This window comes from Prionailurus bengalensis, chromosome B1 (genome assembly GCF_016509475.1).
Source record: "Prionailurus bengalensis isolate Pbe53 chromosome B1, Fcat_Pben_1.1_paternal_pri, whole genome shotgun sequence".
Classification (NCBI taxonomy): Eukaryota; Metazoa; Chordata; class Mammalia; order Carnivora; family Felidae; genus Prionailurus; species Prionailurus bengalensis.
The window spans coordinates 74,684,235-74,756,323 of NC_057344.1; positions in this window are offsets into that span (position 1 = coordinate 74,684,235).

Here is a 72,089-nt window from a genome sequence, read left to right on the forward strand (position 1 = left end):
AAGGAGACTTTACAGAACAAAGAAGAGAGCTGAGATGGAAGGATGGGTGGAATTTGTATATAGGGAGAGAGTTTTCAAGAGGGGGAGTCCCTATGAGCCAGAGTGGAGACAAGAATGCTTGCGTCTATTTGAAGTACAGCAAATAAGCCAGGTTGTCATAAGATGAGAGTTTGGGAAGGACAACGAGAGGTAAGCGTTTTTGAGTAGATTGAATATCCAGGCCTCTGAATACCAGCAGCTCAGGCTTTGTGGGTGATGGAGAATCAAAGAAAAGGCTTTGGAGCAGAGGCTGGGGGTAGACGACCCCTTCAGAAGCTATTGGCTGTCAGAACCCTTATACTGAGCACCCACTGTGATTCCGGGACTTTCAATACATGTCTCTAATCCTCACAAAAACCTGCAAGGTGGATACAATCACCTCCACATTAGCAGGAGAGCTACAGTCCCTGGGAAGGGCAAGTACTTTGCTTGGGCCCACGCAGCTGGCGGAGGTCAGAGCTGGGGTCAGACTGCAGGGTGGAGCTCTGTCCTTGACACCACTTTTCTCTCTCTTCGGCTGTAGTAGGGACACAGAGTCATAACACCTCAACCAGGGCGATGCCAATGGACGTGGAAGGAAAAGAAAGATGTGGGGAAAACATGACGGAAAAGCTGACAAGACTGGGTGAACAATGAAGTTTAGAAGGTAATGGAAATGGAAGTTAAATAAAGCTTCATTTTGTTTTTCAAGCAAGAACTTCCTGTTTCTACTGTGCTATTTGGGGGGAAAAAACAACAACAACAACTAATCACGATATTGTCACTACACATCGGACACTATTGTCCTAAAATATAGCCTAGTGTAAGATGTTATAAATATAGATAAATATGTATAGCATGGGAAAGAATCAGATACATGCTATAAGAGGGAAATACACAAATCGCTGTTGAATTTGTCCCTTGGGAGAGAGAAAATCTAAGTGATAAAAGCAAGCACTCACTGAAGAGACAATATTTGACCTGGACTCTAAGAAATGAATACAGCTTTGAATAAGAAATGAATACAGAGGGAAGAAGTGAGGGGAGGATACTCCAGATCAGGGTTTCTCAACCCTGGCTCTGCTGACATTATGAGCTGGAGTAATTCCTTGCTGTGGGAGGCTGTCCTGTGCATTGTAGGATGTTTAGATCTCTGGCTTCTACCCATTAGACACCCTTCCCAGTTCTGACAACCAAAATGTCTCTAGACATTGCTAAATTTCCCCTGGAGGGCAAAATCAACCTCAGTAAGAACTGCTATCCTAATCTAAGAGAATGATGTTAGAAATGGAGTATGTTTGGGGAATAAAGACGCATCTGTATCAGCCTGTTTCAAAATGCGTTCCTGGGAACATTAGTGTCTAATGAGATAAGTAATAGTCCCTTCAATAGAGTTCATGGTCAAATAGCATGGAGAAATACCAAATGCTTTTCCCTTCAGTTGGAAATTCACAGTATATATTAGAATAGTAAAAGCTTTGAGAGATTGCACAGGGAAGCTGTTTGACGTTAGTTAAATTTAATTATCAAAGAACTTTTTTTTTGTCAAGGAACAAATATTAACCTCCTGAAGGACACTGTTGTATTACAGAACACAGCTTGAAAAATGATGGCATATTTGACTGAAACACGGGGTAAATGAAAGATTTAAAGCTGAAAAAATACAGATAGATTCTAGAACCAGATGCAGAGAGTCTGGAACTCAGGCTAAGGAGTCTGAACAATATTTAATGAACAATAAGGAGGTAACCAGCAGGTAGTGTAATTAAAACTGTGCCTCAGTTATTCATTTATTCAGCGTATGTTAAGCAACATCAGTCTAGTGGCAGCAAGCCAGATAGATTAGAAGATGTAGAAACAGGAACCAAAGTACATTAAGTTCTTGCAAAAGTAATAACTTGGAGTAGTAATGATGGAAGGGGTACACGCAAAAAGTATTCAAGGGTGTGGGAGCGCCTGGGTGGCTCAGGAGGTGAGCATCTGACTCTTGATTTGGGCTCAGGTCATGATCTCACGGTCGGTCGTGAGACCGAGCCCTGCCTGGAGCTCTGCACTGAGTGCGTAGCCTGTTTAAGATTCTCTCTCTCTCTCCCCTTGCCCCTCTCCCCTGCTCAGGCACATGTGCGTGTGCTCTCTCTCTCTCTCTCTCTCTCTCAAAAAAAAAAAAAAAAAAAAGATCAGTGAGGGAAAATGGAACTGGAAATAAATTTGGGGAAATCATCTGCCTTAAGGTACCAAAAGAAGTGAATGTGAATGCGGCAGCAATAAGGCGAAAGAGCAGGGAAAGAAGGAAAGGAGATGGCTAAGAATTCGGCTAAGACTTGAATATCTACACTGAAAGAGTAGAAGGATGATGAGGTAGTGAAGGAGACAGATCTGTTAGAGAAGTAGATCCAGGAAAAAATGTCAGAGAGGCCCAAGGGGGAGGGAGTGTCAAGAGGCAATTGCCATGTCACAAAGAGGTCAAAGAAGATGGACCCTGAAATGAGGCCACTGAATTCTGAAGATAGGTCCAAAGAGGCTATTGAAAAGAGTTTCGGTAGAGTGGGGGATAGAAACCAAATTGCAAGGAGTGAATTGGGGGTAAGGGCAGTGAGGCAATGAATACAAATTACTTTTTTGAGAAGTTAGCCATCATGACTGCTCAGAACTAGTAGCCCCTGAAGGCAACAGGATTGTTTGTTTGTTTGTTTTGGGATGGGGAGATTTGAGCATGTTTACTGACAAAAAATAAGGAATCAGAGGACATTCAGAGGTTCAAGAAAGAAGAGTAAAAATTGATAGGGCAAGGCTTAGGAGGAGTCAGTGAAAATGAGATTAAGGTCAGAGATCCTTCGACAATAAAGGAGAGACGTCCTCCTGAGTCAGGAGTGAGGAGGAGGAGACAGATAAGAACAGAGAAATCTGGAGGTGGAGGCCTCAATAAACTCAAACTTTAATAAATTCAGAGATCTAGGTCATCAGCTGACAGTAAGGGAAACAGGAATGGAATTGAACATTTGAAAGTGTAAAAAATAGTTCGCAGTTATGAAGAATTTGAGAATGTTAGAAAGAGATGGCTAAAAGGTTGTCCAAGTTAGAATGAGACCTAAAATTTGCTACATGAGCTTGTAGCTTACCCAATTAGTATAATTTGGTGACCAGCTTCAGAAATGCTCAGAAATAAAGAAAGTGAAAAATAGGCAATAAAAACAGACCCACAGGTGATCCAAACACTGGTATTATCAGAGAGGAACTTTAAAATATCTGATCAATATAATCAAGAAAATAGACAACAAAATGGAAATTTTTACTAAAGAATTAGAATGTATTAAAAGTAACCAAGATGTTAATGAAACTTATTGTGGTAATCATTGCAATATGTAGGGATATGGAATCATCATGTTACACACCTAAAACAACTACGATGTTATCTATCAGTTATATCTCAGTTAAAAGAAAGTAACCAAATAGAAATGATTAAACTGAAATAAAATAATTGAAATAAAGACTTAGTAAATGAGCTTAATAGCAAATTAGATATACCCAAGGGGAGAATTAATGATCTAAAGGAGAGTTCAGGGGACATCTGGGTGACTTGGTCAGTTAAGAATCCAACTTTGGCTCAGGTCGTGATCTCATGGTTTGTGAGTTTGAGCCCCACACTGGGCTTGCTGCTATCAGGACAGAGCCTACTTCAGATCCTCTGTCTCCCTCTCTCTGCCCCTCCCCTGTTTGCACATGCTGTCTCTCTCTCTTTCTCGCTCCCTTTCAAAAATAAATAAAACATTTAAAAATAAGTAAAATAAAAGAGGGTTCAAAAGAAAATATTGAAACTAAAAGAAGGAGATAAAAAAGATTAGAAAATATGGGGAGGGATGTAAGAAACTGATGGAACATGATGTAAGAAGGACCTAGTACCCATGTAATTGGAGGCTGAGAAGTGGAGGAGAGACGTGGAATAGAAGCAGAGTTTGAAGACAACAGCTGACAACTTTGCAAAACTGACAAATTATATCCAGCTATGGATCCAAGCTCTGCAGACCCCAAGCAGAATAAACTCAAAAGAAAATCACACCTAAGTGCAAGAGAGTAAAACAGCTGAAAACAAAATACAAAGAAAGATCTTAAGTCGCATATCCTCAAAGAAGCTACAAAGAGTGACAGTTAACATTTTATCAGACACAACAGGAGCAGGAGACAATCCAGGAACATCGTTGGTATGCTGAAAAAAATAAATAATGTCATCCTAGAATTCTATGCCCAGCAAAAGTATCCTTCAACATTTAAGGGAAACCAGAAGACATTTTAGACACAGAAAATGAGTGTATTGGCAACAGAACTGCACTGAAAGAAGTACAGAAGGGAGTAATGTTTGAGACAAGGAAAATGATTAAAGATGGAAACATGATAACCCAAGAAAGAATGGAGGGCAATGACAAAGGTAAATATTTTGTTAAAATTAAATGAGTATTGGGGCGCCTGTGTGGCTCAGTCGGTTAAGCGACCGACTTTGGCTCAGGTCATGATCTCACGGTCCGTGAGTTCGAGCCCCGCGTCGGGCTCTGTGCTGACAGCTCAGAGCCTGGAGCCTGTTTCAGATTCTGTGTCTCCCTGTCTCTGACCCTCCCCCGTTCATGTCTCTCTCTGTCTCAAAAATAAATAAACGTTAAGAAAAATTAAAAAAAAAATTAAATGAGTGTTAAATGCTTAAAACAGCAATAAAGTCTTGTGGGTTTAAAATATAAGTAGAAATAAAGATGTCAGGGCACCCAGCTGGCTCAGTTGGTAGAGCATGTGACTCTGAACCTTGGGGTTGCAAGTTCAAGCCCGTGTTGGGTGTAGAGATTACTTAAAAAAATAATAAATTTTTAAAAATCACATAGTAATAGAAAGGACTAGAATGGAGAAATGAAGTTAAAGCAATATAACAGCTTCACATTGTATGGGAAGTGGAAAAGTACTACTTTATAATGAACTTTAATAAAACCAGTTGCATGTTGTAATTTCTAGGGCAACCACTAAATTATTACAAAAAAATATATTATTAAGTTTATCAGGGGGTGATGGCATAATAAAAAGTAAAAAAAATATTCGATAAATCCAAAAGCAGACAAAAGAAAGAAAGAAAGAAAGAAAGAAAAGAAAAAGGAATACAGAATAGAAAGGGCAAAAAAAAAAAAAAAAAAAAAGCAGGATGATAGATTTAAACCAAGATACATATGAAACCGCATTAGATATAGATGGATTAAAAGAGATACACCAGTGAAGGGATGCAAAAAGAAACATACCGTGCAAACACTGAAATAGCTGGCGAACCAGTATGAATAACACACCAAGTAAGATTTAGCGTAAGAAGTGCTGCTACAGGGGTGCCTGGGTGGCTCAGTCTGTTGGGTGCCCGACTTCAGCTCAGGTCATGATCTCACTGTTCACGAGAGACCTTTGAATTCTCTGTTCCCCTCTCTCTCTGCCCCTCCTCCACTCACACTCTCTTTCCCCAAAAAATAAACATTTAAAAATTTTTTAAAAATGAAGATAAAGGATATTTTATAATGTTAATTGGGTCAATCTACCAGGCAGAAATAACAATTCTAAATCTGTATGTACCCAGTAATATAGGTTTAAAAATATAACACACAAAAATTGCATATCCAGGGGCATCTGGGTGGCTCAGTCAGTAAAGTGACTCTTGCTGTCAGCTCAGGTTGTGATCTCACAATCTCTCTCTCCTTCTCCCTCTGCTCCTCCCTGGCTTGTGCATATTCTCTCCCTCTCTCTTTCTCAAAAATAAAAATAAATTAAAGGGCACCTGGGTGGCTCAGTCAGCTAAGCATCCGACTTTGACTCAGGTCATGATCTCATGGTTTGTGGGTTCAAGCCCCATGTTGGTCTCTGAGCTGATAGCTCAGAGCCTGGAGCCTGCTTCAGATTCTGTCTCCCTCTATCTCTGCCCCTCCCCTACTTGTGCACACGCACACAGTCTCTCTCTCTCTCTACTCCAAAAAAAAAAAAAAAACAATAATAAATAAACACTAAAACATATTTTAAAATAAATTTTAAAAATTAAAAAAAAAGAATAACAAAATAACAAATTTTTTTTAAAATTTGACATATCCAAAAATAGAAATAGACACAATCAGAGTGGGAGAGTTTAACACACATGTCTCAAAAACTGATAGAACAAATAGATAAAGCAAATAGAAAACAAACCAGCAAGAATATGGAAGACTTGAAACACAATTCACAAATTTGACTTAACTTAAATATTCTAAATACTGCACCCAACAACTGTAGAATAGTTTTTGTGTTCGAAAAGTAGATATTTTACTATAAGTGTCCTAATTCTGGGCTATAAAGCATATTCAATAACTTCAAAGGACTGAAATCATACAGACTATGTCTGGGACTGAAATGGAATTAAGCAAGAAATTAGTAACAAAAAATAAGCAGATAATTACTCAAAATTAGTATATTTGGCAAGGTATTACTAGATAACCCTTGGATCAAATAGTCGGTTTCAATGGAACTGGAAAATGTTTTAATTGAATGGAAATGAAAACATTGCATAACAAAATATATGCACTGTAGCTAACATCACTCTTAGAAGAAAATGTACAGTCTCAAAATGAATAATTTAGAATACAGTATTTGGATAGTAAAGAAGAAAGACTGAAAATGTATGATCCATTATCTTAAAAATTAAGAAAAAAAGTCAAATTAGCCAAAAGAAAGCACAAGAAAAGAAATAATAAAAGAGCAGAAATAACGAATTAGGAAATAACTATGAAATAGAAAAATATCAACTAGCTATGACTGATCAAGAGAAAAAGAAAGAAGACATATATTACCAGTATCAGGAATCAAAAAAGGGATATTATCACAGATTCTGCAGGCATTAAAAACTTTATTTTTTTATGTAAAAAAATTGTTTTTAATGTGTATTTATTTTTGAGAGAGAGAGACAGTGCAAGCAGGGGAGGGGCAGAGAGAGAGAGGGAGACACAGAATCCAAATCAGGCTCCAGGCTCCCAGCTGTCAACACAGAGCCCAAGGTGGGGCTCGAACGCACGAACTATGAGATCATGACCTAAGTCGAAGTCCAACACTTAAATGACTGAGTCACCCACACGCCCAGATTTTGCAGGCATTATAAATCTAATAAGGGAATATTGTAATCTTTATGTCACTACATTTTTTTAAATATTTATTTTTGAGAGAAAGGGAGAGAGCACATGTATGTGCGCACGGTTAGGAGGGACAGAGAGAGGGGAGTGGGACAGAGGTTCCAGAGCAGGCTCTGTGCTGACAGCAGAGAGCCCCATGTGAAACTCAAACTCATGAACCATCAGATCATGACCTGAGCTTAAGTTGGTGCTTAAACAACTGAGCCACCCAGGCGTTCTATCACTACATTTTAAAATGTGGATTCATTAAACATATTCTTTAGGAAAACACAACTGAACAAAACTGACAAAAGAAATAAAAAATCTGAATAGTCTATTTTCCATTTAAAAGACCTCATCTGTTAAAAACTTCCTCACAAGGACAACTTCTATTCTAGTTGGCTTTGTGACTAAATTCTTCCAAAAAATTTAAGGAAAATAATCCTTATCAGAACATATAAAATTTTCTAGAAAATTGAAAAAAAAGTAAATACTTCCCAAACCATCTCATGAGGCCAATATAATCTTGATATCAAAATTTGACAAGATAATAAGAGAAAGTAAAATTACAGATTGTTTTTTTATGAACTTATGTATAAACAAATATTAGCAAGTTGAATTCAGGAAATTATATTTCAACAAAATTGATTTTATCTCAGAAATAGTTTGCTTAAGGGCAACTGGGTGGCTAAGTCAGCTGAGCGTCCGATTTCAGCTCTGGTCATGAGCCTGCAGTTTATGGTTTAAGCCTTGTGTTAGGCTCTGTGCTAATAGCTGGAGCCTGGAGCCTGCTTCAGGTTCTTTGTCTCCCCCTCTCTGTGCCCCTCCCCTGCTCTCTCTCTTTCAAAAATAAATAAACATTTTTCAAAAATTAAAAAAAGAGAAAAAGTTTGCTTAACATTCAAAAATCAATTATATAAATCACCTTATTAATATAATAAAGGAGAAATATCTTATAATCATATCATTAGATACAGAAAAAGATACAGAATTTGATAAAATTCAATACAGATCAATGATAAAATAAAACTTTTTAAATCTGATAAAAGGTATATCCAGAAAGGTTTATAGGAACATCATATTTAATTGTGCAATACTGAAATCTCCTGAGATTGGTAATGAGACAAAGACACTCTCATTACCGTTTTTATTTAACATCATATTGGAGGTCCTAGCCGTGCAATAAGGCAAGAAAAAATAAATAGATCAAATAGAATCTATGAATAAACTATTAGAATCAATAAGTAGATTAAGCAAGTCTATTAGAACAAGGTCAATATACAAAAATCAATTGTATTTCAGGGCCCCTGGGTGGCTCAGTCGGTTAAGTGTCCAACTCTTGATTTAAGCTCGGGTCACGATCTCACGGTTTGTGGGATCGAGCCCCACATCAGGCTCTGTGCTGACAGTGGGGAGCCTGCTTGGGATTCTCTCTTTCCCTCTCTCTGCCCCTCCACCACTTGTGCTCTCGTTCTCCCTCTCTGAAAAGAAATTTAAAAATATTTTTAAAAATTAAAAAAATCTATTGTATTTGTAAATATCCATAACAAATAAATTAATTAAATTTAATTAAAATTAAATTCAAAACTTGATACAATTTACAGTAGCATTAAAAATTAAATAGGAATAATTCTAACAAAACACTTGGAAGGTATCTATACAGAAACTATAAACATTATTTGGAGACATTAAAGGAAATCTAAATAAATGGATGGATGTGTTTGTAGTTTATTGATATTATAAAGATACCAATTTCCCTAAAAGAGATCCATAGTTTCAATGCAACCTTAAAAATATCCTGGCAAGCTTTTTTTTTTTCTTTTTAATGTAGATCTTGACATTTAAATTGTAGCATTTAAATTATATGAAATACAAAGGCCAAGGGCCAACAATAGCCAAGACAATCTTAAAGTAAAACAAAGCTGAAAAACTTACATTAGATATCACAAGTTATTATAGTGTTAGGTAATTAAGACAGTGTGCCATTGTCACAAGAGAAAAAGAAATCAGTGGAACAAAATGGAGAAACCAGAAACAAAGATGGTCCTGTAGTATAGTGGGGAAAAGGACAGTCTTCTTAATAAGTGATTCTGGGTCAATGGAGAGCCATATGGAGAAACCGCATCTTAATCTCTACCTCAGATGATTAGAACAAATACAAAACACCACCACCACCACCAGCAATAACAACAAAAAAAAACACAGCAGGATTGTAGGTCTATATGTGAAAAGTAAAACAGAATATTTTTGAGCTACTGAGATATGCAAAGATTTCTTAAACAGGACACGAAAGTCACCAACCATAAGAGAAACATTGATAAATTAGACTACATGAAAATAAAGAACTTTTGTTCATCAGAAGATACCATTTTAAGAGACTGAAAAGGCAAGCCACACACTGAAGAAAAGATATGCAATATACATTTCTAACAAAGGACTCATTCAGAATGAATAAAGAAGTCCTTTAAGTTACTAAGAAAAAAAAAACCACACACACACACAAAAACCTACAGAAAAATGAGCAAGGGACTTAGCATACACATCATAAGAGAATATGTGAATGGCCAATACATGTCTGAAAAGGTGGTTGAGCTCATTAGTCATCAAAGAAATTCAAATTTACACCACAATTAAATACTACTTTTTACCCAGCAGAATGGCCGATTGTAAAACAATGAAGCATTGGGGATGATGTAGAGCAACTGGAAATCTCATATACTATTGGTGGTTGTGCAAATCGAGACAATTTTGGAAAACTGCTTGAGAGCACCTACTAACGCCGAATATATGAATACATCATGACCCGGCAATTCTACTCTTTGGCACACATTCAACAGATGTATATACATGTGTGCACAAAAGTACATAATTGGTCACGGTAGTAAGTCGTCATAATAATCAAAAACTAGAAACAACCCGAAAGTGCTTCAACATTAGAGTGGAAGAGTAAATTAGGATAAAGTCACCCAATGGAATAGTATAAAGCCTTGAAAATTAACTAAATATTGTTCTATGCAATAACATAGAGGATTCTCACAAAAATATGAAACAAAAGAGGTAAGACACAAAATAATACATGTTGAATGGTTCCATTTATGTGAAGTTCAAAAACAAAGGGAAACACCGTGCCTGCGTTAGGATGGCTACTGTAACAAACAACAACAAACAGAAAATAGTAAGTGTCGCTGAGGATGTGGAAAAATTAGGACTCTAGCGCACTGTTGATGGGAATGAAACATCACACGGCATCTATGGAAAACGCTATGGCATTTCCTCAAAAAAGTAAAAACAGAATTCTTGTATGATGCAGCAATGCCACTTCTGGGAATACGCCCAGAAGAATTTTAAGCAGGGCATCAGAAAGACAGTTGCACATCCATGTTCATAGCAGGATTATTCACAACAGCCAAAAGGTAGAAGCGACGGCCCAACAACCAATGAGTGATTAAATAAAGCGTGGTGTATCCATACAATGGCATCTTATTCAGCAGTGTAAAGGAAATAAATTCTGACACATGCTACAATGTGGATGAACCTTAAGAACATTATGCTAAGGTGAGATAAGCCAGTCACAAACGTACAAATACTGTATGATTCCATCTATATGAGGTACTTAAGGTAGCCAAATGTATACAGACAGGAAGTAGGAGGCTGGAGGGAGGGGAAGTGCAAAGTTATTGCTTAACGGATACAAAGTTTTCATTTTGCAAGATGAAAAGAGGTTGCGCAATAATGTGAATGTACTTAACATCGCTGAACTGTAAACATGGCTAATGTGGTAAATTTTATGTTTTATGTATTTTACCATCATTAAACAAAATTAATGATAAAGGTAAAATGAATGTGGTAATTGTTATAGTACAGTAGCTGCTTTTGGTCCAAAGTGGTGACAATTGCTAGTGACTGGGAGTCCGTCATCAGGGAAGTTTTGGGGGTTCTGGGGATGCTTTGCTCCTTGATCTGATAGGAAAAACGTGAGTGTTTTCACTGTTAAAAGTTGAGCAAATTGTATGCTTTGACTTGTGCACTTTTTTTTTTTTTAACGTTTATTTATTTTTGAGACAGAGAGAGACAGAGCATGAACGGGGTAGGGTCAGAGAGAGAGGGAGACACAGAATCTGAAACAGGCTCCAGGCCCTGAGCCGTCAGCCCAGAGCCTGACGCGGGGCTCGAACTCACGGACCGCGAGATCCTGACCTGAGCCGAAGTCGGCCGCCCAACCGACTGAGCCACCCAGGCGCCCCAACTTGTGCACTTTTCTATATGCTTCAGTCAAATCAACAACAAGAAGTACTTTAAAAATAAGGTGAAGTAAAACATACAAGAATACTCAGGGTTCTGAGGGGGGATGAGTAATGAGTGGGTACTTACCTAATATCAAAATGTTGACACCTATGATGGGGTTTTGGGGTGATGGCGGGGTTCGGAGCTGACGGCCAAGAAAGAATTCTTGAAGACGTCTTTGGTGCAAAAAGGTGATTTTGCTAAAACACGGGGACAGCACCGTGGGCAGTAAGAGCACTGGGGTTGTGAAGGGGTGACTGATCACATATACATTCAGGTTAGGAGGGGGTTAGGAACAGCCTAAGTCTCCAAGGAATTTTGAAAGCAAGGTTTCCAGGATGTTGAGGGGCTAGCTGTTGTTAGGAAAATGTCATTTATTAGTGTTTAGTAACCTCAGTCATGAGAACCTTCAGATGTATATCAAGAGCCATATGCTTTGAGTATAATTGCCAACATATACTTGGGGTTTAAAGATAAAGGAGGATTGCAAAGGAATTTTTATGTGTTGAAGGAGACTCAAAGGATCCTGGGGATCAGGATAATGTTAAGCCAAGATTCCCTTTTGCCCCTAGCAAAGTGTCATCATGGAGGGAGTTGAGGTCCTAGAGGGAGATCACTCTGCCTGTTTCAAGGACTTGTCAATGGGCTGTAGGTAGAAAGGGAATTTAAGTTTTCATTTGCCTTTGTTTCCCATCATGGCAAGCAGTTAATGTTGATGAGAATGATATTAGGGCTCCAGAAATGGAGTCTATAGGTTTCTGGAGATTAGGATATTGATAAGATTGTCCTTTTCTTTGTTCTTAGGCAGCCAGGAGTGCCTGGGGTATGGGCTGGTGGGGGGGGCGGGGGGGGCGGGGGGAGGTCAGCTTTTTTTTGTCTTCAGGTCACCTTATGCTCCCTCATCACACACATACAAATTCTAGTAGACCAAATTTGCATTTTTAACAGGAACCACAAATATACTGTAATAATAATCATATCATAGTTATGACATTTTAATTTTTATTTTTTAATTAAAAAATGTTTTAATGTTTATTTTCGAGAGAGACAGAGTCAGAGACAGAGAGTGAGTGGGGAAGGGGCAGAGAGAGAGGGAGATACAGAATCCGAAGCAGGCTCCAGGCTCTGAGCTGTAAGCACGGAGCCCGATGAGGGGCTGGAACCCATGAACTGTGAGATCATGACCTGAGCTGAAGTCCAGAACTTAACCAACTGAGCCACCCAGGCACCCCAGGTTATGGCATTTTTAAAATCACAGTTCCCCAAAATACTAACAAATTTTATCTCATTAAAATAAACAACTTTTATATTACCAAAATGAAAACACAAATTATATACTTTAAAAATATATGACAGCAAAGGGCTTATATTTCTAACACATAAAGAGTTCTTATAACTGAAGGAGAAATGTATTAACAACCTTTAGAAAAATGGACAAAGGACATGTGGAGCTAATTCATGAGGAGAGGAGAGGAGAGGGGAGGGGAGGGGAGGGGAGGGGAGAAGAGAAGAGAAGAGAAGAGAAGAGAAGAGAAGAGAAGAGAGGGGAAGAGAAAAAAGGAAGTGTCCAGGAAACACATAAAAATAAGTTCAACATTACAAGTAATTAAAGAAATGCAAACTAAAACTATTATATATATGGGTTCATCAAATCGCAAAGTTTAAAACCAATCTCGGAGCATCCTGGTGTAGGCAAGTGTATGAGGAAATGGGTACTCTCATACTCTGGTGTTGGGATTACAAACTACAGGGCTGAAGAGTAAAACAAACTTTCCCTTTGGGATGCCTGGCTGGCTCAGTCAGTAGAGACTCTTGATCAAGGGGCTGTGAGTTCAAGCCCCACATTGGGTGTAGAGTCTACTAAGTAAGTAAGTGAGTAAGTCAGTAAATAAATAAATAAAACTTTCGCTTTGATCCAGCAATTTAATTTCTAGCAATTTGCCTTTAAGTAAATAATCATCCAAATATCCAAAAGACGTCCCTTTGTAGTGCAGTTTATAACAGTGAAATATTAGAAAAAACTGAAATGTGTATCAGAGTTGGCTAATAAATTACGATACTCACATACAATAGAATACCAAGTAGTCACGTGAAATGGCTGTATTTATTGCCATATGTTGATGGACTTAAAAAAACAATTACATAGAAACATGTGTAATATCCCCTTGTAAATTTATTTATAATCACACACACACACACACACACACACTACACACAACCTATCTAGAAAAATGTCCACCAAATTTTAATAGTCTTTATCTCAGGGTCATGGAGTTCAGCTTTCTTTTTAATACTTTTCTTAATGTTTGAATTTGTTCAGTGAGCAATACATCACTTTTATGATAAGGAAAAACAATGGTATTTTCTTTTTAAAAATAAAAGGTCATGGGATAATAATCTGGTCTGTTTTAGTCAGAAGTCATACTTCCTATGTGGCTTGCCATTTTCCCCACTTGGCCTACTAACCCCCACAAGAACACCAAGTCAAACTGAGAGCTGAAGAATGGGGGAAAGCTCTTTGGGCTTCATTAAAGTCTCTGCTTCCTTTACAGTGAGTTGGTACCACCATAGTGGCTGGAATGTTGCCTCCCCCTCCCCCAGCAGCTGACTTCCGTTTCACCTCCGGTAGCTACCTTTGGAGCAGGAAATCAATGCCTGGGGGTCTCCAAGGCACCCACTTGTTTTTTCTGTGTTTTGAGGAGTTCAGGGATGTCTGGTGATTTGCATTTCTATAAGCCTTTCACTAGGGATCTAAGAGCTGGGAGCTATTAGTTCTCGTGCAAATTCTGGAGGCCCAGGGGGGCCATGAAAGGACAAGTTGGTTTGGGTTTTAGGGGAAACCTTATGTTCTACCCATGAGAGAGTGTCCTACCAAAAGAAGTTTGAAATGTTCAGTCCTACCCGTAATCTCTCTTCACCATGTCTGCAAATCCTACATAAATAGTTATAATTTTCATTTTAACTAGCAGCTAGGAGATGGTAACTCAGTTAACAGAAGGAAGCAAGCAAGAAGAAAAAGAAATATTTAGGATCTGGGCCCCCACAAGACACTGCTTCCAAGAATCACCCTGTTCTGATCAAGGGTTAGCACACCACTGAAATAAGAACTTGAGGGGCTCCTGGGTGGCTCAGTCAGGTTAAGCGTCTGACTTCGGCTCCGGTCATGATCTCACGGGTCGTGAGTTTGAGACCTGTGTGGGGCTCTATGCTGATAGCTCAGAGCCTGGAGCCTGCTTCAGATTCTGTGTCTCCCTCTCTCTCTGCCTCTCTTCCCCTCACACTCTGTTTCTCTCTCTCTCTCTCAAAAATAAATAAACATCAAAAAGGAAAAAGAAAAAAAGAAAAACTTGAATAACTGGAAGTTTTGACTTTCTCTCAAGTGATTCCTGCCAGTATAGACATTTCAGTATCCTGGACAGTCTTTTCAAGGGGCAAAGAGGGATAGATTTCCTACCTTTAATAGTTACAATTTTGAGAACTGGAGATGCTCAGAATATTGGCCCGAAAGTCTTTTTTTTTTTTTTTAATTTTTTTTTCAACGTTTATTTATTTTTGGGACAGAGAGAGACAGAGCATGAACGGGGGAGGGGCAGTGAGAGAGAGAGGGAGACACAGAATCGGAAACAGGCTCCAGGCTCCGAGCCATCAGCCCAGAGCCTGACGCGGGGCTCGAACTCACGGACCGCGAGATCGTGACCTGGCTGAAGTCGGACGCTTAACCGACTGCGCCACCCAGGCGCCCCGGCCCGAAAGTCTTAAGAACGGGCCGCAGGACCTCCCTGCACACGAGTCTCCTCCCTGACCTGCAAGCAAACACCTTTATTTTAGAGAACACCCTGACCGGGAAGCCCTCGTGCCAAATCCCCGCTCGTGCAGGGCACCTCCAGCTAATCTGGAAGTTTGATTATAAGCCAAGGGGAACAGTTACATAACTCTGAAAGTTTAAACTTGGGAAAACACACACACACATCTAAACAAGAGCCCAGTTAAAAGGAGGAAGCCATAGCACTGGGTCCCGTTTCCCTATTTTATTGCCCTGTAAAGCAATAAAAGATGTATTAATTATCTACCTGTCTTCCTGGCTGCCCAAATGGCCATGACATCCAACTAATTAAAAAGTACTTGCTGCCTCCCAGGGCCCTTCAAATGTTATCCTCTGTGTGCAAATAAAAGTGAAAATTATTAGAAATGTCCATCGTGCTCATCTTTGCATTTCTTTCTTAGGACAGACTGAGAGGCGCAGCTCTCAGCCTGCGAAAGTGAAGATAGCTCCTCTCCCAGAGCCTGTGCGCCTGTGAATCTTGCTGATCAGTGGGGAAACACCCCCTCCCCCACTTGCCACCATTCCATGGGTGCAGAGAATTTGGGGATTGCCTAAAATGGGGACAAACTGAGAGGGAAGGGCCAAGGTCTGAGCGACATGGCCCAGCTCCCAGAACCCAACTTTGGGCCCTGTGCTTCTGTTTTCTATCACCTCTTTGCTGCCAGAAGTTTCCGTGGAGAGCTGCAGGGACCTGGAGGGCCAGGAGGCAGTCAGGCAAAGCTGCAAGGCAGGCAGCTTTTCCAGGTGGGTGCAGAGAGAAGGAAAGGAAATGCATGCTTGCTGCTGAGAGAAAGGGAGACTGGGCCTCAGGCTAATCCCTGTGAGAACTGTTTGCTTGGGGAGACGAGGGCAGGAGTCCAGGAGCCAGGGCCCTGGGTGCTGTCCCATGAGGGAGCTAATTCCACCACCCCATCCTGCCCAGCTCTATGGGACAGGGTCGTGGGCCGGTCGGGAGACAGCTTGGAACCAGGAGGGCACTGTCCCTGGGAGCAAACCCCCACCGTCCCCGCAGACTCCAGAAATGGGCAGCAACTGTCCCCGGTCTCATTCTTCCTGCTGACGTCAGGCCCTTCTACCCGGGGTTCTGTCTACTTGGCTTCTGAAGGGGAATGCAGGCAGGTTAGCTCAGTGCCAGTCAGTGCACTTTGCTTTGGCAAAACGAGAAAAATAAAGGCAACACAGCAAAAGTTTCAAAAAGCTAAATGAATTCAACCTAAAGATTGCTCTTCTGCTAATTCCAGGTCCAGTCTAATGTTTTGATTGGCTTTACTGAGGAGGCTAGTAGGTGATCATTGTTGCTAAGGTCCTTCCTGGCCAGCCTGTCCATTTTTTTTCCTTTGGTTTTACTGGCCCAGGAAAACCCAAACTTCAAAGGAGAAAAGCATCCCAGGGCATGTCTCTTGGCCTTTTCTTCTGTGATGATTCTACCTGTGTCTTGTTTCATACTGTGAGCACCGAACGTTTCATTTAGTCATTCAACGGACATTAAGTAAGCTGTCACTATGTGTTGGATCGAGACTTTGTCAAGGTGTAATGTTTACTTACAGGGGATAAAAGATTTTGAAAATTTCAGAAATGAACAACATAAAACAAAAGTATTGAATGGGTATCCTGTTCATCCTTGACACACTTTACCGTGATGCACTTAACTGTGGTTTAGACCCTAACATTTCACCAGTCAGCTACCGTCAAGAAATTTTCTCTTTGATCATGAAGCCTATTTTTTTTCTTAGCAACGTCATTATTCAAAAAGTCACGCATCTAAATCCTCCCCGGTTTGAGGCGACCATGGCTCTCTGTAGATGTGCCACTATGCTTGCTTTACCTAGTGAATGCCTGTGGTAGAGACTTCAGGAGACCTGTGTTCCGGGCTCATTTGGGACTGCAGCATAACTAGCTGATCCTGACTCATACAGGGTCTTACCAGTTTAGTCTTCTTTCCCTTAGAGGGCTGAGTAGGGTTGGCCCACCATCTGGACGAAGAAAACCGTTGTTTCCCAAGTGTGATTTGAAGGTTTCTCACCGCAAAAGCACTTGTCTCTTTGTCTATGTTTCTACCTAACGTGATTTGATATTTTGGGCGAGGGGCACAAGTGGGCAAGGGGCAGAGAGAGAGAGAATCCCAGAAGGGACAGAGAGAGAGAGAAAGAGAGAGAAGCAGGGCTCACCCAAGGCGGGACTCGAGCTCACCTGATGTGGGACTCGAACTCACGGACCACGAGATCATGACCTGAGCCGAAGTCAGATGCTTAACGACTGAGCCACTCAGGAGCCCCTGATTTGATACTTTTTAAGTTTTGTAATTACCTACATGCTTTAGTCCTCTTTCAAGGCATAAAGCCCCCTAAGTCTTTGCAGTGCCTTCTCCTGCGGCCCCTGCTAATGCCTCTGCACCCTGCCGTGGCCGTGTCTCTGTCTTGCTCAGTGCCAAGTGTGGGCTGGGTGACGGGATGATTGGGAGCCCAGGCTTTGATCTTAGATGCCTCTGGCGGTGCAGCCTCAGGTCTTTCCAAGCTTCCCTTTCCTCAGTTGTAATGTGAGATAATTGCAGTTCCTTTCTCGTAGGACTGCAGTAAAAAATAAGTGATATAATTTGTGCAAATCACTGACTGTGGTGCCTGCCCCATGGTAATAATTCAATGGTGATTACTATCGTTATTATGGGTATTAGTTTGCTAGAGCTGCTATAACGTAGCACCACAAACAACAGAAATGTACCGTCCTCACACTGCTGGAGGCCAGGAGTCTGGAAGGAACGTGGCCACAGGGATGGCTCCTTCTGAAGACTGCGAGGGACAATCTGTTCCAGGCCTTTCCCCTGGCAGCTGGTGGTTTGCTGCCAATCTTTGGCGTGCAGGCTATGTCATTGCAATCGCCGCCTCGCTGTCATGAGGTGTTCTCGCGTGTGTCTCTGTTGTCACGTGTCCCTCTTCTCAGAGGACACCAGTCAGAGTGGATCAGGGGCCCACCCTACTCAGTAAGATTTCACCTTCCACCAAAGACACTTTTTTAAAATGTTTATTTATTTTTGAGAGAGAGAGACAGAGGCAAAGACAGAGCGTGAGAGGGAGAGGGGCAGAGAGAGAGGGAGACACAGAATCCGAAGCAGACTCCAGGCTCCGAGCTGTCAGCACAGAGCCCGATGTGGGGGTTGAACCCATGAGCTGTGAGATCATGACCTGAGGACAAGTCGGATGCCCAGCGAACTGGGTCACCCAGAAGCCCCAACATGGCGGTTTCTTAAAGCAAACTCTGCCCAACCCTCTGTCGGTGGCTCCCTTCCATTGGTCTGGGGCCCTTGGACCAGAATAAGCTCTCCCCTTCTCTCCACCAGCTTCTACTCCGTGAGCTCCCCTCCTGCTTCCCACTCCCCACTCCCCACTGCCTCCAGCCTCTCTCCAACTTCCGCTGAGAACATCGCATCAGGTGAGGGGGGATGGCACATGTGGGTGCAAACAGCAGCGTGAGCTCACACGCTTGCACTGTGCCTGTGAAACAAAGAGACTGGCTCTGTGACCCTCCCAACAGTCTTCCCACTGCATAGCCCTCTTGACACCAGTAACCCGCATCCTGCGCACGGTGGTCCTGGCCGCCTGCAGATGGTCGCCAGTGGCCTGGCCCTCTTCAGGCATAACTTGCTTTTGCAATCCCTGGCCTTCCTCAGGGTGGTGTTCCAGCCTTCCTCTTCTTTCTCTTTTCCAACCGGTGTCGCCTTTTAAATGCACGAGGGAAATTTCACTAATTAAAGAAAGCCTGTGGTCTATCCTGTTGTCAACAGATGAAACAATCACTCACCACCACATTTTTGGCAAATCCGGATTTTGATACGCGGTCCTGGGTTTGCTTAAAGTAGGAGTGCACGTAGGCATGGCTCTGAGCCTAAAGGCTCGGGTGTGACGGTCAGTGTGAGAGGAAGCTGTCACAGGCATATTCAGGCCATTGATTTCTGAGTTCTGTCAGGGCCTGTACCTCAGGATCCTTCTCTACTGAGATTCAGCCTCTTCCCTCCCTGGAGGGTGGTTTCCATGAGCCCATGAAAGCAGGGATCGCTCTGCTGCATGAAGTCCCCAAAGGAGTCTGCACGAAGGAGTGCCCTTGTGGATCTGGAACCCCATCCTTCATCCCAGGCTGTCTGTGCCCCACCCTACATCTGGGGCTGCCAGCCCGCAGGCCGAATGGCAGAGCCCAGGAGAACCTTTCTGACTACATTTATGACCCTGGTGTGAAGTGAAGGGGAAATGAAAAGGCAAGATCTTTGCCACTGTTTTAGAGTCGCCAGACTTACAAATAAAAAATATAAGACATCTAGTTAAATTACACTATCAGATAAATCAAATAATTTTTTTTCACCCTAACCATTTTTAAGTGCATGGTTCAGTAGTGTTAAGTATTCACGTAACAACAAATAATTTACTTTATTTTATATTTAGAGAGAGAGAGAGAGCGCGAGCGAGTTGGGGGAAGGGGCAGAGGGAGAGAGAGAGAATCTTAAGCAGGCTCTATGCTCAGCACAGAGCCCAATGCGAGGCTCAGTCCCACTCCCCTGGGATCATGATCTGAGATGAAATTGAGTTGGATGCTTAACCGACTAAGCCAGGCACTCTGACAAGTAATTTCTCAATATAAGCTCAATATTTGGGACTACTTATACTAAAAAAAATAATTCAGTGTTTATCTGAATTTCAAACTTAACTGGGCATCCTCTATCCCATTTGCCCTGGCTTATTTCATTTATTTGTTTGTATTACTGGTTCCTTGGCTCTAGAAAAGAGACAGTATCCCCAGAGAAAAGAAGCTGCCCTGCTCCCTGACCTCCTAGGTGAGAGGCCAGCAGCCTGGAACACATCTACTAAAACCTTATTTTGAGCAGTCAAGGTCCTGAATAAAGTCATAAAGCAGGGACAGTGTATCTTTGGCCCTTCCCACTTTTCTGCAGCGTCCACTTGTCCCCTTGCCCTTCCCTGGGCAGCTCCCTTCCAGGTCATTAACTCATTCTAGTCAAGCACTAACTGATAAGGATAAGGTGTTGGCTGCCAATATGATTAAAATGTGACCTCCTCTCAGCCATGTTTCCCATCCCCCTGCCCACAGTAGACTCAAATGATCAGGAAAGAATGATGGTGACCAGACAGATTGGTAGCTATTGCTTCTGTGGGGTAAGCCTGTCCCGACCCTGACGCTGTGGAACCCAAGATGCCTGTGACAGCTCACCTCTGCCAAGACCCCTTGTCTTACAGATCTGAGAGGAAGGCGTTCTTTGCAAGAAACTCTTCAAGGACTCCTGTTTAGTGGCAAATTCAAGCCGTCCTTGGTGTTCTATGTGTATAGTACCTACGTTCCCAGAGTGGAGATGGGAGAAGAAAAGAAAACTCAAAATGAGAAATCTTCAGAGAAGGAGTAGCTCAAGTCCAACTTTGTGCAAACCACTTGTGGCCCAGAGGCACAGAGACAAGAGAAGCTTTCTCTTCCTTGCTGTGCCAGGCGTCCTGGTTAGGTTTGGAAATACTTGCCCAGCTTGTGTGGTTCCAGTGTACCCAGATACACATCAAAGTGATGATGGAAGGTGTGTTAGACACAATTAAAACACACACAGTGACCCACATACACAACGAGTTCTTTTCTTGCAAACGATTACAGTAGTAACGAAATAAGCGATGGATACATCTCAATAGGTTTCTAATGGCAATTCAGTTCAAAATAGATGGAGCGCTGCAACAAACGGCGCCATGTGATAGAAGCTGAGGTATAAGGACATCTAAGACACGCCCCCTCATGGAGATACTTAGTCAAATGGAGAAGATTGACAGCTAGCACCACCAATCACAGCACAGAGCTGTTTGTGCTGTGATAGAGGTGGGCACAGGCTGTGTAGGAACACAGAGGACAGTGATCACCCAATCGGGGCATGGGGGGAGGGGGGGGGGCGTATTGAGAGAGGTAGGCAAAGAAGGCTTCCTGAAGGTGGTAATTCCTGGCAGGTTCTGAAAGAGCAAGTGGCAAGTGAAACAAAAGCATCCCTTCTTTGGCAGAGAGAGCTCTAAACTAAGAGCCAACCCAAATCAAGGTTAACATTGGGCAGTAGAGACTTGGCCTGCCTCTGGCTCTGGCTCAGCTCTATCTGGACTCAGCTCAGGACTATGCTGGTCCAAGAGTTTCTTTTGAGTCTCCCTCAACCGAGCGCTACGAACCATGAGTAGACAGAGAAGTGGAATCCCCTTTCTTAAGCTATTTGTTCATTTCAGCCAAGCAGTTAATTAATTTTGGGAGATTCCCAGAGTGATTCTAGCACTTCCATCCAAACTACAATTAATGAAAAGCTTTACTGAGGTTGTTCTCCAGAGCATTCAGACTTATTCTTTCTTGTCTTAACACTGAATAGGCTGCCTTTGAGGCCAGCAGCTTGGGGTTGGGGGGGCAGGGGGCTGCTCAGTTGTTTGCTGGCTTCCATTTTCTGCAGCTCAGCTGTAACTAAGGATTTTGACCACCAACTGGGCTTTCAATACCACTTCTGCTCAAGGGCTTGGTCATAAAGGCTATTCTTGGCTCAAAGAGGCCTTGTCCCACTGCTGCTTCTATAGCCATTTCTTCCAAGAGCCATGTCAACATTCATCCTGTTCGCCCACTCAATTCACACATGGAGAATATTACAACCCAACTAAAATATCTGAAATTGAGTCAATGATAAGATTTTTGGAAGAGGTTTACATAATAAAACCTTGAGTGAACCCACCAAGGATCAATGTCAGGTAGCCCAGGGCTACCTCAGTTCAAGGAAGAGCAGATGGAGGGCGATTACATGTGGGCCCTAAGGATCTCTTTTGGATGAGGGGACTCTGCAGGCATTATACTATCCCAAACCACACCAGATATGCTGAGGGATACAATAACTAGAAACATCAAAATTTAAGGAACGTAACTAATAATAGCTTGAAGTGAGCAGAGAATATCTTTAGACTGAGCATATCTGCTGAGGCATGTGGCATTACAGTATCTATAGCCCTCAGAGGTTCAAGTGTAATGGGTTCTGCAATTGCCTTCCTTATTAATCAATCAATATACACATACCCTCTACCTCTTCCCTTCTCTCTTTTTCACCTCTTTCCTCTTCCTCCCCCCTCTATCTTGACTTCCCTCCATCAGTTGACATAGTAAACCCCCCCCCCCCATTCTTACTCCTACTCGCTATGGAAATGGGTCACACTTTACTATGGCACCTGCTTGCCTTAGGTATGATTGAATATGCCTCTACTATATCAATCACATCCTTATCTATTTCACCAAGAAGACAAGACCCAGACTCAGAACCTTAACGTGGGTTAATAAGGCCAAATTCAAACCTAGAGCCTCGAAGAGATGTTAGAAAAGACAGTTTGGGAAGGCCACACGGGCTGGAAGAAGTTATCAAATAAAACAGAAGTGTTACTTTTCTATAGAGGAAGCAAACAAAATTTGCATCACTAGAAGAATAGGAGTCCCACCAGATGGAAACGTGAGTTATTGGCACGAGTTTGTCTCTCCTGTTTTGAAAAACACATCTTCACACAATCCAACGTTCCTTTAAGCAATCTCTGCAGTGCCTTCCTTCCTTATCACTATCAAACGCCCCAACCAGGTAGTATGGATGCCACTGCTTCCATTTTCCTACCACCACACTCTCTTGCTCCTGAACCCTAACGAAACAACGCCCTCAGGAGTCACTCGCTGTTAGAGCCTATGTTCATACCTAGTCCTCATTTCTTTTTCTTTTTTTTTTTCTGTCCTTGATAGTAACCCATGATCATCTACTTCTTTTTGAAGCTATTTCCCTTCTTGGCTTCCGTGTCAAAACCATTCTGTGGTTCTGCTGCTACGTCTCCGGTGTTTCATCTGCACACACACACACGCACGCACACGCACACGCACACACACACACACACACACACATTTAGTCAACATGGCAAATTGGGCTGACAGAGAAATGTTCACTCTCTCATTCCAAATATAGACAAATACTGAACTATTACGAGTTCAAAAACGTATCATTCTAAATATAGACAAATACTGAACTACTACAAGTTCAAATACTTATCTAATACATATTTAATACATTGCAGCTTTCAGAAACAAAGCGAGGTCTCAAAGCCAAGCACTGAGCAGGGGGCTAAAACATAAGTAGCTATAGGGATTACAGGATTGAACTTAGGCCTTAACCACTGGAAGCTGAGTTTTTAACTCTTGCATGGGGAGGGTCTAAGACCTGTGTCCAATGTACAAGGTGAATTGGAACGGAGCTACCTGAATAAAATGAAGATTCAACAACGGCTGCCCATAGAAAACAGGCTAGGAAAACTACACCTACTGAGACCGTAGAAGGAAGTTTGTTAGCCATCCAGGCCCGTGGATAGAAAAGAAATCATTTACAAAATGTAGAACCCAGACTAGCGCCAAGCAAGCTGTGATATAGGGAGCCCAAACCAAGAGAGTAACATTAAAAATTACTCCTCAATCTATGAATCACACAGGATCCTAGGGGAGGCAAAGGATAGACTAGCTTGTATAGACATTTCTGTTATTCAGGGCATGTGGGGCTCCTACAAAAACCATATCCCTGAAGATTACTTCATAATCTGATGCGTATGAATAATGTATGGAAATAACGTGTAGAAATCACACAAGGAAACAAACCACCATGGGGAAAACTAAGAATTATAAATAATAGAAACAAATCTGAAAAGATCTTTGAAACAAATATGTCTAAAATTTTGAAAAAAAAATTGAATGTCATAAGGCAAGAGTATATAAATACTACTGGCTTATTTCTGAAAAAAAATCTTTTTAGAGGCACCTGGGTGGCTCAATTGGTTAAGTGTCTGACTGCCGCTCAGGTCATGATCTCCCGGTTCGTGAGTTCGAGTCCCGAGTCAGGCTCTATGCTGACAGCTCAGAGCCTGGAGCCTGCTTCAGAACCTGGGTCTCCCTCTCTCTCTGCCCCACCCCTGCTTGCGCTCTGTCACTCTCTGTCTCTCAAAAATTAATAAATGTTAAAAAATTGTTTTTAATCTTTTAAATAAAATATCATAATTGTATACATACAAACATCAATGAACAGGTGGAACCATGGGCTGGATATAGTCAAAGAGAGAATCAATAACTTTGAAGATAAATCACCAGCATATAGCACAGAGAGGGAGAAGTGAAAATTCTGAAAGAAATTTAGAAACCAGAACCTATAATGTAAAGTTATGACATGTTACAAAAGGAGAGACTAGAAGAGAGATAGTATTCAAATAACTGAAGATATTCCAGAATTGAAGAATGACAGGTATTCTCAAATTGAAAGAATGTCTGTATTATATGATAGATACATTTGCTTTTAACCCCTCGTTTAGAAACATAATATTTAAACTTTAAACTTTAGAACAAACACGAAGAAAAGTTATAAAAACTATCAAAGAGTTAAGACAGAGTATTTTTTTAAAAGACAATTAAAATGACAGTTGTCTTTTAAAAAAAAATGTTTATTTTTGAGAGAGAGAGAGAGAGAGAACAAGTGGGGGAGGGGCAGAGAGAGATGGAGACACAGAATCTGAAGCAGGGTCCCAGCTCTGAGCTGTCAGCACAGAGCCCCACACAGGGATCAAACCTATGAAACATGAGATTATGACCTGAGCGGAAGTCAGACCCTTAACCGCTTAACTGACTGAGTCATCCAGGCGCCCTGACAGTTGACTTTTATCAGTAATAATAGATTTCACAAAATATAAAATTTTTTCTTAAAAAAACAGGTGAGTATACTTTTTAAATTAGAATTCTATAGCAGCCAAAGTATCAATCAAGGCTGAGAGAAAATAAAGGCATTTTCAGATTTTCAAAGATTTGGAGAATTGACTAGTTACAAGCTATCAAAGAACCACTAAGTGATGTACATCAGCAAGAAAGAAATGAAAACCAAAAGAAGTTATAGGATGCAAAGCGTCATAATGAGGAAATAAGTTATTAACAAATTTGTTGGAAAATCTAAATAAGGCTTTTAAAATTTTCAAGGAAACTTTCATTTGGAAGAAAGGATAATAAAGAAAACTTGATCAATCCAAAAGCAGGCAAGAAGAAAAACTAAATAAATAAAACATGACAAATAAAACCATTACGTAACAGAAGGAATAAGTCGAAATGTAAGTATAAATATATTCATGGTAATAGTAACGTTAAACTTGCTAGTTAACACAGAAAGACTCTCAATGGAAACAAAGACAAAAGAAATCCATGCTCACAAGAGTCACACCAAAATTAAAAATAATGGCCAGGGAAAATCTATAGCAGGAAACTACTAATGGAAAGAAAGATGATATAGTAATTTCAGTATCAGATAATATAGAATTGAGGGAAACAAATATTAGTGCAATTAAAGAAGATAGGTTGGAAAAGAAAAAAGGAAACAAGAAACAATCCACCAAGAAGATGTGGCAATCATAAACCTGCTTAGACCTAACATCATAACTTGGAAAATCTACAAAGTAAAAACCAACGAATTTCAAGGGAAGAAAAAGGCTTTCTCAAGAACTTCTAGCCTTTGTTAAAGGGACAGGATATCTGCAAGTTAATCTCAAATGATTCAAAAAACAAATTAGATACTGATCTAAACCTGGACATAGCTATTAAATAAAATAAATAATATCAAGCAAATGTGATACAGGTTAACATCTTGGGGATCTGTGTGAAGAGAATAAGGGAATTCCTTCTGCTATGTTTGCAACACTTTCTTAGGTTTGAAATGAAAAGTTGCAAAGTTTTAAACGATACTGATGTTTGTGCTACAACTGATTTCACTTAAATTCTGCTTTAATAATCAGAGATGGGGTCCAACAATAGCATTTATTTAAAGCTTCTAGGTGATTCTAGTATTTTTTAAAACCTTCATAAATCAAGTATACAGAGAAGAAATAAGGACAGAGAAGATGTGACTAGCACAGTATTATCAAGCATAATCTGATAGAGCTATTGAGCAGACAGCTTGATTGGGAAAAGGGCAAGACATTTAAATGGGCACTTCCCCAAAGAGGGTAATGGTCAATAAACATCTAATAAAAGTCCAACTTTTTTTTTTTAATTTTTTTTTCAATGTTTATTTATTTTTGGGACAGAGAGAGACAGAGCATGAACGGGCGAGGGGCAGAGAGAGAGGGAGGCACAGAATCGGAAACAGGCTCCAGGCTCTGAGCCATCAGCCCAGAGCCCGACGCGGGGCTCGAACTCACGGACTGCGAGATCGTGACCTGGCTAAAGTCGGACGCTTAACCGACTGCGCCACCCAGGCGCCCCCCAACTTTTTTTTTTTAATATTTATTTATTTTTGAGAGAGAGAGAGAGCGAGAGAGACAGAGTGCAAGCAGAGGAGGGGCAGAGAGAGAGGGTGACACAGAATCTGAAGCAGGCTCCAGGCTCCCCGCTGTCAGCACAGAGCCTGATGTGGGGCTTGAACTCACAAACCACGAGTTCATGACCTCATGACCTGAGCTGAAGTCGGACATTCAACTGACTGAGCTACCCAGGCGCCCCCTAAGTCCAACTTTTTTAGTCATCAGCTAAATGCAAATTAAAACAGCAACGAGAGGGGTGCCTGGGTGGCTCAGTCAGTTAAGCGTCCAACTCTTGACCTTGGCTCAGGTCATGATCTCACTGTTTGTGAGATCAAGCCCTACATAGGGCTCTGCCCCGACAGGGCGGACCCTGCTTGGGATTCTTTCTCTCCTTCTCTCTCTGCCCCTCCCTGCCTCACTCTCTCTCTCTCTCTCAAAATAAATAAGCAAAATAAATAAATAAAACATAATGAGAGGCCACTACACCCCTACCAGAATGGCTAAAATGGAAAAGATAACATGAAGTGTTAGGGAAGATGTGGAACAACCAGAACTCCCAAGCACCACGGGAGGGAGTGTGAATTGGCACACCTCCTTTGGAAAGCTACTTGACGGTGTCTCCTAAAGTTGGTGATATGCATCCCTTGTGACCAGGAATTCTACTCCTGGACACGTACCCAATAGACAAGCGTACATATGTTTGCCAAAACACCTAACCCCCTAAATCTTCAACCGTAGAGTGGATTAAATACTCAATTATGGGACGGGGCGCCTGGGTGGCTTGGTCGGTTAAGCGTGCAACTTCGGCTCAGGTCATGATCTCATGGTCCATGAGTTCAAGCCCCGCGTCGGGCTCTGTGCTGACAGCTCAGAGCCTGGAGCCTGTTTCCGATTCTGTGTCTCCCTCTCTCTCTCTGCCCTTCCCCTGTTCATGCTCTGTCTCTCTCTGTCTCAAAAATAAATAAACGTTAAAAAAAATTAAAAAAAAAATAATCCTGGTAAGTTCATACAATGGAATACCATGTATCAATGATAATTAATAAGCTATAACCACACCCAAAATAAATGAAACTCGCAAATATAACATTGAATAAAGGGTGCCAGACACAGAAGAATAAGTAGCTCATGATTCCATTTGTATAAAGTTCAAAACCCAGCAAAATCCATCGGTAGTGTCAGAAGGCAGGATAGTGGTTATCTTGGGAAGGGACAGTGGTTGGAAAGGGCAGGAGGGGGTTACTATGGTTCTAATGATGCTGGATACATGAGGAGGTGCTGGATACACAGGTGGTTTCATTCTGTGAAAATACATCAAGCCATTCGCTTTGTGGTGTATGTACTTCTCTCTAGACATCGCACTTCAATAAAATGTTCACTTGAAAAACAAAGTACACATTAACTGTTCTTATTATTGGAAAAAGTGATTCAGGAGTATGCAACCTAAAAATCTAGGGAAAATGTGTCATAGAGGTGGGTGAAGACATTAATTACTAAAAACGCATGATTTTTCTGGTTAAAAATACATATGAAGAGAACTCTTGGGGCGCCTGGGTGGCTCAGTCGGTTAAGGGTCCGACTTCAGCTCAGGTCATGATCTCACAGTTTGTGAGTTTGAGACGTGTGTCGGGCTCTGTGCTGACAGCTCGGAGCCTGGAGCCTGCTGCAGATTCTGTGTCTCCCTCTCTCTGCTTCTCCCCCACTCACACTCTGTCTCTATCTCTCTCTCTCAAAAATAAACATTAAAAAAATTTTTTAAGAGAACTCTTATTCAAGAAATAGAAACTATATATGGGGCGCCTGGATGGCTCAGTTGGTTAAATGGCTGACTTCAGCTCAGTTCATGATCTCACAGTTTGTGAATTTGAACCCCACATTGGGCTCTGCACTGACAGTGCGGACCCGCTTGGGATTCTCTCTCTCTCCCTCTGTCTCTGCCCCACCCCTACTTGTGCTCGCTCTCTCTCAAAATAAATAAACTTAAAAAAAAAAAAGGATAGAATCCCCAAAAATCTGTTAAAAAAAAGAAATGGAAGTTATATATGTTTTTCACTCATTAATGAAATATTTATCAAATTGACCAGAAAAGATGTCGCAACAAATTCCACAGAATAAATAAATATGGTTCTCTGACCATAACACAATTAAATAATGTATGCTCATTGTGGAAAATTTGGAGAGTACAGGAAATAAAACAACAAAATTAAAATTGCCTATAATCTCATAATCCAGACATTTCCATTCAATATTTTAGTGCATACTCCTCTTATTTTATTTATGTATATTTTAACATGGTTGAAATCACTCTGTATATGTTGTGAACTTCCTCTTCCTGTTTAAAATTATTGATGGCTGCTATGGATTATCATAAAGTTTACCCAGAAGAAAACAAGAAACTGAGATATCATTTTCCACTTTATAATGAGGAATAAGGATTTCCTACCAGAGGATTAATCCTTTGAGCATATTCTGAACTGTGTTTGTTGTTGTCAACAGCAATCACAAGTATTATTGGTCACAATTTATACTCAGAGCACTGTGACTGCCCTCAAGTAGCTTACCGTCTAGTTAGGAGACACAGTGTTATTTCTCAGCCCCCCAGCCTTCAACCATCCCTCCCCCTCTCCATCATAGCTCCTTGCACACCTTTTTGGTGAGTTCTTATTCCGTATCATTTGGACGAGAGATAATCCTCCTCTCACCTCGATCTCCCTGCAAAAACCAAAGCATCCAGATCCTCACACAATTTAAACTTGACTGAGAGGATCCTCTCTTCTCAAACTCACTCTTGAGCAAGTAGCCACAGGACAGAGGCCCAGTTGGTGAGCATCTATCTCCATGGATACCACCAATACCAGAGTGCAGGCCAAGTGCCTGCTGAGAGACCATCCCCAGGCTTCTCCTGATCCAGCTTTTCAAGACAGGTGGTTTCTGCCCATTTTGACACCCAGCTGTCGGGGCTCCCACTGCTTCTATGAGGGCCCCTAAATCCTTCCCGTAGAGTATCTTTTTACTTAAGCTATCTTGCAAACAAACACCCAGTCTGAAACACTGCTGCAAGTAAATAATGAAATGAAATAAGTCCTGAGGGATGAAAAGGTGGCACAAACTGCCAGAGTAGATAGGATACTTAGTGTGGAGAGATGTGGGGAGGCCCAAATGAGTCTATGGAAACTTGGAGCATAGCAGTAGCAGGCATTGTCAAGTAGCCAGACCAAAGCCACTGTGCAGCCTCTAGACTTCTTTGAGGCCTATTATTAATAGACTAGAAATGGAGTTTGATTTAAAAAATTTTTTTTTAATGTTTTTTTATTCTTGAGAGAGAGAGACAGAGCATCAACAAGGGAAGGGCAGAGAGAGAGGGAGACCAGAATCTGAAGGAGTCTCCAGGCTCTGAGCTGTCAGCACAGAGTCTGACGCGGGGCTCGAACCCACAAGTGTGAGATCATGACCTGAGCCGAAGTCAGACGCCCAACCGACTGAGCCACCCAGGCACCCCTGGAATTTGATTTTTTAGTAGCTTTTATATTATTACTCCTCCCCAATAAAAAAGGAAATCATATACTCCTCAGTATATGCTGAGTAAAATATACATCTTATTTTTTTCTACACTGAAAATGATAAAACATTGAGAAACGTTGACAAAACATAAGATAATCCAAAGACCTAACAGTGGAGACATATATCAAGTCTCAATATTGTTAATATGTCAGTTTTATTCCTAAATAATCTATGAATTTAATGAAATGTCAATCAAATGCCAGGAGGGGGAGAGAGAGAGAGAGAATTGGCAAGCTGATTCCAAAATTAATATGGCAATAGAAAAGACCTAGAATAGCCAGGATAATCTTGAAGGATAACATTGAAAGATTAACAATAGCAGACATCAAGATTTATTATAAAGCTACAGTAATCAAGACACTATGGTACTGGCACCAAGGTGTTCAAATAGATCCACGGAGCAAACTTGAGAGCCCAGAAACTGGCCTACGACATGTTCCATTGCTTTATAACAAAGGCACTTCTGGGACACTTGTGTGGCTCAGTTGGGTAGACATCGGACTCTTGATTTCGGCTCAGGTCGTGATCTCACAGTTGGTGAGTTTAAGCCCCTCATAGGGCTCAGTGCTGATGGCACAGAGCTTGCTTGGGATTCTCTGTATCCTTCTTTCTCTGACTCTCCCCCACTTGTGTGTTCTCTTTCTCTCAAAATAAATAAACATTTTAAAAATTAAAAAAATAAGGCTGATTCATTGGACCACATTAAAGTTAAGATCAGTGTCCTCACCAAAAAAATACCAGTAAGAGAGCAAAGAAAGAGATAAACCTCAGACTGACAGATGTTCACAATACGTATATCTGACAACGTAGTAGTGTCTAGAATATGCAGAGAGCTCCTATGAATTAAAAAAAAAAAGATAATTAGGGGTGCCTGGGAGGCTCAGTTGGTTAAGCATCAGTCTTCAGCTCAGGTCATGATTTCACGGTTTGTGTGTTCGAACCCTGCATCAGGCTCTGTGCTGATAGCTCTGAGCCTGGAGCCTGCTTCAGATTCTATGTCTCCCTCTCTCTCTCTCTCTCTCTCTCTACCTCTCCCCCACTTACACGAGCTCTCTCTCTCCTCTCTCTCTCAAAAATAAATAAACATTTGGGGCCCCTGGGTGGCTCGGTCAGTTAAGCGTCCGACTTCGGCTCAGGTCATGATCTCGCGGTCCGTGAGTTTGAGCCCCGCATCGGGCTCTGTGCTGACCACTCAGAGCCTGGAGCCTGTTTCGGATTCTGTGTCTCCCTCTCTCTCTGCCCCTCCCCTGTTCATGCTCTGTCTCTCTCTGTCTCAAAAATAAATAAACGTTAAAAAAAAAATTAAAATAAATAAATAAATAAATAAACATTTAATTAAAAAAAGATTTTAAAAATCCAATTTTTTAAATGAGCAAAAGACTTAAACAGGCATTTTGCAATAGACCATATTCAAATGGCCAATAAGCATATAAAAGTTACTTAACATCAGTACTGCATCAGGAGATGCCAATTAAAATCACAATGAAATACTATGATACACCCACCAGAATGACAACTCAAAGGCCAACAAGGCAAAGTATTGACAAGGATATTGAGCAACGAATACACTCACACTTCACTGGTGGGAGTGCAAATTAGTACAACCATTTTGGAAAGCTATCTGGCAATCTTTACTGCGGCCAAACTATGATTACCCTAGGACCCAACAATCCCACTGCGAGATATACAGTCAAAAGGAACGAACTTGCCCACCGAGAGACTTGCTCAGGAATTTCCACAGCAGCTTCATCCAAACTAGCTAAAAACTGGAAACAACTCTGATGTCCAGCAACAGTGGAATGGATAAACTACGGAATATTCATACAGCAATGAAACACATACAGCAATCAACGTTTATTTATTTTTGGGACAGAGAGAGACAGAGCATGAACGGGGGAGGGACAGAGAGAGAGGGAGACACAGAATCGGAAACAGGCTCCAGGCTCTGAGCCATCAGCCCAGAGCCTGACGCGGGGCTCGAACTCACGGACCGTGAGATCGTGACCTGGCTGAAGTCGGACGCTTAACCGACTGCGCCACCCAGGCGCCCCCACATACAGCAATCAGAAGTAACTATTGCTACGTACAGCATGAACCAATCTCACAGACGTGTGAGATGAGCAAAAAAGGCCAACCGTTAAAGAGTGCCCATTGTGTGATTCCATTCATGTGAATTTCAAGAACAGGCAAAACTAATGCATGATGATAGGAATCACCATCATGAAAATCATCAAAATGAAGTCATTTTGCCTGTGGTGGCCGTTGGTCTTAATAGGGAAGGGACGTTAAGAAACGTTAGAGAGCATTTGGGATGTTGAAGGCATTTTATATCTTGAAACGGGGAGTTCGACATGTACATACTCATGTGTGCGTACATGCACGTGTATGTGCGTCTATAAAATAAAATGTTTCATTTAAAATTTTTCTTAATTTTAAGTTTTTCAAATTTAAGAACTTTAAGTTAGGAATCTGTTGCAGCCCAGTTGATACACAGAAGGAAAGAGAAATTCTACTCTAGATCTGGATGAATGGGAAGGAAAAAAAATGGAAACATTTGCTGGGAAAAACGTAATGGACCCGGGAACTGCAAAAAGTTTAACTTTATTTGTGCAACTTGCCGCTGGCAAACATCCACACGAGCACAGTTCTGGAATTTGCCGAGAACTCCTCTCGTCCACCACCGGTGGGTAGAAAACAGCTCAACGGTGAAACTCCGATGCAGCGGGAGCAAACTTAGTTTAAAAGGCAAATGAACCTCTGCAGAGAGAAATTTGTAAGGAAGTAAGGAAATGGCCAGACTCCGAAAGAGTTTTTGAATGGGGGTGGGGGGCGGGGGACGGTGAGGAGGAGAAAGTCCTCTGGGATCGTCAAACCTTTTTATTTAAAAAAAATTTTTTTTTCAACATTTGTTTATTTTGGGGACAGAGAGAGACAGAGCATGAACGGGGGAGGGGCAGAGAGAGAGGGAGACACAGAATCGGAAACAGGCTCCAGGCTCTGAGCCATCAGCCCAGAGCCCGACGCGGGGCTCGAACTCACGGACTGCGAGATCGTGACCTGGCCGAAGTCGGACGCTTAACCGACTGCGCCACCCAGGCGCCCCCGTCCAACCTTTTTAAAGTGCCAGCTGCCACCCCTCTGCTGCTGGAACCAAGCCTGTGCCTGGAGGCATCGATGGATAGGCATTCCGAGCAAGCCAGGTGGAAGACCCCCTCTGTTCCGCGTAGTGAAGATGCTTTAGAGCTACAGAAGGGAAACAAGTGACAAGAAAATAAAAGTCAAGGTGTTGAGTTCTGCGAATCAGTGGGAGAAGCTGCTTACTGCTCTCTGCAATAAGCATGTCAGCCAGGATGCCCAGGTATGGTCGTGGAGTATGAACCAGTAAGGATAAAGTTCCCAAGGGAGGAAAGAAGAAGAGGATCCAGTCTAGAGCCAAGACGGGGCTGGCCCCTGGCCATCAGTGGCTGAAGGTTGAAAATCATCCTGGCAGACTGGGATTGGGAGTTATCATTACCATCATCACCGTCATCACCATCAATAACTGTGCTGAGTTCTACCTGTATTTCTCAGAATCTGCCATAGTCCTATGCGGATGAGGTAGTACTATTATTACCCCTATTTTACATATCAGGACACCGAGGCTTAGAAAAGTAATATAACTCGAGTAAGGTCAACACAGCTAGTCGACGCCAGAACAACCTCCTAGTTACCCCTGACTCATCTGTGGCCACGCCCCACTTGCGGGAGCTGGTCCAGGCCCGTGGAGGTGTGAACACTGAGGGTGTGACCAGGCCAGGATCCTGGAACTGGGTCAGAAAGATAACAGGATCTTGACGTGCTCGAAGCGCTTGAAGTGTCTACACTCATGGCTACGCAAGTGGCCGGGTAGTGGCAGCGCGGCTCATTGCTGTGTCCTGGGCTTTGATGAAAGAATGAAAGTGAGTGGAGGCTTGGCATTGTAGGGGTGGTTTTCATACTGATGGCCTCTGCAGCGGATATGCAGAGGGAGGTCTGGGCAAAGGTATTAGGGGTGGGAAACCGACCCTGCCAGAAGAGGACACGGCCCAGCAGATGCTACCTCAAGTTAGTGACACTTAAAACATCAAACAAGCCTGATGAGATGTTTTAGGGCTTGTGATAAGAGGGAGGCAAGGCTCAGAATCAAATATTGCAGTTCTAGAAGAAAATGCACTGTTAGGTGGGAGAGAGAGGAAGGTTAGAGAGGAAGATTAGAGAGCGAGAGAGAAGATGAGGTGAATAAATATGCATCAGCATATGCACGTTAGCAGGCTCGCGGCAGGGAAACCGCCTGGGAAACCAGGGACTCTGCCTTCTGGAGCAGGCCCCTAATCCTCCCTCCAAACTCTGGATGTTGAACTCAGCCTAGGCAAGTGACATGCAGAAAACCAAAGTATGGATTCATGGTGGTTATCAAGTCACTCAAAACTGTTTTCCTGGATATCTACCAGTTGTCTGCTGTCATTCACTCAACATCTAAAGCGCAACTATCTTTGTCTTCCGTGGTGGGAATGAAAAGATTCCAGTATACAAACCGTTTGATTTTTTTAAATGTTTATTTATTTATTTTGAGAGAGAGACAGACAGAGAGCATGAGCAGGGGAGGGGCGGAGTGAAGAGGAGAGAGAGAATCCCAAGCAGGCTCTGTGCTGTTAGCGCAGAGTCCGATGCTGGGCTCGAACTCGCCAATCGTGAGATCAAGACCTGAGCTGAAATCGAGAGTCAGATGCTGAACTGACTGAGCCACCCAGGCGCCCTAGAAACAGTTTAACTTTTTAACATGCGTATCTTGTAGCAAAATTCATCCCAAACCTTGTGCTGAGGTGAAGGTAAGTAGAAGGCATGACTGTTACTGGTATAATTTTTAAAAACGATATACAATCCATTAATTATGATACTTCATGAACATCAAACTGCTCCCATCTGAAGCTTTTCCTGTGGGATTAGAGACAGCCTGGACTGGAAGTGAGTGGACACGAAGGGCATCACATTCCTGCCTTCCCCTCCCACCCCCTTTGCCCTTTACAGCCCACCCCTCCTCAAGGTCCAGTTCCACCCCCACCTCCCCAGTAGGGCTTCCTCAAGGACAGAAATTCAAGGTGACTACCTCTGCAGTGAGGCCACAGACCTAGAAATGAAAAACGGGAAGTCATGTGACCAGAAGCCACATGATAGGTTTGGGAAAAGGCGTACAGTTCTGTACGGATATTACTTTGATTAAAAAAAAAAAAAAGAGGGGCGCCTGAGTGGCTCAGTCGGTTAAACGTCTGACTTCAGCTCAGGTCATGATCTCACGGTCCATGAGTTCAAGCCCCATGTCAGGCTCTGTGTTGACAGCTCAGAGCCTGGAGTCTCCTTCAGATTCTGTCTGTCTGTCTGTCTGTCTGTCTCTCTTTCTCTCCCCCTCTCCCATTCATGCTCTATCTCTGTCTCAAAAATAAATAAACATTAAAAAAAATTTAAAAAGAACATTTAAAAAAGAAAAGAAAAAAAAAAAAGGGAGGTACCTCGGTGGCTCAGTTGGTTAAGCATCTGACTCTTGATTTTGGTTCAGGCCATGATCTCACAGTTGGTGGGATGGAGCCCTGAGTTGGGCTCTGTGCTGACAGCACAGAGCCTGCTTGGGACTCTCTCTCTTCCTCCCCTGCTCATTCTCTCCCTGTCTCAAAATAAATAAATAAAATTTTAAAAAAAACTTAAAAAAACTCAAATTAACTCAGTGCTCTAAACACATTAAAAAAAATAAATTAGGGGTGCCTGGGTGGCTCAGTCGGTTAAGTGTCAACTCTTGATTTCAGCTCAGGTCATGGTCTCACGGTTCGTGAGTTCACTTTGGGCCCTGCAACGACTGTGCAGATCCTGCTTAGGATATTCTCTCTGCCTCTCTCTCTGCCCCTCCTCTGCTCTCCATTATGTGGCCTATTAGAGGTAAGTTTGTCTCACCTTCAAGCCTGAGAGTCTACTTGTGGTAATGAAAGTATCTCCTCCAAAGTATCCCCATTTCTCAACAATTTTATGCCTCTCTAGAGAAAAGCCAACCAAAAGAGAAAGGATTTCTTCCAATAATTACCCAGGGTTTCCGTGTCCAGGGTTTAGCATATTTAATATCCAGCTTTCACTGCCCTCCTAGCAGAAAGATCATGAATCAGAAGGCTGGTAAGAGGCCAGAGAGAACCAGCCCTTCATTCCATGCAGCCAAGAATGAACACTTCTAGGAATTTACCATCCCACTGGTCGGTACATTCCATTCTTGGAGAGGGGAGAAACAGGTTTGCTGCTCAACACAGTGCTGACTCCAGAAAAGCCTGGCTCAGACCCTGTGACCATGGCTGCCCATTGCATTAGCATCAATACAACCATCTTCACTCTTCTGTGCCTTTGTGTGCTTGTGCATGAATGTGTGCATGAACACACACACACTTGCATTCAGAATGTCTAAGTCAGACTTCTTAAGATAAGACACACTCTTTCTGAGATCTTTTTTCAATGACCTAGATGATTGAGGTACTTGAGAGAATCATTACAGTAAAACCAAACAGTGTTTTGGGTATTATGAACTAAGTCTCTGATCTTCTGTGATGTAATGAGAAAGACTTTGGTAGGCTTTCCATAAAAGTTGTTCCAGGCAATTGGTATACTTAATGAGAAACAGCAGGCCAACTCCTTGGGACATTTTGGATTTCCAAATAAACATCCAAATGCACCACCATGATGGGTGTGGGGAGTTGTGTCTGGGGTAACAATCTCAGAGCCAAAGGGGTAAGAATATGACAAGAAAGGGGCGCCTGGGTGGCGCAGTCGGTTAAGCGGCCGACTTCAGCCAGGTCACGATCTCGCGGTCCGTGAGTTTGAGCCCCGCGTCGGGCTCTGGGCTGATGGCTCAGAGCCCGGAGCCTGTTTCCGATTCTGTGTCTCCCTCTCTCTCTGCCCCTCCCCTGTTCATGCTCTGTCTCTCTCTGTCCCAAAAATAAATAAACGTTAAAAAAAAAAAAAAAAGAATATGACAAGAAAACCAACTCCTGGACGTCTGGCTGGTTCAGTCAGTAGAGCATGAGACTCTTGACCTCAGGTTATAAGTTCTCGTAACCCACGTTGGGTGTAGAGATTACTTAAAAACAAAAATCTTAAAAACCAAAAACCAAAAAACCAAAAAACACACAACTTCTTGGCAAGAAAGCAGCAGTTCCATACAGGTGTCTTTATATAATGTTCCAGACCTAACATAGGGAAAGAAAGATCCAGATGCATCTCTGTCTCACAAGATCAGGAAGTGAGAATCTCTGGCTCAAGCTAAAAAAGGTGGCAGCACAGAAGCCACGGGAAGGAAATGACCATATGGGAAATGGCCTGGCTACTCTGGATTCATCCCAGAGAAAGCCTGTTACACATTATGTTTCCATCTTATCTTTTTTTTTTTAATGTCTATTTTTGAGAGAGAACACAAGTGGGGGAAGGGCAGAAAAAGAGGGTAATAGCAGTGAGCCCAACTCAGGGCTCAAACCCACGAACCTTAAGATCATGACCTGAGCCAAAGTCGGACACTGAACCTACTGAGCCACCCAAGCGCCCCGACATCATTATCTTAAATCGTGGTGATGGGAAGAAGAGAAAATTGTCACAATCTGGGAAGCGGTTATAGGAGTAGAGACTCTGGGCTCAAAAAGAAGAAAATCAGTATTCCTACCGTTTATATGCCCCAAATTGAATATAAATTAGGTGACCAAATGATCTACATGCTAATAAATAGCCTTAGGCTGTATAGTTGTGGTTTTTGAAATACATTCTCTGTCTACAGGAAGTGCCTTTGGAGAGATTGTTAATTCAAGTACAACAGTTGTAGAATTAATGCTCACATGGTAGTTAATATTTTCAGTATTGATTTTTCTCATCATAAAACTAATACACACAAAAAAACAGGTGGTAAAAACAATTAAAATCTCATTGCCAGTTCCTTTGCTTTCTCCTCTCTGTCTCCCTGGCTGACCTGACTGTGCCCTGCAGCATCTCCAGGGTCTTTAGGGCCCGCTGTGCCCATCCCAGGAACCCAAACCAAGGGGTCTGATGGATTTTGCTGGCTGGAGACAGCCTCTGTCTCTGTCATCAAAGCTGAGTCAGAGCCCTGCCCAGGCCTGCCCCTCCCCACAGCAGTCTGGGCCCCCAGATTGTGCGGATGACTGTGGTTCCTCTGGGCTGCACAAAGAAAGACCTCATTGTAGAAGGCATTTTGATCCCAAATTCAAATTGGGCAACTCCCTCTTCTTGCCTCACTCCCTTGCATTCTTCTGTCTCTCCCTCATTCATGTTTTTAATCATGCTAACTTGAACCTTCGAATGAAAGGGCTGTCATTCTCCAAACCCTCCCTGATGTTTCTCCAGAGAAGAAGTTACCAGGGGTAGCGTGGTGAAGTGGCTAGAGCACAAGCAGCGAAATCAGAAAGAGCAGAATTTAAATTCCAACTCCACTGTGTAAACTTGGGCAAATCCCTTAACCTCTCTGAGCCTTTGTTTACTTACCATTGACCCAGGGCTAACCATTGTGAGCTAATGCATGTTCAGAGTTTAGCACCTTGTCTGGCATACAATGGGTTTTAATACATGGTAGTTATTACAGCAAAATAGAAAACAATGGATGGTCCTTCGATATCCCTGAAAGTTCACCTTTCAACTTGGGCAACGCTTCTCAGCTTTGGCTGCACACTGGAATCATCTGGAGAGCACTGACGAATCCCGATGCCCAGGATTTACATTACATCGTTACATCAGAATCTCTGAGGGTGGGACCCAGGTATTGGGCTTTTTTTCAAACTGCTCAGGTCATTGCACTGTGCAGGAAAATTGAAGAAGCTCTGGGAATGAAGCTCTGACAACCCCTCCCAGGGCAACTCCCCTTGCTGCAATACAGATACTGCTCAGAGAGAAGCCCCCTCACTCCAGAAATGCCCCAGAGGCTAAATTACAAAGGTGGGTCATGCAGCCCAGAGCCAAGATCCTGGGAGCCAACGAAAGCATTTGCAACCCTAATTGGGGACCCAGCCCTTGCTGGGGGCCTCAGGGCCTCTGCAGCCCTCCTGACACTCTCTGGCCAAGTGGAAGTGGCTCGCTTTCCCTCTGCCCCACGAGGAACCAGGCTCTGGTTGTTCTTTCTGTTGAAGCCATCGCTGCCTGTTTCTAGCAAAGAGCAGAGCAGGCCCTGCTCTACTCGCCTTGGGACACCTCACAGTGCAATGTTTCTATTTGCAGACTGTCCTGCTGTATTCATAAATAACCCCTAGGAAACACTGAGTAGGTCCCAGCGCTATTTACCTTTCCGCTCAGGAAACAGACAGGGAGTTCAACAGACCCAATATCCGCCAGTCCCCAGAGGCTAATTATACTGATGACACAAGCTGCACTTGGGTCAAAGGGAGCTCAACGGTGGGATTTTCCAGAGGCCACCAGTGTCCTGCCCTCTTTTGCTTTTCTGATGGTGAGAATTTTGCTCCTGCCCACGAATCCTCAGGGAACGTCAGGATATGGAATTTAGGTGGCCCTTCCTCAAGTGTCCATGGCAGAGAATGGGGGTAGGGGGGATGGGTACGAAGAGTAGGAAAAGGGAACAGGGCCTAAAAAGTATAAAGCAGAGCGCTTTGGCCTTCTGAATGAAAGGGAAAATGGAAATAATGAATCCAAAGGGGGAAAGAAGGTGGAATGGAAAAGTTAAAGCAAGTGAAGGAAGGATGCTAAAAATAATCATGTTTTTTCGTCACAAGCATCTGAAGTGGGCCCATGACGTGGGCTAATAATCTTGTATTAGAACAAGGGATGTTTTTCTACGAAAAACTATTTAATGAATATAGGTTTCTATACAACAAAACAAACATTCTTCACTTAAAGAAAAGATGGCGACTCCAAGTGGGATTATAAATCAGCACAAAGCCTTCGGGAAAGAGTGCAGCTGCCCACACAATACAGTCCAGCCATTCCAATTTTAGGTACATCCCTAGGCTTAGATGTTCCTCAAATACACAGATAAGAAGGTCTATAAAGACAACTGTTCCTTGCAGCCCAAACCCAGAAACATCCAGGTGTCTACTGACAGGAGAACGGAGAAACTGCCCCGGACAAAGGACTACCGAATGGCATGGCGAAAGAACGAACCTCAGGTACAAGTATCTACATGGATGAAACTCACAGGCATAATATTGAAAACTGGGGGCGCCTGGGTGGCTCAGTCGGTTAAGCGTCCGACTTCGGCTCAGGTCACGATCTCACGGTCCGTGAGTTCGAGCCCCGCGTCCGGCTCTGTGCTGATGGCTCAGAGCCTGGAGCCTGCTTCCGATTCTGTGTCTCCCTCTCTCTCTGCCCCTCCCCACTTGTGCTCTGTCTCTCAAAATTAAATGTAATAAAAAAAAATTTTTTTTTTTTTAAAAGAGTGTTCACGGGGCGCCTGGGTGGCTCAGTCGGTTAAGCGTCGGACTTCAGCTCAGGTCAGGATCTCACGGTCCGTGAGTTCCAGCCCCGCGTCGGGCTCTGGGCTGATGGCTCAGAGCCTGGAGCCTGCTTCCGATTCTGTGTCTCCCTCTCTCTCTGCCCCTCCCCCGTTCATGCTCTGTCTCTCTCTGTCTCAAAAATAAATAAAAACGTTAAAAAAATTTAAAAAAAAAACAAAAAAAACCCCAAAAAAACCTGCATGAACACCAAGGCTGTCACAAAAGAAGACAGTACTATAGCACTTATACAACCCTCCCCCAAAAGCAACATACTGTTTAGTGATAATGAAATGTGATAAAAGTATATAAAACCCACCAAAATTTAGGATCTTGGTGATTATCTCCAGGAGGGAAGAGAAGGGGAGAAACAATCTTTGAGCCTTAGACTCCTGCTGCAGACTGTGTTTGTGTCTCCCCAAAATTCTATGTTGAAACCTAACCTCTGATGCAGTGGAGCTAGAAGTTGTGGCCTTTGGGAGGTGACTAAGTTATGAGGGTGGGGCCCTCATGAATGGAGTTAGTGCCCTTTGAAAAGAGATCCCAGAGAGCTCCTTAGCCTCTTCCACAGGAGGGCATAGCTAGAGGACAGCCTTCTATGTACCAGGAAGTGGGGTCTCACCAGACACAGACACTGCCAGGCTTCGATCTTGGACTTTCCAGCCTCCAGAACTGGGAAAAATAAATGCTTGTTGTTTATGGCATCCAGTGCGTAGTATTTTTGCTCTACCTATCCAAATGGACTATGACAGCATCTACATCTACCTCCCTGTTGGACATCTCTATGTGGCCATCCACACAGACACCCAAACTCCACAGGCCTGGAAATGAGCATTATCTTCCCTTCCACATTGCTCTTTCTTCTGTGATCTTTTCCTACCCTAAATGGCACCACGGCCCACCCAGTGGTTAGAATCATAGGAGTTATCTTCACCTGCTTCCTCATCCTCTTGCTCCATATTATATAAATCCTTGAACTTTTTCAATACTTCTTTATATGTCTCAAGTCTTTTGTGTATTTTCCCCTACCCCTACTGTTCTAGCCTCTCTATATCTTTCCTAGATAACTGCAACAGCTTTTTTTAATGCTTATTTTTTGAGAGAGAGAGCACACATACAAGCAGGGGAGGGATGGGGCGGAGGGGGGGGCGGGGGACAGAGCATCAGAAATGGGCTCGTGCTGACAGCAGATAGCCTGATGTGGGGCTCAAACTAACGAACTACAAGATCATGACCTGGCTGAAGTTGGGTGCTCAACTGACTGAGCCACCCAGGCCCTCCTAGAATTTTTTTTTTAAGTTTATTTCTTTTGAGAGAGACAGAGACAGCGTGAGCAGGGGAGGGGCAAAGAGAGAGGGAGACCCAAGCAGGGTCTGCGCTGTCCATGTAGAGCCCAATGTGGGGCTTGACCCACAAAGCTGTGGGATCATGACCTGAGCCAAAACTAAGAGTTGGATACTTAACTGACTGAGCCACCCAGGTATCCCTAACTGCAACAGCTTTTTAAGTAGACTCCAACGTTTAGATTGGGTGCCCTTGATTTTCCCCACCATTTACTAACAGAATGATCTGTCTGGAATAGAAATCTGAGTACATGAATCCCCTGCTTAAAACCTGAATGTCTGCTCACCAGCTACAGGATCCAGTTCAAGTACCTTAGCATCACACTCAAAGCTTGCCAGAATCTGGCCCATTTTGACCTCTCTAAGCTCATCTTTACTCCTATTAACTCTCAAATTTTACACTCCTACCTCATGGAAACGTTTGTGGGTCACCCCATACATGCAAATCTTCTGCTTCTACTGCCTACCCTCAATCCCAACTAATCATCCTTTTGAGACCAACACATCATATCCTGAGAAAACAGTTGCTGCTTGGGGCCAGCAGATTGTTGCCCAAGCCAAAATCTTGCCCTAAGTTTACCTAATATTCCATTTCTTCCTAAGGGAAATCAGAAATCTTAGTTTCAGTGAGAAACCCACCAATTTTTATGTGAAAGTTCTTGATGTTTCAACATTGCCTCAAGTGTTCTGCAAACATTATAGAGTCAAACAAAACACAACTGAATTTTGAATTCAGACTGAGCACCATTTTGCAAATTTTGAAGGTATCCCACCTTAAGTTTTCTAAATTTGCTTTTTAATAATTCACTGAATCATCACCTGTTCGTATTTCTCAAAGAGTAAAGCTCACGGCTCTCTCCACTCAGATTTAAACAACAGATTGCGGGGCGCCTGGGTGGCTCAGTCAGTTAAGCGGCCAACTTCAGCTCAGGTCATGATCTCGCGGTCCGTGAGTTCAAGCCCCGCGTCGGGCACTGTGCTGACAGCTCAGAGCCTGGAGCCTGTTTCAGATTCTGTGTCTCCCTCTCTCTGACCTTCCCCCGTTCATGCTCTGTCTCTCTCTGTCTCAAAAATAAATAAACATTAAAAAAAAAAAGATTAAACAACAGATTGCTCAAAGCAGCAGAAGCCAGGTTTAGTCCATATTTTCAGAAGAAAATGGATATATTTTAAAGCCTAATACAGTAACACTTAGAAATACACTGAACATGGTGGCATGTATTAGATATGTTATAAAATATTAAATAATATTGTCGAACCATAAAAGTTTAAGTAATTATACACGAAGGAGGAAATGATGACTTAGCTCAAGTAGTCTTTACCTTCCCCTCAACCCCAGTGTTATGGAAAATTGAATCACGTGTCTCTCTCTTGTGTCCCCATAATTCTCTTGGAACAGCTCAAGCACTACACCCACCGTATTGTTCTATACATATCTGTTTAAGTGTTTGCCTTTCTCAAAAGACTATACACCCTCGGCAGGGACAAATAAAATACCTTGGTATAGGGTTGTTGGGAGATCGAAGGATGCAATATTAGGTACCTAGAACAGTGCCTGATATATAGCAGTGAATGTACAAGCGCTTGTTTAAAAAATCATTTTTAGTGGTTCTAACTATCTAATGAGTGAAAAAAATAAATGAATGAAGTCAACTTGAACTAAAAATCTTGTTGCTATGATATATATCCCTCCTGATAACAGCTGCAAACCATAGTGAAATCCTCTATTCATACATCCCTCAGGGATTCCAAACATGAATCAAATCTCATTATGTCAAACATGAGGACTGTGTAATTGCTATTTTAAGTCGGCCACCAGCTGGGGCTTGGAAATGTTTTATTATATAGAGTTTTTATTGTTGTTATACTTACATGTGTTGGAAGTGAATTTAAGAGCTCTTCTAAAGCATGCCTATACTCACAAAACCCATGAGAACTTAAAGAAAATGTACAGGACAACAAAGTCACGTCCTCATTTTTCTATCAGTAGAAGTACGATGCATGCAGATATTTCCAAGATGCCTTAAGGGACTGGAGCCTTTGGCTTCTGACCTAGCATGACGCCAAGAAGACAATTTCTGGTTTTAAAAAATGTCCGTCCAAATTACTTCGGATTCTGTGGCACTCAAGCCTGCTCCTTGTGCCTGAAGGGAGGTCCTGAGCACAGAAAGAGGAGAGGCGCTTTAAAACATGATTTTGGGGGCGCCTGGGTGGCTCAGTCGGTTAAGCGACCGACTTCGGTTCAGGTCATGATCTCGCGGTTCGTGAGTTTGAACCCGCATCAGGCTCTGCTGACAGCTGGGAGCCTTGGAGTCTGTTTTGGATTTTGTGTCTCCCTCTCTCTCTGCCCCTCCCCTGGCTCGTGCTCTGCCTTTCTCTCTCTCTCTCTCCCTCCCTCTCTCTCAAAAATACACATTTTACAAAATTAAAAAAACAAAACATGATTTTGATGCCAGAAGTCCTTTTGCGTAACAAATTAAACTAAATTAACTAAAAATAAAAACTTAGGAAATCCAAAAAAGCAACACCTCACACAAGTGAATTTCCCCCTGAGTGGAATCCTAGGACATTTTCCTTAGAATTCGAGAACAGTCTGAAATGACCAGCTCCTCTCTAGCTACTTAACAATGGCTCAGCAGCTAGCTGGCTAAATGTGACTTGTTAGTTCAACAAATAGTTGAGCACTAACAATGTGTGACTCACTGTGCTGGCACCAGGGGTGCTCAGTGACTAAGCACAGCCCCTACCTACCAGGAGTTCTCTGGGAGAGAAATTCTCAGGGAAACAGACCATCACGTCACCCTGCAACCAAGATCTGCAGGGACAAACTGGAGAATACAAAGGGGGTCCCGTTGCCTGGAGTTATAAGTAAAAACCTATCAGAGCCTTCGTAACAGTTTTGCAGCTAATCTCTTCTTAGATTTTCCCAGAGTGCTTCAGAATAAGAGGCAAACCTTTCCCTACAAAGGGAGAACAACACACAAAAAATACCTAATCATCTCTTACTGAGATGTCTTCCCAGATTTGAGTTAGTGACCATTTTACTGCTTCAAAGCAAATGGCTTTAAAAGCTTGCCATGGTTTTCCCTATTCGGACAAGTGTCTGATCTTGTTTTTATCTTCGCTTAGTTATTTGCTGTAATAATAACTTGTGGCAGTGAGTTCTCCTGGGTTACTATTCACTGTGAAAGGGAAAGAACTCTTTGTTTCATTGGTTTGGATTCATGGTGGAACCATTATGCTCTGCTGAGAGAAAAGCTAAGTACACATAAGCTGGTTAACAGGCACTAAAAGGGGCTATTCATTGCTCTGCTGGGGATATGGGTGGGGAAGAGGGTCAGGAGTTCTGGCACCTGGTCCCCATTCTGCTTCCCTGCATAAGCTGTTTCAATCATTCAGTATCTTCATCCATAGAAAGAGAATGAAATGTCTTCTAAAGGTGTTTGAAATGTTACCTAATAGGGGGGTGTATCACAGGGTATCTCCTTCCTCTTTGAGGGTTCACTCCAGCATCATGGCACACACATTAACACAGGGCCACCTGGACAGGCACGGGAGGGGCAAGGGCCATACCTTCTACACTATATGTGTTTGCTACACATGTAGCAGATACTTCCCCTCCTCTGGGGGAGGTTCTTCTCTACTTCCAATCATTGTATCTGCCTGGGCTCTGGGCAGTCTTTTGAACCAAGGGTTTCGATACTCCGTTATCAAATGAATGCATTTATTAGGTACCTAGATAAGGCCTCAGACTAAGAACTCTCGGGCCATGGTCCTCAAGTATGGTCCAGACACCCCTGGTGTTTTCAGAGACCTTCTGGGGGCTCCACGAGGCCAAAAGTCAAGCATGGATTCTTTCAAAGTGCAAGGTAGATTAATGCATTTTAATATAACAAAGTATAGAAAGCTGATTGACATAGTTTCAGATTCCACATTGCAACTAACCTTCAAAAAACGATCTCTTGTAGGGGCGCCTGGGTGGCTCAGTGAGTTAAGGGTTTGACTCAGTTTTGGCTCAGTTCATGATCTCATAGTTTGTGGGTTCAAGCCCCACATTGGGCTCCGCACTGGCAGGATGGGGCTTCCTTAGGATTTTCTGTCCCTCTCTGCCCCTCCCCTGCTCTCTCTCTCTCTCTCTCTCTCACTCACTCATAATAAATAAATAAACTTAAAAAAACAACAAAAAAACCCACAAGGTTAAGCATCCAACTTCAGCTCAGGTCATGATCTTGCCATGCTTGAGTTTGAGCCCCACATCAGGCTCTTTGCTGCCAGCACGGAGCCAGATTCTGATTCCGTCTCCCTCTCTCTCTGCCCCTCCCCCGCGTGCGCTCTCTCTTTCAAAAATAAACATTTAAAAAAAAAAGATCACTTGTCAAGTTTTTAGGTAGAATATAAAGAACATCTACAATTATTTGAAAAGGTTATTAAAATATTCTTCTCTTTTCCAATAACACATCAAAGTGAGGCTGGATTGTCTTCATATACTTCAATTAAAACAACATATTGCAAGAGATAGAATGCAAAAGCACATTAGGAGTCTTCTATTAAGCCTGTCTTCTGTTAAGCCAAACACTACAGACATCTGAACACTTTTCTCGCTACCTTTCCTTTGTTTTGGAAAATATAGTTACTTTTATAAAATATGCTATTGGGGCGCCTGGGTGGTGCAGTCGGTTGGGCGTCCGACTTCAGCCAGGTCACGATCTCGCGGTCCGGGAGTTCGAGCCCCGCGTCGGGCTCTGGGCTGACGGCTCGGAGCCTGGAGCCTGTTTCCGATTCTGTGTCTCCCTCTCTCTCTGCCCCTCCCCCGTTCATGTTCTGTCTCTCTCTGTCCCAAAAATAAATAAACGTTGAAAAAAAAATTTTTTTTTCAAAAAAACAACAACAAAAAATATATGCTATTTTGCATTAGTATGTGTGAGGTTTGTTATTGTTATTTTCAAACGAGTTAAAAAGTTTAAATGTCTCCGTTTCATTTTTAATATGGAAAATCTCGGGGCGCCTCGGTGGCGCAGTCGGTTGGGCGTCCGACTTCAGCCAGGTCACGATCTCGCGGTCCGTGAGTTCGAGCCCCGCGTCGGGCTCTGGGCTGATGGCTCGGAGCCTGGAGCCTGTTTCCGATTCTGTGTCTCCCTCTCTCTCTGCCCCTCCCCCGTTCATGCTCTGTCTCTCTCTGTCCCAAAAATTAAAAAAAAAAAAAAAATATGGAAAATCTCAATAGGTATAACCCAAATAGTCAAGTTATTTGCTGTCTTCCATAACTGTTTAAGTTGTTTTTGTGGAGATAATTGTGAACACGTACACAAAGAAATAACACACAGAAGCATCAGGTGTTTGCCACTCGGTGTCCTGAGGAACGAGGGCAACATCTGGCAAAACTGTCGTACAATATCACACCAGGACAGCGACGTTGATACAGTCAAGATTGAGGACATTGCCATCTCCACTAGGACCCAGCAGTCGTCCTTTTACAAACACACCCACTTTTCTCTCACCTACCCTTTCCTTGACTGCTGGCTTCCTCAGTCCGTTCTACATTTCCATAATTTTATCATTCAGCATAATTTTTTGGAGGTTAATCCAGGCTTTCACGTACATGAAAAGTTTATTCCTCTTTTTTATTGCTCTACTGTAGTTTATCTGGCCACTCATTCACTGAAGGACATCTAGGCTGCTTTCGGGTTTTGGCTATTACAAATAAAGCTGCCGTATACATTGCCCTACGGGTTTTCGTGTGAATTTAAGTCCTGGTTTCTTCGGGATAAATGGAGGAGGTAAACCCGGGAGAATAACTGCTGGGTCGTATGGTAGTTGCATGTTCATTTGTTTGTTTGTTGTTTGTTTTTATTATTTGAGAGAGAGAGAGAGAGTGCACCAGACAGCTAGCAGGGGAGAGGGGCAGAGGGAGGGAAAGAGAGAGAGGGGATCTTAAGCAGTCTCCATGCTTGGCATGGAGCCCAACTTGGGGCCCAATCCGAGGACACTGGGATCATGACCTGTGCCAAAATCAAGAGTTGGCTGCTCATTAGACTGAGTCACCCGGGCACCTCTCATGTTAAGTTTCTAAAGAAACTGCCAAATTGTTTTCCGGACTGGCTGTATCATTTTATGTTCCCACTGGCTAAGTGATCCAGTATCTTTGACTATATCTCTACCAGCATTTATTGTTGTTAATATTTTTAATTTGTGCACTCTGATATGTTTGTAGCGACGGCTCATCGTATTTTGGGTCTGCATTTCCCTAGTGGTTAGTGCTGCTGAACATTTTTTTTTTTTTGATGTGATTATTTGTTATCTGTATTTCTTCTTTGATGAAATGTCTCTTCATGTCTTTCACCCACGCGCTAATTAAGAGTTCTTTACATATTATAGATAATAGTCCTTTGTTGGATATGTGGTTTGCAAATGTTTTTTCCCATTCCATAGCTGTCTTTTACCCTCTCGACAGGGTCTTTCACAGAGCAATTTGTATGTCATTTATTTCCTTTTCTTGACTTATTATAGTGGCTGAAACATCCAGTCAGTTGAGCAAGAGTGGTGTGAGTGCACATCCTTGCCTTGTTCCTAATCTTTTTTTTTTTTTTTAAATTTTTTTTTTTCAACGTTTATTTATTTTTGGGACAGAGAGAGACAGAGCATGAACAGGGGAGGGGCAGAGAGAGAGGGAGACACAGAATCGGAAACAGGCTCCAGGCTCCGAGCCGTAGGCCCAGAGCCCGACGCGGGGCTCGAACTCACGGACCGCGAGATCGTGACCTGGCTGAAGTCGGACGCTTAACCGACTGCGCCACCCAGGCGCCCCACCTTGTTCCTAATCTTAGGGGAAAGCATTCAGTCTTTTACCATTAAGTATAATGTCAGCTATAGGTTTTTTGTACCTGTTCTTTATCAAGTTGAGGACATTTGTTTGTGTTCCTATTTTCCCAAGAGTCTTTATCATGAATAAATGTTGAATTTTGTCCAATGCCTTTGCTACATTGATTGATATGATCATATGATTTTTTTCTTCTTTAGCTGTTAATATGATGGATTACATTGATTGACTTTCAAAAACTGAACCAGGCTTCTATCCCTGGAATAAATCCCACTTGATCATGGTGTATAATTCTTTTTATATATTGCTAAATTCTGTTTGATAATATTTTGTAAAGGGTTTTTGCATCTATATTCATGAAGGATATTGGTCTGAAATGTTTTTTATACTGTCTTTGTCTGGTTTGGGTATCAGGGTAATATTAGTTTCATAAAATGAATTGGAGAGGGTTCGCTCTTGTTGTTTTCTGGAAGAGACAGTGCATCATTTGTATTAACTCTTTTTTTTTAAGTTTATTTATTTAGGGAGAGAGAGAGTACATGAGCAGGAGGGGGGCAGACAAAGGGGAGAGAGAGAATCCCAAGCAGGCTCTGTGCTTACTTACTGCAGTAGCCCGATGCAGGGCTGAATCCCCCTAAACTCGAGATCGTGACCTGAGCCGAAATCAAAAGTGGGACACTCAACTTACTGAGCCACGCAGCCACCCTGTATTAACTCCTTTTTAAGTGAGATCGTAGAAACCATCTGAACCTAGAGAGATTTCCTTTATAGGAGTTATTTAATTACAAATTCAATTCCCGTAATAGTTATAAGCCTATTCAAATGATCTATTTCATATCAAGTGAGTTATGGTTATTTGTGCTTTTTGAGGAAGTGGTACATTTCATCAACTCAAGGGGAGAAGGAAAGCACATTATAGTTACCCATATTTTGTTCGTTATAGGCTCATCGTAGGCTGGCAGGGATGAAGCTTCTGGCTCCCTACTTGGCCTTCTCTGACTCCACCACGGGGGCGTTTTGGGGTGCCTCATTACAGCCTCATGAGGGTGGAAGTCTGGACTCTCCAGTTGGCCTTTGCTAGATGGATTTTGGTAAAGCTATGGTTTGGGCTGCAGTAGAGTGGTTATTGTCTAAAAGTTTCCTATCGGGCTAAGTTTCCCCTCTCCCAGCTCCTTAGCTAGGGAAAGGAGACTTCTGTTGGAGTTTCTCTTGTCTGCACGCATTGGTGTTTCTGGGTTGCCAGCTTCTTCAACTCCAAGTCGGGGATAGTAGGAAGTCAAAGGGAAACCCAGAGATCTGCCATTGCATCATTCCTTGGGTTCCTAGATCCCTAGTCAGACTACCATCTTATCTCCACATTTCAGAGCTTTCTTACGTTTGCTTTATGTATAACGTCTGGGGTTTTTAGTTGTACTTAGTGAGAGGAATATGGGAAAGTTTGTCTAACCCATACTCCAGAGGCAGAAGTAGCCTCAGTAATTTAAGAGTATGGAGGGTCTCAAGTTTAGAACCACTGGTCTAGAGGATACAAAATATGTAAATCACAGATCCCTGCTCTCGATTTGTAATCTTGTCGTGAACGTGACATGTCAGGAGTTTTCAAGGTGTAGCTCTTTATGTTAAACTACGTATTTTTTAATAAAATAAACTATCATCAGTTATACATGATCAAAAAAAATCCTTTCTCATTATTCTATTATTGTAGAGGCTTGCTTTTCTGTTCCGCACCGCAGCATACCATACTACACCACATCGCACTGTAATGGCAGGGGTAGCACAACAATTTACATTTGCATAGCCCGTGACCATTTACAACGTGCCCCCATGTACGTTACGACAGCTGAGCCACACAACAACCATACAAGGCCAGCAGAATTAGTATTATCACACCAGGGCTGACATTTGGTTGGCACACACCAGTGCGGTTGCACTGGCTGTAAAAGAACAAAATATTTCCATCAAAGCTGCTGCCTTGAGCCCCCAAACACTCCCCTGGCACCCGCCCCTCCTAATGATCCTGTAGTTAAAAGGTCAATGCTCGGCTTGCCAGCGTCAAATCTGATTGGGTGGTGCCCGAGCCTGTTTGTCAGATGCTTTCGCTATCACCTCTCAGTCTCCTGCTCATGAGACACTGAAGCTCTGAGAACAAGTGACCTGCTCACGGTCTCTGAGCAGGGTTTTCAACACCGGAAGACCCAGATCCTTCCTGAGCCAACGAATGGATGGAGAAGTCCAGTCCAGCCCCGCGAAGGCCTCCCCGCACCCTGCTTGCTTCTCCTGCCTCTCTGTGCCTTGGCACCTGCTGTTTGCCAAACAACTGAGAGTGCCCATCCCTGAAAGGCTTCTCCGGGAACCCTAGCCCCCACCACCCTTCCCTTCTCAACTGCCCTGAGCCCACTCACACCAGCTTTTGGTGGTGGGGGGAGGGGGCGGGGGCAGGGAAGAGGCAACTCCATAATGAGTTATGCATGTATGCTTTCTCTTCTCTCCAAAGATCATACAGTCCTTAAGGAGAAAGGAGCACGCCCTACAATCTCAAATCGTCTGGAGCACAACGTTAGGCACATCATGGGTTCTCTGGAGCCCGTAAGAAATATTGACTGATTGGTAGGTTATGAGAGGCGGAGCACGGACCTTGAAGACAGGGAGATGCACTCACACGATAGTCGCTGCTCTCTTTTTTCTCTTGCTGGTTTTCCACCCACTTAAGGCTTCTTTCTTTCTTTCTTTCTTAGTTTATTTTTGGGGGTGGGGAGGGGCGGAGACAGAGGGAAAGAGAGAATCCCAAGCAGTCGGCGCAGAGCTCGAGGCGGGGCTTGATTACACGAACTGTGAGCCTGTGACCCGACCCGGAATCAAGAGTCAGATGCTTAACCGACTGAGCCACGCAGGCGCCCCCACTTAGGGTTTCATATGCATGGACACACCGTGAAACAAAGTATGTTTGACTCCAAGTTGTTACCCTTGTGCCCTTCACTCGACAGCTACATGACTGGTGTGTGCTCACTCCCCATACATTTAACAACGAAGACAGCAAAGAAGGACGGGGCATCGGAACTCCGAAGAACTCTTCGGCTCTGACCACGGGGACGCCTGGGTGGGCCAGTGTTGGGATGATAACCAGGCCAGCGGCACGGGGGGAGGGGGGGAAGGTTCTGACCCTGCTGCCACATGTCCCTCAAGTGGTCCTCCTGGGACAACACAATCATTTTCAGAAAACACTGCATGAAATCCTCTGTCTGTAGCTGCCGACTTGGCGTGGGATGACCCTGATATAAGTGAAATGGTCCCTAATTTCCGAGGTCTGACAGAGTGAGATGACACGCGGCCGGGCAGGTCTGTGAGGGGACAGTGCCGAGCGAGGAACTCCTCCTGACCTGTGGTAGCTGAGTGCCCAGCTGGGGACACTCAGAGGCACCCCCAGCCCCCTGGCCTTCCCCAACTGCCTCCTGCTCCATCCCAGGGGCTGCTCTTGTAAGAAGCTTTGAGGTAAAAACCCGTTGCCAACATGCTCAGAATGCAGAAAATTCCAGCTATGTATTCTGGCCTGCAGTTTGCTCCTCTCTTGGGACAGACACCATGAGAAGGTGAGGAGGAAAGTGAGAGATTTAAAAATGACAAGGAAGGAGAAAGAGGAAAGAGAGGCTCCTGGGCCACCTGCCAGCCGCGCGGGGGCCACGGCCCCACCGTCAGTGAGCACAGGAGCAGCCCTGGGCCCCGAGGAGGCGCCACACAGGGACACGCAGACACTCGCCCTGCGGACAGGATGCTTCACAGGCCCGGCACCTACATGTTTGTTTTTCTAGGACTTCCACAACAAAACAACCTGAAGCATAAAACTTGCTGTTCCCTGGCTGCCGTCAGAGTGGAAAAGTTGAGGTGACGGAAGAACGTACGTGTGGCGAGGCGAAGACAGCAGGCGTGGCTGACAGGCCAGCGTGGCCCAACTGGAGGTGCCCCTAGATCCACGTCCCATGAATCAAGCCTAGTAGCTGCTTCTCCTCTCTCTCTCTCTCTCTGTCTTGTAAACAAAGGCACACAGGCACACAAATGCACACACACACACACACACACTGCCCTCACTTCTAAACTAACATGCCCCTGGTCCCCTTCCTAGGTTAGATGCTCAGCTAAGTTTAAAAACCCCCCTCAATCCCTCTGCCGGGGTTGGTGGGGGGGTGCCGATCTGTGTCTTAACAGGTCTTTTTAAGACAAGGCCACACCCCAGGCAACACCGGGCCCTGGTGCAGCTGTGCGGTTAACAGGGTGGGTGTTGTGCCCCTCAATCCCCCCCACAGGCCTGGGCCTGGCCCTGCCACACTCGGGACCCTCACCTTTGCTTTCTTCTTGTCGACTATAGTTACCAGAATTTGGTTTTACGCAACTGTGATTACGGGTGGCTAAAGTCACCGAAGAAAAACACAGCAAACAAAATCCCTTTACGTTTTTTCCCGTTGTAAACATTCTATCCCCCAAGGGTTGGTGAACTCGAGGGAGAGCGGTTTTCCCAACGATAATTATATCTTTCAGAAACTGCAGCACTGTGCTGAATCTGCCGTGCCCAGGGAGTTGTTTATTTGACGCGAGCCACACCCACTGTTAAGTTCTCCGAAGCCCCAGAACTGGTGTCCAGGAGGCCCCCGTGCCCTGTCACCCCTCAGCTGTTCTGAGCGAGATGCACAATAGGCCCGAGTGGACAGCCGCCCTTCCGCGCATCCAGCCGGGGGTGGCCCAGGTGGAAAACAATGCCCTCTTTCATGGGAGGCAGGTGGCTTCGTTGCAACACAGAGTGGGAAGTCTAACTGTGAGAGGCTGTTTGGGCAATGAAAGGAAATATATTTCCAGAGGGAAGGGGCCAATCCAGTGTTGTCGATGTGCCCAAACCTCATGCCACTCCAGGGCTAAGGGCCAGCTGGGAAACTCAGGCACAGCTGAACCGGTTGTTAAAATATTGCAGTACTTTGGTTCTGACTGGTAAATAGCGGCCGTCCTAAAGCCCGTGGGGGCCCCTGCTGCCCGGGGCCTACCCTGGCTAGGTCCCCGGACTTTCTCACGGCCCAGCTCATGCCAGGCCCCTCCAGGAACTTACTCTTCTCTCACTCGTCAGTCCTGTCAGCTCTGACTGTTAAATTTGCTTTAATTGAGGTATAATTGACATATAACATTATATTAGCTTCAGGTGCACCATATAACGATTGGACATTTGTACACACTGTGGAATGACCGCCACAATAAGTCTGGTTACCGGTTGCCACCATACGAAGAACAACAAAAGATGTTTTTCTTGCGATGAGAACTTGTAGGGTTTAGTCTCATAGCAACTTTCAAGTATGTACTATAATAATATTGACTGTGGTCACCACGATGTGTTTTACAACCCCGTGATTTATGTATTTTATGACTGAAAGTTTGTCGCTTTTGACCTCCTTCACCTGTTTCACTCCTCCCCCCCCCCCCCCCCAGGCCTACCCTCAGCAGCCACCATTCTGGTCTCCGTATCTAGGAATTTTGTTCTCTCTTTTAGATTCTACATATAAAGTGAAACCACATGGTATTTGTCTTTCTCTGACTTATTTCACTCAGCATGATACTCTCTAGGTCCATCCATGTCGTCACAAATGACAAGGTTTCATTTTTTTTTTTTTTTTACGGCCGACTAGTATTTCATTTCATATATATATCACCTCTTTGTTCACCCACCACTGGACAGCTAGGTTGATTCCATATATTGGCTTTTGTAAATGATGCTGCTGTGAACATAGGGGCACATGTATCTTTTTGAATTAGTGTTTTTATTTTCTTCAGAGAAATACCAAATGGTGGGATTTCTGGATTGTGTGGTAGTTCTATTTTTAATTTTTTGAGGAAGCTCTATACTGTTTTCCATAGTGGCTGCACCAGTTAACATTCCCACCAACAGTGCACAAGGGTCCTCTTTTCTCCACATCCTCTCCAATGCTTGTTCTTTCTTTTTATTATTATTATTTTGTTTATTTTTGAGAGAGAGAGAGAGAGACAGACAGAGTGTGAGTGGGGGTGGGGCAGAGAGAGAGGGAGACCCACAATCCAAAACAGGCTCTAGGCTCTGAGCTATCAGCACAGAGCCCCACGCGGGGCTCGAACTCTGGAATGGTGAGATCATGACCTAGGCTGAAGTCAGACTGAGCCACCACCTAAGCATTCCAACACTTGTTATTTCTTATCCTTTTAATAATAGCCATTCTAACAGGTATGAGGTGGTATCTCATTGTGGTTTTTTTTTTAAGTTTGTTTATTTATTTTGGAGGGGGGGGCAGAAGAGTGTGAGCAGGGGAGGGGAACAGAGAGGAGAAAGAGAGAGAATCCCAAACAGGTTGCACACTGTCAGCATGCAGTCCGATGCAGGGCTCAAACCCACAAACTGTAAGATTATGACCTAAGCCAAAATCAAGAGTGAGATGCTAAACCAACAGAGCCACCCAGGTGCCCCTCATTGTAGTTTTAATTTGCATTTCCCTGTTGATTACTGATGGTGAGCAACTTTTCATGTGCCTGTTGGCCACCTGTATGTGTTCTTTGAAAAAATGTCCATTCAGACCCTCTGTCCATTAAAAACATTTTTTGTGTGTGCTATTGAATTATATGAGTTCTTTGTATACTTTGGATATTAACCACTTCTTGGGTACATGATTTGCAAATATTTTCTTCCATTCAGTAGGCTGCCTTTTCGTTTTGCTGATGGTTTTCTTTGCTGTGCAGAAGGTTTTTAGTTTGATGTAGTCCCATTTTTTTAATTTTTGCTTTTGTTGCCTTCACTTTTGGAGTCAGATCCAAAAAATCTTTGCCAAGACCAACGTTAAAGAGCTTATTTCCTATGTTTTCTTCTAGGAATTTTATGTTTTCAAGTTTTACATGCAAGTCTTCAATGCATTTTGAGTTAATTTTTGTGTATGGTGTGAGATAGTAGTCTAGTTTCCTTCTTTTGCATGTAGCTGTCCAGTTTCTCCAACACCATTTATTGAAGATATTATTCTTTCCCCATTGTATATTCTTGGCTCCTTTGTCATAAATCAATTGATCATATATGCATAGGTTTATTTCTAGGATCATTGTTCTGTTCCATTGGTATATGTGTCTGTTTTTATGCCATTTCCATACTGTTTTGATTACTATAGCTTTGTAATATAGCTTGAAATCAGGGAACGTGGTGCTTCAGGCTTGGTTTTTGTTTCTCAAGATTGCTTTGGCTATGCAGAGGCTGTTGTGGTTCCGTACAAATTTTAGGATTGTCTGTTCGATTTCTGTGATAAATGCCATTGGAATTATGATAAGGATTGCGTTGAATCTATAGATTGCTTTGGGTGGAATGGGCATTTTAACAATATTAATTCTTCCAATCCATGAGCACAGTATGTCTTTCCATTTATTTGTGTCATCTTTGACTTCTTTCATCAATGTCTTATAGTTTTTAGCATCCAGGTCTTTTACCTCCTCAAATTTATTCGTAGGTATTTTTTTTCTTTTTGACACAATTGCAAATGGGATGGTCTTCTTAATTTCTCTTTTTAATAGTTCATCATTAGTGTAAATATGTGCAACAGATTTTGTATGTTGATTTTGTGTCCTGCAACTTTACTGAATTTATGAGTTTTAACAGTTTTTTGGTTATTTTTTTTTTTTACAGTTTCCTATGTATATAATCATGCCATTTGCAAATAGTGACCTTTTTACTTTTTCCTTTCCAAGTTGGATGACTTTTATTTATCTTTTTCTTGCCTAATTGCTCTGGGTAGGGCTTCCAATACTGTATTGAATAAAAGTGGAGAGAGTGGACATCCTTGTCTATTCCTGATCTTAGAGGAAAAGCTTCCAGCTTTTCACTCTTGAGTCTGATGTTAGCTATGGGCTTGTCATTACGGCCTTTATTATCTGGAGTTACCTTCCGTCTTGAGAGTTTTTTTCACAAGTGGATGTTGAATTTCATCAAATGCTTTTTCTGCACCTACTGAAGTAATCATAAGATTTTTATCTTTTGCTTTGTTAATGTGGTGTATCACATTGACTGATTTGAGGAGAACCTTGCCTGTAGATTCAGTGTATCCACAGCAAGAGGGGAGTTCAGGCTACACCACCATCTTGGAAATGTTACATATTTTTAACCAAAACCTTGTAGTACCTCCTTCTAAAACTTCACTCACCCACTCAGAACTAACTGCCCTTTGAGAAGTCAGATAGCACGTTGCTTACGCTTTAGACATTTACCACAATCGTTAGTGTTATTTCTGTGTTATGTGGTCATTTCTGTTCAGGTCTCCCCCTTCCCAGGACCCCTGCACCATTTATCCAGGGTTTCCCAGCACCTAGTACAGACTAAGTGCTACATACATGTTTGTGACGTTGGTTTGAATTAGGGTTGGCTTAGAGGTGGGGAGATAGGATGAGAAATAAGTCCTGTAGAGACAAGGGCCATTTCCCCGTGTGTATGTGTGCATGGGGCCTGAGGGGCCATTTCCACCATCTCTGCTGACCTGAGTGTAGAGAATGAAGACAGGTTTGGGTGGAGGTGGTGAAGCCACGCAGCAGGACAGCCCGCAATAGAAGCAGCCAGACTGGAGTGGTGACAGGCCTTTCCCAGGGCTCGACTCTCCCATCAGGCTTTTTGGCTCTGCTCAGACCAAGACAGTCTGTTGGAAATGTTAGCTTCTGCTCACTGAGGCTCCGAAGGAAAGTGGCCCTTTGCAGTTACCCAGGAGGCACTTGACTGGAGAGACCCCAAGAGGGCCTCTAATTCAGCCTCCTGCCCCCACAAATGGATAAAACAACCTAACATTGGCCTCTATTTCCAAAGCCTTCCAGACTGGTGATGCTGCCTGGGGAGCCGGGAACGGCAAAGCAATCTGAGAGGGACTGCCGTCGGCCCCTCCGAGGGTCCTCCTGGGGGGTGGCTGTGTGTCAACAGCAGATCAAGAGCTCACAGTGTCCGAATCTTATACAATTCGGGGAACACTCTTTAGGAGAAATAATCCAAACCTAACAAAGACAAAATGCGGTACAGGGTCTTAGAAGGAGCTCGCACAAGTAAGGGGCCTGAACCTTATGCTTCATCAGTTTCACAGTAAATTTACCTCTGAAACAACCTTAAAACAAAGCAGGAGGAGGTGGTTGTTCATTTCCTAGGGCTGCTGTACCACAGTACCACACACTGGGTGGATTCAAACGACAGAAATGTATTGTCTCACAGTTCCAGAGGCTAGATGTCTGACAGCAAAGTGTTGGCAGGGCCGCGCTCCCTCTGAAAGCTGTCAAGGAATCCTTCCTCGTTTCCTCCTAGTTTCTGGCGCTTTGCGGGCAGTCCTGGGTTGTCCTTGGCTTGCAGCCGCATCACTCTGGCCTCTGCCTCAATCAGGCACTTCCCTTGTGTGTCACTGTCTTCACATGGCCTTCCAAGGACACCAGTTATTGGATTAGAGAGCTCCCAGGCTGGCGAAACACGATGGGCAAAGAGTTGTCCCAGAAAACACCATGGGGATGGATCCCACAGCCAAAGGATCATGAAGGCCAGCTCCCAGTGCTCACGGAGCTAAGCCAAAGGGACGGAGGCACAAGTGGTTAAAGCAGCAGGTAATGTGGGCTGGAATGCATCGCTGTTTATGGTTTTCCTTCCTCTAAAAGGCTTAATTATGCTGTGCTTAATCTCCAAAATGAATTTGGGTTTGCTGAGCCCACAGCAAGCGGCAGGAGCAGACTGAATATCTCTGGGTGGCAGGACGAAGCCAGGCTGGGATTAAAAACAGACAGATCATCACAAGAGGAGTGCTCCACAGATGTTCCGTAATCCTGGGCCTGCCCAGCAGGCTTGACCATGGGCCGGCCTGCTTGCTTCAACGTTAATTCACCAAATGCCAAAGAGGCCGAGCCGTTTTCAGAGTCGTGATTCAATTAAATACACCCAAGGCTAAAATGCTACCCCACGTGGCGCATCCACGCTGATCCAATCACCCTCTCAGAATCCGGCGGTGACCCAGGGACATCATTTTGAGTGTGAATTATCCGTGGATGTAATACTGCACTTGTGAGTGATGAGGGGACTGGCTGTATCTTGCTGACCCCGTGATATAATGTAGAAGGGGCTTCCTGGTCACAGGAGTCAAGGATAGAAAAGAGTGGATATGTGACTTTGTAGTTGTTTTGATACTTTATTAAGAAGCAATAGAGGAGCCCCCGAGCAGCTCATTTGGTTAAGCATCTGACTTCGGCTCAGGTCATGATCTCACGGTTTGTGAGTTCAAGTCCTGCGATGGGCTCTGAACTGACAGCGTGGAGCCTTCCTGGGATTCTCTTTCCCTCTCCCTCTGTGCCTCCCCTACCCGCTCTTTCTCTCTCTCTGTCTCTCAAAGATAAATAAACTTAAAAAAAAAAAAAAAGGAAGCAATACAATAATGGACATTTGATTGCATTTGAGGGCATGGAACAAGTTCAGGGATTGACCAGTTGTGTTTAGAGCATGTTTGATCTTGCTGTGCGGGGAAAGGCAGGCTCTGTGCTGACACGGCCCCCACCCACAGGGGAAGGGCAGCCCCTCTCCCTCTCTGATAGAGCTCTTAAGACCCTGTGTGACTCTTTGACTGGACTTTGGGCCACCCTGCTGTGGGCTCCTGGGCTTTCACTGAAAGAATCAAAACTTTGACCCCTTCTATCCCTTAGGCATCTGGACCTTGTCTTGCCTTTCCATGGGGTAACAGAGTTTCTCTTTTCCCTGTGCTTGCTCTTGGGAGCTGCCTATCAGAAAGCAAGTTTGCCCTTCAGAGTTCCAGTCCCTCTAGCATCTCCAGCCCCCAGGGAGGACCCACAAAGCAGCAGACCATGGATGTGTGTGCACACATCCGCTGCCTTCAAAGAGTTAAGCAGGTGTGCCCCATGGAAAATCTCTGTTTGCAGCCACCACCTTGTTGGACACGAGATAGTGCTGGCAGGTGGGGCTGAAAGCTGCTTCACATCTGCTTTTTGTATGTATGTCACCTACCTTTGGGGCTTTTATTTATCTTATTTGGTGATCATCAACGCATTGAAAACTGGAAACATCTATTCAACAATTAGTACATGCATCAACAGGGGCTGAGTTTACTATTGGTCTCAGTGTAACGCAGGAAGTATCATCGTACCCAGCTCAGGAGAAATCCTAAATAGGAGTTTTGAGGTGAATGAAAAACTGAGCAAATACATGAATGACGTATCAAAACGAGAGTGATGGCAACATGAACAGGAAGGACCCAGCTGAACCAGAGCAACCAAGGAAGTTTCCATGAAGGAATGAGATGTGAGCTGGGCAGCTGAGACTGAGCTGGATACAACCACTAGGGAGAGGGAGAAGTCAGGGCTATTTCTGTTGAAGATCTTCTAGGGAGGAAGCGGCCCATGCTGGGAGGGATGTTGGGGCTCAGTCAGTTAACAGCCATCATCCTGGAGGCTCAAGGTGATTATTTGTCCGTGGGACGAAGCTAGAGCCTGACATGGAGGTTGTAGGAATTTGAGATCATGCAGCCAGGTGTAGTAGGTAGAGGCCATACAACCGTGGGTATGGGCAATGAATGTGAACTCATGTTCTGCTCAGGCAAAGGGGGCCCTGGATGAGTGTGTTTCATGCCCTGAAAGAGAAAGATTAGGGAAAGTCAACATTTTCCTCCCACTCAGTACTCTGGACTCCTAGCCACTTGCACTGACAGGTTTTCTACTCGAGCTTCTTGGATTTCCCCTAGGAAGCTTTTCAACAGCACCACCTACTCCCAATGTCTCATCTTGGTTCCCACACAGACTAATCCATTCCGCACATACTTGTCGAGCACCCACTGTGTGCCAAGAATTCTTCTAGCAACAGCAGAGAGAAGACAGGCATGGTCCCTGCTATCATGCAGTTTACATTCTCCAGCAGAAAAAGCAGGACAACAAACAAGTAAGAAAGGAAAAAAGAAGACGATTCCTGGTGTGAAGGGCACAATAAGCAACATCAACCAGGGCAACAGGATGAGGAGTGACAAGGTGAAGGGTGGCAACTTTAGATATGGTGGTTGGTCAGAGAAGGTAGTTTGCTTGCTTACTTTCCTCTTTTATTTATTCATTTTTTAAGTAGGCTTCATGCCCAGCGTGGGGCTTGAACTCACAACCCTGAGCTGAGACCAAGGGACGGGTGCTTAACTGACTGGCCCACCCGGGGGCCCCAGAGAAGGTAGCTTTGGAGAAGTAACATTTGAGCTGAAAGCTATAGGTAAAATAAACTCTTGTCAAAAGTCAATATAGAACGAATAGGGAATAAAATATTAAAATTGTACCGGTTAAAAACTGAGATTGAACGCAATTAATAAGACATAACCAAAGTAGCTCAACTAAGTTAGAGGTTATTTTTCCCATGAAAATTAAGTATAGAAGCATGCAGCCCCCAACTAGTTTGATAACGCTTCAGGGGCCTAGCTCTTTCTATTTTTGGGGTTCCACCATTTCTAGTGCCTGACTTCTAGTTTTATAGTCCCATCGTGGTTCAAGGCTGGTGCTGGAGCTCCAGCCATCGCATCTGTATTCCAGGCAAGAAGAAGAGAAAGGGAAAGGGGCAATGAGGACACAGTCTAGCTATCTATCCCCCTTTGAAGGGACTTGCCTGGAAATCCTACCCAGTGAATTCTCATTGACAGCTGTTTGACCAGAACTTAGTCTCATTGCCACAAAACACAAGGAAAGCAGAGACTCTTTTAGCTAGGGACTCTGTTACTGAAGTATTGGGTAACTAACTAGTCACCTCTGCCCCCAGAGGCCATCAGATGCTTCTCCATACCCCAAGCGTAAGCTTCTGTTGACCACACACTGATGGTATAGAATTTAAGATGGGGCTACTTCCCCACAGGTGACACTGGTGATCTAAATTAGAGCCCAGAGGCTGGTTGCCCCCCTTCCTCATACAGATCCCACCTTCAATTGTCCCTACTTTACTCCCTGTATTAAAGTCGTTGGGATATATATTGTTCTCTTTGCTGAAGAATAAGGACTGAGTTTTATAAAGTACTTGTCGTAGGCTTAGTAGTGGCCACTCAAAGATATCAAGTCCTCAACTTGGGAACTTGTAAGTGCTACCTTATTTGGGAAAAGAGTCTTTGCAGGTTTGATTAAATTAGTGGTTTTGAGGGGCGCTGGGTGGCTCAGTTCGTTAAGCATCCATCTTCAGCCCAGGTCATGATCTCATGGTTCGTGGGTTCAAGCATCACATCGGGCTCTGTGCTGACAACTTGGAGCCTGGAGCCTGCTTCAGATTCTGTGTTTCTGACCCTCACAACTCGTTCTCTCTCTCTCAAAAAGAAACTTAAAAAACAATTAATGGTTTTGAGAAGAAATTACCCTGGACTATCTAAATAGATCTTTTTAAAAAAAATTTTTTTTCAACGTTTATTTATTTTTTTGGGACAGAGAGAGACAGAGCATGAACGGGGGAGGGGCAGAGAGAGAGGGAGACGCAGAATCGGAAATAGGCTCCAGGCTCTGAGCCATCAGCCCAGAGCCTGACGCGGGGCTCGAACTCGCCGACCGCGAGATCATGACCTGGCTGAAGTCGGACGCTTAACCGACTGTGCCACCCAGGCGCCCCTATCTAAATAGATCTTAAACGCCATCAAAAGTGTAGTTCTGAGAGACACAGAGAGAAGAGGAAGAAATGTGACCATGAAGGCAGAGGTTAGAGCAGTACAACCGGAAGCCAAGAAACACCTGGAGTCACCAGGAAGAGGCAAGGACAGAGAGATGGTCCCCTGGAGCCTTCAGAAGGAGATGGCCCTGCCAATGCTTTGATTTTGGACTTTTGGCCTTCAGAACTGGTAGAGAAAACATTTCTGTTGTTGTAAGCCACCCAGTTTGTGATATTCTGTTACAACAGTGCCAGCAGGTGAATATGGTATTACACCAGCCTGGGGAAAATATTGAGTTAGAGGCACGTCTTATACTATATACACTAATGGATTGAAGAATTACAGTCCCGTAAATATTAAATTGTTGAAACACCAGTAGGAAATGGAAAATAAATCACATTTGTGAGAATACACTGACGTTCTTAGTTGAAGAAATGTAAAAAAGTCTCAGTGGGAAACATCTACAAATTTAGACATATCAAACTGCAATAAAAATGACAAAACCAAAATATTTACAATTTATGTGACAAAAGACTATAAAGCTCAAAAACATGTGAAGAATTCATTCAAATTTATTAGAATAACAGCCAGACCCTAGCACAAATGGAGGAAATATGTGAATGGTTCTCACAATGGAACATTCAGTGAATGAGCACGTGACATCATAATGAAATAGTTGCTTTTTATTGGATTGGGCTCTATGTTAGACCCCTCAGAAACACCATCTCGAATCCCTATACAAATCCTGCAAAGTAGACGTTATTATTCCGGTTCCGTAGATGAGTAAACTGAGGTCCAGAGAGTGTGGACGAAGCTTAGAGAGATAGAATTTGAACTCAAGTCAGAGAAAATAATTATTGCAGGTAATCTTGTACTCATTTATTAAATTAATATTTTACTTACTATTTACTTACTTAGCATTAGTCCTACTCTGTAGGACTAGGTACCGTGTTAGAACTGGGGTATGAAGGTGGACAAGATGCTTTCCTTTTTCTTCAGGGCCTGGACCCTAGAGGAGCAGGTAGACAGTGAACCTGCAATCAAAGACTATGGTCAGCGCTCATAGAGGAGAACCAAAGAAACCCCTGTTGGACATTCCCATTCGCATTAGGGCTGATTTTCAGTGCTAACATCTAGCATTGCCAGATGGCCATTTCAATGCCAGAATGTGGTGCCAGCTTTGGAAAAGTCCTAACGGGGGCCAAAAAGATATTTATGCCTTTTGGCCTAGTAATTCACTCCTGGGAATTTGCCTTCATAAAATCATTCAAAAAAAAAGAAAAAAGAACTATGATACTACAGGCTTATTGTAACGTTGAAAAAATAGCAACAAGGGCCGCCTGGGTGGCTTAGGCAGTCAAGCACCTGACTCTTGATTTCGGCTCAGGTATGATCTCATGGTTGGTGGGATCGAGCCCCACGTCGGGCTCTGTGCTGACAGCATGGATCCTGCTTGGGATCCTCTCTCTGCCCCATCCCTCTCTCTCTTTCTCTCTCAAATAAACTTTAAAAAAAAAAGTAAAAAATAACAACAATAGGAAGCTGAGAGGAAGCAAGAAGCATTGTGAGACATCCTTGGACCAAAGTTGGGCATGTGTGACCGATCGATAAGCAGGAGCTGGGATTCAAAGTTGAGCAGCGCTGACAGAACCACTTTGAGCCTGAACCCCTCGAGCCCTGGTTTCCCCCCACCACCACACCCATTGCCTCTGTCTCTGAGTCACAGACTTAGTCCCTCCTGATCCCAGCATGTGTTTCTGCAACTTGCTTCCCTCAGACCTAGTCTGTACACACAGTCAAGACGGCCACCATGAGAGGAACATGTGTTTATAGAATATGGTAGATAAACACAGTGAAATATCAGTCAGCTACTTAAAAAAAAATCAGGAAGGCTGTGTCAAAATATGGAAAAATGTTTCACAGCAGAAACAGCCTAGATGACCATGAGAGGAAAGATTAATGGCTTATGCCAGATCAACACAATGGAACATTGTGGTAGCTATTAAAGAAGGGATAATTATGAAAAGCCATGTAAGGACATGGAAAAAAATGTTGGATGTTGTGATAAGAAAAAAATTGCTGAATGCAGAATTATATATGTGAACAGACTATATAAAACGTTTCTCTGTCATTTCTATGATGTTATATAACTTCTTATAAAAATGGGATGTATACAAATAGAAAGCGGTATGCAAAATTTTTTGTTATGGTGGAATGGGTGATTAAAACTTATTTCTCACTAGCATTATCTCAGTGGTTTTTCAGTGAGATGGACAAAGCTTTTAAAAGATAATAAAGCCGGGGCACCTGGCTGGCTCAGTCCATGAAGCATGCGACTCTTGATCTCAGGGTCATGAGTTCAGGCCCCACATTGGTATAGAGCTCACTTAAAAAAAAAAAAAAAAGATAGTAAGTTTCAAAAAGAAGAGAACTCTTCCAAACCAGCAGAGAAGTAAATATTTCTTAGACATGTTCAAAGCCATTGTTCTAGGTTCTAGTGATAAAGGGTGAAGAAGCCAGGCTAGGTGTGGGCTCTCGAGTTGTTCACACTCTCTGTCCCCGTCTTTGTGGTAGATTGCCTGTAAAAATGAACCACCCACAGTTTCTCCATTCCTACACATCTTACCCCCATCAGGATAAGTGAACTATTTCACTTCCCCTTAAGCCTGGGTTGGCCTTATGACTTGCTTTGGCAACAAAATGTGGTGGAGGTCAGAGTATATGACTTTGGGGCCTGGGCCTTATCCTCACAGAAGCCCACTCCATGTAAACAAATGCAACTGTCCTGCTAGAGAGAGGGTGCTGGCAAGAGAGGAGCTGGGGGAGAGAGGGTGCAGCTCAGCCAGCTGCCACTGAGATACCAGACACGTAAGCAAAGCTACCTTATAACTCCAGCTCCCAGTGGAGCCACCCAGCAGAGGCAAGCTCTGAACACTGAACCCTGCTCAGATCCCAGAATTGTAAGCACATAAATGTTTGTGGTTGTTTTCAGTTACTAAGTTTTGGAGTGTTTTGTTACGTGGCAATAGCTAGCTATAACAAATCTCATCTCTCCTGGCTTTGCATCTCCCTCTCCAGCACAAATCCTGGCACATTTGATGGATGGATTCAACTGAGAGAGAGGAGAGAAGAAAAATAGAAATATTAATAGCTAAAACATACCAAGCACATGTTAAATCTTTTCTACATATTGCCTCTGTTACTCCACATCATGATACAGTTGAAGAACTATCACACAGAGAAGATAACTAATTCAGCCCAGGTCATTCACAGCAACAGAGTTGGGTTTCAAACCCAGGCAGTCCAGAGCCCTTGCCCTCGACTATTTTGTTATACAACCTCTCAGAATAACCTGATGATGAAGATTAAGAAGGAGTCTAGGGGCACCGGGGTGGCTCAGTCTGTTAAGCATCCGACTTCCGCTCAGGTCATGATATCACAGTTCGTGGGTTAGAGCCCCACGTTGGGATCTGTGCTGACAGCGCTGAGCCTGGAGCCTGCTTCACATTCTGTGTCTCCCTCTCTCTCTGCCCCTCCCCCACTCTCTCTCTCTTTCTCTCTGAAAAATAAATGAACACTTAAAAAAAAAAAGGAGTCTAAATGCTGGCTCTTGATAAGCCCTTTCCTGAGTAAGTATAGACAGAACTGGGACAGGATAATTACCAGGGGAGGGCCTATGGCTGAGGGGTGAGGGGTGTTCCTGGGGGTGGGGAGCCTGTGACCTGCTACCAGTGAGCCCTGATTCCAAGGCGGTTCTGTTCACACAGCGCCGGAGGAGGCCAGCCCCAACACACCTGCAACCTCCTGGAAAACCGGCACTCAGATTTCTGGATGTCAGGGGTTCTCATGGGCTTACTCCTGTAGATGTGACATAGTGGAAGGGAAATAGGGAAACCACTTTCACAGTGGCTTTGATTCTATATAAACACTATGCTGGGGATGCAGTGAGTCTCGAGAGGCCTGAGCCATCTAGCCCGGAGATTGGCAGGATGAGGCCCATGGGCTGAATCCAGCCGGCTGTATTTTTGAATACCTTGCAGGCAAATGGTGTTTTTCAGTGAATTAATTTTTTTTTCAATGAATGTTTTTTATTTTTTTTTTAACGTTTATTTTTGAGACAGAGAGAGACAGAGCGTGAACGGGGAGGGGCAGAGAGAGAGGGAGACACAGAATCGGAAGCAGGCTCCAGGCTCCGAGCCATCAGCCCAGAGCCTGAGGCGGGGCTCGAACTCACGGACCGCGAGATCGTGACCTGAGCTGAAGTCGGACGCTTAACCCACTGAGCCACCCAGGCGCCCCAATGTTCTTCATTTTTTAATGGTTGAAAAAATTGGTGTTTTTTTTCAGTGAATGTTTTTCAAGTTTTAAGGACTAAAAAAAAAAAAAAAAAAAAAAATCCAAAGAATAATTCTATTTTGTGACATGTGAAAACCATGACATTCACATTTTAGCGTCCATTGTTTATGTATTCGTATGGCTGCCTTCCTGCTGCAGTGACAGAGCTATAGAGGCTTTGTGACCCACAGACGAAAAAATATTTACAAAGTGGCCTTTTATGGAAAATGTTTGCCAACCCTTGATCTGGAGTAGAGAATACTTCACATATTGATGTGATCTTAGGCAGCCTATTTTCTATATGATTATAAGTTGTTCAAAATATTATGGTATTGGCAAGGTCTATGGGTAGATAGGCTAAATATGAAATATCAGACTATTAGACACTTTTCCTAGTATTAGGTTGAGGATCTAAAGACAAGGGTCTAGATTGAGCTGCGATATTGTTGTGTGACCTTGGCCGGATTTTTTAAACTCCCTTAGCTTTAATGTCTCCTTCCTAAAATGATTAGGGGCAGGGCTAATATTCAGCTGTCCACACAGGTGAAAGCAAACAAGTTGTTAAAAACAAAAAGGCTTCTGTGTCAGTGGGTGAATAACTGAGCCCCCTGGGTTCCTCTGTCTCGCTGGCTCTTCCCCCATATCCTCCACTGTCTCCCCAAGATTCAGCAACTAAAGGGTTAACATCTGGTGCTGCAGACAGAGCTCTCCAAGATCCTGGGCCCTCCTTAATGTTGTTCAGGGCCTGTGCCTAATCGGTTGTTAAGTATTTTAAATATCAGCCTTCTCAAAGTGCCCCATGCTAGCCTACCAGTAGGATGCATCCAGTTTTTCCTAAAACACGTTTTCAATCCTTGGGCTTAAAATCTGTCTTCTGAACTAGTCATAATCTTAAAGCTCTGATCTTTTGTCAGAACCCAGTTCCCAAGCAAGCAATTAAAATGAAAAAAACTCTCCCCAAAGTGAGTTATGGGAAGGCAGGCAAGAGTGTGACAATTCAGACTCTAGCCCCTTGGGTTTTGTACCACTCAGGGCAGGGAGGCTAAGAGGAAAGAGCTGACTAAGCCCACTGCCCAGAATCCTCCCCATTTGTTGCTCTAGATAACTCCCAAGTTAGTGCATCTTCCAGAATGTGCTTGCCTCCACCATAGGGATTCCCATAGGAACCAGGGTGAAAGGGAAAAAAAGTGGTCTTTGTCAACACTGAGCATGGCCAGCTGCTGCCTGCCAGACTTGGGCACGTCCCCACCGCATCACCACATTCGGCAGAGGCAAACAACCAGCCACCTCTCCCACTGCAGTTCAAACCTGCTCAGGGACAGCAGCGGCCTCTCTCAGGAACTCAATTCCCACTTCTTTATGCAAACAAACAACCCGCTTTTGTCTGACAGATGTCTTAGCAACTCCATGTTTTTAGGAACGGAGATGAAACACTCCCCACTGCTGTTGTAACCATCCTGGGTGGAAGAGGCCCAGAAGGAGCCAGGAGACCCGGGTTCAAATCCAGATTCTGACCCTTCAGCTGAGGAATTCACCCACTTGCAGAATAGGGTGAATGCTTATCCAGCCACCCCATGGGCCTGCCTTAAGGCTTCAAAGGGAGAAAGCGGGAGAAGCTCTTACAAAGGTAGAGCGTTTGTGTTCTTGTCTGTTTTTCCCGTCCTCTTAGATTGCCATTTGGCTCCTTGGGAAGCAAGTGAGAGATGGTCAGGCCCTTTACTGGAAAAGGGGAAAGGGAGGGAAGAGGTTACCCATCTCCCACTCCCTTCTAAATGAGCAAACCCAGAGCTCTCTGGTGATCATCCGATGGAGGACAAGGCTGAAGCTGATAGCTCTTGCTTCCTTTTTTTAATCTGTTTTTTAATTTGGTGGGAAAAAAAGATGAATCATGTTCAAAGGAATACAGATTAAAATTAGAATAAGATACAATCTTCCTCTCTCACTCATTCCTTCTCTGATGCTCTTGTTTTCTTTCTGTAGATTCAAGTTTGTCATCTGTATCAGTTGCCTTCTTTCTAAGGGCCTTCTTCTAACATTTCTTACAAGACGGGTCTAATGGCAACAAATTCCCCCCAATTTTCGTTTGTGGAGAAAGTCTTTATTTCTCCTGGCTCCTGAAGGCGAATTCCGCAGAGTGCAGAATCCTAGGTTGGTAGTTTCTCTCTCTCAGCACTTTATTTCATCCTGCTGTCGTCTTGCATGGTATCTGAGGAGTCAGATGTATCTCTTATTTTTGTTCTTCTGTAAGTAAGGTGCTTTTTCCTCTAGCTTCTTTCAGGGTTTTTATCGTTCATTTTCTGTAGTTTAACAATGAAATGTCTAACTGTAGTTTTTGGTCGTTTTTCCTGCGTGGTGTTCTCTGAGCTTCCTGGATCTGATGTTAATTTGGGGAAATTTTTACTCATTAGTGTTTCAAATATTTATTTTGTTCCTTTCGTTCTTTCTTCTCCTTCTGGAATTCCAATCACACGTTACACCTTTTACAATTGTCCCACAGTCCTTAGATATTCTGTTCTTCCCCACAACCGCCCCCCCACCCCAGTCTTTGTTCTCTTTGCTTTTCAGTTTTGGAAGTTTCTATTATGGTATCTTCAAGCTCAGGGAGTCTTTCCTCAGATGTCCAGTCTACCAATCAGCCCATCAAAGGCAGGCTTCATTTCTATTGTAGCAGTTTTTTTTGTTTTGTTGTTTTATCTCTAGCATTCCTTTTGCTCTGTTGCAGGATTTCCATCTCTCTGTCATATTATCCATCTGTTTGTTTGTTTTTTTAATTAATTTATATACTTTGGGAGAGAGAGAGGGCAGAGGAGGGAGGGGCAGAGAGAACGGGAGAGAGAAAATCCCAAGCAGGCTCAGCGCTGTCAGCATAGAGCCTGACGTGGGGCTCCATCTCATGAACTTCGAGATCATGACCGGAACCCAAATCAAGAGACAGAACGCTTAACTGACTGAGATACCCAGGCGCTCCTACCCATCTTTATTATTGCAGCCATGGGTGTATTAATTATAATTGTTTTAAATTCCCAGTCTGACAGTTTCAACACCTCTGTCATGTCTGAGTCTGGTTTCGATGTTTGCTCTGTCTCTTCCAATTTTGTTTTTACTATGTAGTATACTTTCTTCTTGATCGCTGGGCATGGTGAGCTGGGTGAAAGGAGCCACTACAAATGGTCCTTTAGTAGTATGGTGATGAGGTGTGGAGGTGGGGGAAGCGCTCCATATTCCTGTGATTTGGTCTCAGTCTTTCAGTGAGCTCACAGCTCTGGAATGTGCTTCTCAGTTTTTCCCCCCTTAGGTGGGATGGGATGGCTACAGAGGGCTGGAGTTGGATATTTCCCTTCCCTCAGGTCAGTTAGGCTCTGATGAAACCCTTATCAGGTTAGGCTCTGCTTGACTAGTTTTCCCTGAGGGCGGGCCTTGTTAAGAGCAGAGCTTTGGCATATTTTCTTTTTATTTTTAATTTTTTAAGCTGATTTATCTATTTTGAGAGAGAGAGAGAGAGAGAGCAGAGGAGGGGTAGGGAGAGACAGAATCCCAAGCAGGCTCTGCACTGTCAGCTCAGAGCCCAACACGGGGCTCAAACTCATGAACCATGAGATCATGGCCTGAGCCAAAATCAAGAGTGAGACAACTTAACCAACTGAGCCACCCAGGAGCTCCAGCATATTTCAAAACAGTTTCTTTTTCTCTCCTCCTGCTTGGAGCACAAGAGGAATTTTTATTTTATTTTATTTTATTATTTTATTTTATTATTTTATTTTATTTTATTTTTATTTTTATTTCATGTTATCTTATTTATTTTATTATTCTATTCTATTCTATTCTATTCTATCCTATTCTATTTTTATTCATTGTGACAACCTGGTAGAGCTCCAGGAGCTAAAAGTATAGAGGCTCACCATAACTGAGTCCCCTAGGGGTTTTTATCTCTCAGAACTTTCCACACTGAGCCTCCTGTGATCCTCTGCGTTGGCCTGCCAGTCTCTCCAAATTAAGGGGCAGCAGTCTGTCCTGTCGCTTCTCTTATGGACCTAAGATGAGTTGTTGATTTTTAAGTTTATTTAGCCCAGAGCAGTAATTCTAAGCTTCTTAAAGGCTGGACTAGAACTGGAAGTGAATCTTTCTTCCATCGTTTAACCAACTTTTCTTTATCGAGAAAAGTAGCTGTAATGTATCATACCCTGTGCTAGACCCTAAATGGACTGCCTATTCTGGTTGTAAAGATGTGGAAACTGAGGTATGGAGAAGTTAAGTGTTTGGATGCCGGGGACCACGACATAAGTCTCAGGTAGTGGTTTTGAAACAGCATCCTCTTCTCTTTCTGATAGGTGAGTTTGATGAACCTAGACCAAAATCATGAGGAGTCTAAATAGAGGTTCCCAGGGGGTGTTCCCACAAACGCTAATCCTGCCAGATGCCGAAAAAAAAAAAAAAAAAGCGCTCTATGGTTCTATGGTATGACCATAGAATTAAACTATAGAAGGGGGTGCCTGGGTGGTTCAGTCAGTTGAGCATCCGACTTCGGCTCACGTTATGATCTCGCGGTCCGTGAGTTCGAGCCCCGCGTCGGGCTCTGTGCTGACAGCTCAGAGCCTGGAGCCTGGTTCGGATTCTGTGTCCCCTGCCTTCTCTGCCCCTCTCCCACTTGTGCTCTGTCTCGCTCTGTCTCTCAAAAATAAATACGTGTTAAAAAATTTTTTTTAATAAAATATAGAAGAATTCCATTATCTCACTGAGCTCCCTCCTGCCCTTTTCTAATTAATTCCCCAACCCCAGAGACCACCATTGCCCTGATTTCTATTGCACTGGGTTAGTTTTGCCTGTTCTCGAACATCATGTAAATAGGCTCATAGAAAAAGTACTCAGTTACATCCAGCCTTGTTCTCATGGCTGCAACATTCACCCATGCTGTTGTCTGTCTATAAATAGTTCCTTTTTATTTCTAAGGAGTATTCCATTGTCTGACTGTAGCCAATGTGTTTACGCATTCTCCTATTATTGATGGAGACTTTAAGTGTTGTGAATAAAGCTACTATGAACATTGTTGTAGAAGTCTTTTGGAGGATATATGCTTTTATTTTTCCTGGAAAATACCTAGAAGCAGCAATGCTCAATGATAGGGTAGTTTTCTGTTAAACTTTATATATAAAAAAAAAAAAACTGATAAAAACCTGTCAACTGAGACAGAGTTTGGCAGTTTCTTAGGAAGAGCTTGCTCAGAGTTTTGAGTCTGCAACCTTCCGCAAGCAAGGAGACGGGCTGCCCCTTCCCCGCGCTCTCTCACCACCGTGTGCGGGTTCTGG